The 68,446-nt window shown below is 52.5% G+C and overlaps 2 protein-coding genes and 5 long non-coding RNA genes across 20 annotated transcripts; 2 read left to right on the plus strand and 5 right to left on the minus strand.

The window, feature by feature from the left end:
* The first annotated feature begins 2,049 nt into the window (after positions 1 to 2,049).
* Positions 2,050 to 5,117, plus strand: LOC105311352. 4 transcript variants are annotated; one of them, XR_002778847.1, is made up of 3 exons: positions 2,050 to 4,224; positions 4,318 to 4,396; positions 4,698 to 5,117. XR_002778847.1 is itself a non-coding variant. In XM_011387332.2 (2 exons), the coding sequence occupies exons 1-2, from the start codon at positions 3,520 to 3,522 to the stop codon at positions 4,339 to 4,341; spliced, it is 729 nt and encodes a 242-aa protein (XP_011385634.1). In that variant the 5' UTR covers positions 2,050 to 3,519; the 3' UTR covers positions 4,342 to 4,687. The 4 variants fall into 4 exon arrangements, 2 of the variants coding, with proteins under 2 accessions (XP_011385634.1, XP_011385632.1); XR_897665.2 differs by lacking the exon at positions 4,698 to 5,117 and adding an exon at positions 4,538 to 4,687; XM_011387332.2 differs by lacking the exon at positions 4,698 to 5,117 and having other exon boundaries at positions 4,318 to 4,687.
* A 4,365-nt stretch (positions 5,118 to 9,482) lies between these two features.
* On the minus strand, positions 9,483 to 11,783 carry LOC111735564. 2 transcript variants are annotated; one of them, XR_002778851.1, is made up of 3 exons: positions 11,611 to 11,783; positions 10,617 to 10,776; positions 9,483 to 9,497 (listed from the first exon to the last, which is right to left on the minus strand). It is a non-coding gene; the product is annotated as an uncharacterized LOC111735564 (long non-coding RNA). The 2 variants fall into 2 exon arrangements; XR_002778850.1 differs by lacking the exon at positions 9,483 to 9,497 and having other exon boundaries at positions 10,292 to 10,776.
* A 1,184-nt stretch (positions 11,784 to 12,967) lies between these two features.
* On the minus strand, positions 12,968 to 14,342 carry LOC111735565. Its single transcript, XR_002778852.1, has 2 exons — positions 14,191 to 14,342; positions 12,968 to 13,856 (listed from the first exon to the last, which is right to left on the minus strand). It is a non-coding gene; the product is annotated as an uncharacterized LOC111735565 (long non-coding RNA).
* A 13,890-nt stretch (positions 14,343 to 28,232) lies between these two features.
* LOC105311353 lies at positions 28,233 to 30,552 on the minus strand. Of its 2 annotated transcripts, XR_002778849.1 has the most exons (3): positions 30,361 to 30,552; positions 29,367 to 29,526; positions 28,233 to 28,247 (listed from the first exon to the last, which is right to left on the minus strand). It is a non-coding gene; the product is annotated as an uncharacterized LOC105311353 (long non-coding RNA). The 2 variants fall into 2 exon arrangements; XR_897667.2 differs by lacking the exon at positions 28,233 to 28,247 and having other exon boundaries at positions 28,977 to 29,526; positions 30,361 to 30,544.
* Positions 30,553 to 37,208: 6,656 nt separating this feature from the next.
* On the plus strand, positions 37,209 to 68,083 carry LOC105311356. 9 transcript variants are annotated; one of them, XR_002778843.1, is made up of 5 exons: positions 40,975 to 41,725; positions 41,819 to 41,897; positions 42,039 to 42,303; positions 49,851 to 53,945; positions 61,019 to 61,030. XR_002778843.1 is itself a non-coding variant. In XM_011387333.2 (3 exons), the coding sequence occupies exons 1-2, from the start codon at positions 58,757 to 58,759 to the stop codon at positions 59,856 to 59,858; spliced, it is 783 nt and encodes a 260-aa protein (XP_011385635.1). In that variant the 5' UTR covers positions 58,698 to 58,756; the 3' UTR covers positions 59,859 to 60,045; positions 67,594 to 68,082. The 9 variants fall into 9 exon arrangements, 3 of the variants coding, with proteins under 3 accessions (XP_011385635.1, XP_023382826.1, XP_011385637.1); XR_897668.2 differs by having other exon boundaries at positions 40,975 to 41,897; XR_002778844.1 differs by lacking the exons at positions 40,975 to 41,725; positions 41,819 to 41,897; positions 42,039 to 42,303; positions 49,851 to 53,945; positions 61,019 to 61,030 and adding exons at positions 58,698 to 59,461; positions 59,555 to 59,633; positions 59,781 to 60,045; positions 67,594 to 68,083.
* Positions 47,742 to 49,293, minus strand: LOC111735563. Its single transcript, XR_002778848.1, has 2 exons — positions 49,114 to 49,293; positions 47,742 to 48,279 (listed from the first exon to the last, which is right to left on the minus strand). It is a non-coding gene; the product is annotated as an uncharacterized LOC111735563 (long non-coding RNA).
* Positions 64,068 to 67,047, minus strand: LOC105311355. Its single transcript, XR_897669.2, has 3 exons — positions 66,857 to 67,047; positions 65,863 to 66,022; positions 64,068 to 64,743 (listed from the first exon to the last, which is right to left on the minus strand). It is a non-coding gene; the product is annotated as an uncharacterized LOC105311355 (long non-coding RNA).
* Positions 68,084 to 68,446: the final 363 nt, after the last annotated feature.

Consider the following 68,446-nt stretch of genomic DNA (forward strand, 5'->3'; position numbering starts at 1 on the left):
AAAAACACCCTTCTAGAGGGTATATGGGGGCACCCAAATTACTTATTAACCGGCACCAGTGGCTGATGGGGACTGAGGTTCGGGAATACCGTTCTATATCATACTTCAACGTGTCCTTCCAGAATTGCCCCACAAAACGGCTTGGACGACAGGCGCGATTGAGGGAAAGCGGGGGCGGGGGAGGGCGAAGGAGGGGTGGGGAAAACGAGTTGCCCGGGGCACCCCGGGCAGCCCCCAAAGAAGCACAGGCAATGTGAAAGGGGAAAAGGCTTGTTCTGTCCGCGGGCCCCCGCACTCCGCCTGCGAGTGCGCCGCGCAGGCGCTGAAAGAAGGGACCGGTTTTCTTTCTTTCACTGGAAGGAACATCCAGTTTTTTCAAGCAGGAAAGGGCGGGGGCGAGAGGCAGGCGGGAGGCCACTCGGCGGCGCACCACTGCCCCCTGCTGCACGGAGAAACGAATCGCGCTAAACCGGCAGGAAAATCCCTCGCTTCCACAGGTTTTGGGCAGAGAGCCCAGGACAGCGCGCCTGACGAGGGAAGCCGAGAGACCCTGAGGGCCGCGGAAGGACGGGCACCCGTCCGCAGCGGCCCCCGGCGGAGGCTCCAGCTCAGTCGTTTCCCCGAATAGCGCCCTCGGAACCACAGCGAGAGCGACCGGAAGTCCGGACCGGGTAGTGCGGCATCTGATTGCCGGGTTCTCGACCTGCGCACGGGAGCCCAGTGACGTCGCTACCCGCCGGACTGCGGGCTCACGCGGGAGATTTTCGCCGGGACCCCACTGCGAAGAGTCGGGTCGGCCATCGGAACTGTGATATCCATGCCCTGTGGCCCGACTGACACAGCGGACCCTTGGCCCCACGTGCGAGACCCGTACCGATCCCCTGGTCATCCTCCGCCCGCCGCCCGACCCCGCCCCAGCCTCCCACCAGCTAGTCCTGTGACTCACCCACTGTCGCCCACCAAGCCCGCACTCCCGGCAACCCTCCTGGCCACCACAGGGCCCAGGAGCCCGACCAGGTCACCCCCCCCCGGAGTCGCTCCGTCCTCAGGGATGTTCTGCTCCTCCCCGTCCCGCCATTCCCCTGCCCGTGGTGATGCCCCGGGCATCAGGGAACACCGTTCCCTCCCTCCCCCACCCCCCTCCGTGATGTCCCTTTCTAGCATTTACCCTCCGATCACCTCAACGCCTTGCCCTGGACGTCCGGCTGTCTTCCTCTAATGCCGGTTTAGACAGCGATCGACCTCTTGGGGGCCTCCACCAAGGACCCCCCGCCCCCCCAGCCCTCCTCACCTTCCGCCAGGCCAGGCCCCTCCTCGCCTCGCCTGGCCTGGCCTGACCTCGCCTGCCCTCACCTGGCCTCGCCGAGCTCTTACCCTCTTACCGAGCTCTTACCGAGCTCTTACCGAGCTCTTAGAGCTCTTACCGGGACTGTAAACTCCCCGTCGGACACACCTCTCCAGCCGCTTTTCTCCCAGGTCCATCCTCTCCTGCCGTGCCCCAGTGAGGGACACGTCCCTGCCTGGATCACAGCCTCTGAGCATTGGCGGCAGAACTTGACACCTTACTGAACACTTTGCCTTAAGCCCATGAGCAGGGCCTGCTTCCGGCCTTCTCCGTCATCTTACCTACTCCACCACCTTACTCACTAGCAACCCTCTTCCATCCCAGGGACCTCCCCTAAGAGTTCCTGCAGAAGAGAGAAGTAGTGAGGTGGGACTTCTCAGAGCTTCCCCAGCCCGATCGACCTCTTTCTGCCCTCGTAACCTCTGCCGTCCCTGGGCCTACCGTGGCCCCCTGACCGCAGCCAGCCCTCGCCTGTGCTCAGGCTCCCGCGACCTGGCTCTGTGGCGCCACGGACAGCGCATTGGACTTCTAACTCAAAGGCTCCCATGCCTTCCACCTGCTCAGGGACTTTGCTCCCCTCCCCGATCACGATCACTTATCACTCCTTCCACAGTAGAGCTTCCCCCGCCGCCGCCCCCCCCCCACCCCGCCCGCAAAGGGCGGGGACCCGTTCATCTTCCGAGCGAAACCGCTCTGGCATATCCTGAGACCATCTGCTCTTCGACCCCCTTCCACCGAGCGTCTGTCCCTGTCACTCCACTGCAAACTGGTCTTGTCAAGGCCACGATTGACATCCAAGTTGATCCCATACCCGCTTGTGTAGGCTCATCGCAGGCCACCACTCGGTCGCCTCGGGCGCATTTGACCATTCCGTTCTCTTGCGCTCATTTGATGTTTCTGAGGGGAGGGGTCGTGCCACAACATATTCTACTGTTCTCCGCGAGGCACGCGTTCCACGGTATGCCCCGTTGACCTGGATGGAGTGTGGAAAGTCTTGGGTCGACACGAAAGACGAACCACAGCAAAGAGTGTCTGTCTGGGCCCATCGCGGCGGAAAGGGCCCCCAGAGGCGGTGGCGGGCAGAGGTGGTCAGAGAGCTCAGACAAGGGAGGCGAGGCAAGAAGTGAAGAGGAGCACCAAGTAAGAGACGGTTTCACCCCATTCACACTCGGGACGCACAGGAGGACACTGCACCATGACCCAGCAGTGTCTTTGGGCAGACGGACGGCTGGAGTGCAGGAATAGAACTTTAGGCAGCTGACTTGGTTCCTGCTGTGGTATAGGTGAGACCCCAGGGGACGGCACTCCTCGAAGTGGCTGACCAGAGCCAGGGGTTCACGAGGGAGGCCTCAGCCGGCCGGGGGCAGATGACGCTGCTGCCGAGGCTGCGGGGTGGGCGGTCCTGCCCAGGGGAGGGATGGAGGATGGCACACAGATTCACGGGGGTCAGCAGAGTGAGGTGAGACCGAGTCGGCCAGGGAGCGCCAGGTCCTGACCAAGAGCTGAGCGTCAGAAATGCAAGTTTCACCGTCCCCACCCGTGGGCGGTGCCGGTCAGCTGCAGCAGCAGCTGGAACCGGGAGGCCAGGGCCATCCTTCCTCAGAGGTCACCTAGAATACCGTGAGCCACAGAGGTGTGGCGTAGGTCCCCTTCCTCCACCCTCACACAGACTCGGGAGCCACCCGTTCGCCTTCCCCGGCCCGGCTGTAACAGGCGTACCTTACGTGCAGCTACGTGACTTAGAATCCGTGTACGTACCCATTGCCCCACTTGGTTCTCGCAACCCACCAAGGAGAGACAGCAATGATCTGAGGCCCCGCCCGAGTCTGTCAAATGGAAACTTGTGCCTCTACCCAGGGATCGACAGGGCTCAATGTGCAGGAAGGTCTTGGTTCGCCTCTTGTCACAGGCATGCTCTGCCTGATCCCCTCTCCCCGTCTCTGGCTGTCTCACACCTGGTCCTCCCCCTCACATACCACCAGACGGGGGTTAAGGAGCTTTGGAAAGACACGGATTCCCTGACAAAGCCCTTGAGTTCTGATGGTGCACGGGCGGTGGACACGTAACAACGGCAGAAATCTCTTGTGGGTTGGAGCCCGCTCCTTCGCCCGGCAGAAATCTCTTGTGGGCTGGGGCCTGCTCCTTCGCCCCAGAGCACACCCCGCCGTCAAATCATGCTGGCCTGGTACCTGTGGTCCTCCTGTAAGATCTTTGCGGACTCGGACTCGCGTCTCTCCCTGCACATCCAACAAGCCATCTGGACCCGGGGCCCTGCATCCCTTTCGTCGTCATCTGAGGACCCGATGGATATCTCCCCTCCGCCGGGGCCAGAACCACAAGGGAGCCCCTTGCTACTGCCCTGCGCCGCGCCCCAGGCCCTCATTCCTCACGTGACGGAACCCAAAGCACAGCCTCGTCGTCACCAGATACGGGTCCTCAAGGCCAACCTCATCGTCGGGGCTGAGGCGGCTTACAGACGCTTCCAGTCTGTCCACGCCCGGCACTCGGACAACGCAAACCTCTTCTACCGTCTCACAGCTTCCTGGACGTCTAGCGTCCTCAACCAAGAAACGCCTTTGCGGGAGCCATTTTGTCCGAGTCTCGAGGGCCTTCCAAATGCCCACGTCTCCAGCTCCTGCCATCGCCCCAAACCGAGTACCTGGCATCTACCGTCCTCATCACAGGACTGCGGTCCGCTCCCCCCGGCGGAACTCCTCTTCACTCTGATGCCCCCTTCGCCAAAACCCCCTACACCCTCTGCCAGGACATCCCTGTGCTCTGACTTAAGTCGACTGGTCTCGCCCCCCAATGCCACCTTTCGAGGCCTCTTACATGGCAGATGTCGTGTGGCCCAACCCAGAACTCCGTGGGTCACAGAGGTAAGAATGGGCGTGGGGTGAGACGGAGGATGGGGGTCTTCCTGCAAGCCCGCTGCTGCTGGATTCCCTCAGCCTTCCTTCCTCAACTTAAAGCTTCTCCTGCGAGGCTCATCCTAAGTCTCCATGACGCTGTCATCCATTCAGCAGTCCTCGGGATCCCTAGGGATTTCCGGTACCTGCTTCCTGTGGTTTTCTCTCTCGTTTGGGGGGTGGGGGGGTGGGGGTGGGTTGGAGGGACAGTTAAGCAACCTGCCCTGGAAGAGCACAGCCCTCTGCTTCTCCTACCCTGTCTCTTGATTATTTTCAATCTCAGCTTCTGGAAAGCGTAGGCTTCGCTAGCATTCTCTTTGGGCTACCTCTCCATTCGTCCGTAACGACAGTTCAGGAGTAGAGTCCCCGAACACGTGGCATCCTGAACACAGGTGAGGGCTGGCTGCAGCCATGCCCAGGGGCAACGGCGAATGCCACGATAGAAACAGGTCGATTGGATTTGGGAAGCTCTGAGAAGTCCCGCCTCATCGCGTCTGTCTTCTCCACGAGTTATTCAGACAGGTCATTAGAATGGACGGAAGTCGCTGGTGAGTACAGTCGGCGGTGCCGGTAGGATGACGAGGGAAGGGAAGCGAGAAGGCGTGTTCTCCTGGTCGTGGATTTTAGATAAACGATTCGATTCGGTTTCAAGTTTCGCCACCAACGTTCGGGTTCTCAGATACAGGCAGGGATGTGATCCTTACTGGGGCACAGCAAGAGAGGATGGGGAAGGGGGCCCGAGAAGCAGCTAGGGGGCCAAAGAGAGCTGTGCTTGCCGGGGAGTTCATAACCCTGGGTAAAATCGTTGACGGTGGTCCAGCGGAAGGGGAGGAAGGCTGTGGAGTCCACACCGAGGGCTCCCAGGAGGGAGATGGCTTTGTACTACAGGCATCGGCGGGACGGGGCTGGACGACCAGGGCAGGGGCTTGAGGTGAGGAGAGAGGGGAATTCTAGAAACGGACAGGAGGAGCGGCCCAGGGTTCCCCTGTTGTGACCAGAATAACCAGACCCAACTTGAGTGCTCTTAACCAGGAGACAGTTTATTAGCCGGCGGCTGTCCTTGCAAAGGAGCAGCCCCGAAATGCCAAGATACAAGGTTTTTAGGCCCCAAATCCCCTTCCTCATTCTGTCTTAAACACAAAGGTCCATCTTTCTCCTATTCACTACCTGTCAACCCACTGGTCAGGTGTGCAAGCGGGGGGTACAGAAGCAGAAAGCTTGTTGTTAGAACGTTATGTTCCTATGGGTGATTGCCTATGTTCCCATGGGCTATAGCCAGTGTTCCCATGGGCGATGGCCAAACAGTAATTTTCAGCTTCTATACGATTGATTATTTTTCATGCCACGCAAGCAAGCAGGGTTACACAGGCTAAAATTGGCAGTTAGCGTATGAGCTCATTGTTCCAAGTTTCACGATTAACAGAATGTGGTTAGGGGTTCCAGAAACTAGGCCTAAGGTATAGACTTCCTTTGTCCAGTTTCAGGTTTTAATTATTCTTTAACCCTTTCACATTTCAGCAGGCTATTACATTCCCCACTGGTTTTCTTTAGAATGACTCAATCTTCGAGTCAGAAGTCGGGATTTCTGGCCAATGGGTCGGGGCTGACGCTCCTAAAATTAAAATCTTTGCCCCAGTTATATTGGATTGGATTAAACTCTTAACCCATTTGATCGAGCATGGCCCAAAGGTCAGTAATAACAGCCGAATAATCAATGGCCCTGCTATAGCCGACAATAACGTGGTTAACCAAGAGTTTCCATGAAACCAAGATTCATACCAGTCGCTTCCTTGTTTTAACTTCTCATTTCTGTCTTTCACTCTTTGTCTAATTAATGCTAAACTATCTCTAATAATTCCAGAATGATTAACATAAAAACAGCAAGTTTCTCCTAGTGCTACACACAAACCTCCTTGCTTAAGAAATAAGAGGTCTAAACCTCTTCTATTCTGCAGTACTACTTCAGCTAAAGAATTAAGAGATGTTTCAGGATGATTAATTGATTTCTCTAGAGTGCTGAAATCGTCATTAATCTGCTTTGTGAGCCAGGCTATACCCCGATTCCCTGTAACCAAAGCAGCAGTCCCAACTGCAGCTGATCCTGCCACTCCTAGGCCAACTGGGAGCGGCACAGGCACTGGAACTGCTCGCTTACGCCGAGGATAGTTATATCCTCCCCACAAATCCATTGCTTGTCTTCCTTCTTGTCCGCTCATCATATACACCTGAGGTATAACATGAACCAGCACACAAAATCCAGTATTATTTTTCCAATAGTTAAGATTAATACAGGGAGTTAAACCAGTATTACAAGCAAACCAAGTGCCACTAGGGGCCGCTAAATAAGTAGAAGAGGAGCTACTTACTAAAATAGATGACTTACAATTTTCCTTATACCTAGATCTATCAACTCTATAAGTGTTAGTATACACACAAGTTCCCTTTCCTTGTAAATCTCCCAACGTTACAGATGGGGTTTTGGTTCCCCAAGGGCAAATAGTAACATTCGGAGATGTTACATTCCTAACAGCAGTTTGATCCGTGCCAAGGTTAGCAATGCCACCAAGTCCTACGTAATAAGGTGGGGCAGGGTTCAGACAAAACCAACAATCCTTTGTAGCATTTGAGTTACTGTCATTAGCAAACTTATGAACATTATTCGGCATGGTCAAGACAGATTCAGGAGTATCCCTGGGGGGGGGTGGGGGGGGTCTATAAGGCTGTCTAGGTCTATGTCCTTTGTTGGCATTATTAGTGCTCCTAGTAATTGCTGACTGTGTAGGAGTTAAGGCGTTTAACCCTCCGTCATTCGGCCTAACAGGACCTAGAACTAACGGTGGCATCCTGACAGGCTTTTTCTGTATTGTTATGAACACTCCAGGATCAGTTCCAGAAACATACAACCTTAGACCCCATGTCTTTCCAGTCAACTAGGATAGATCATCCCACTCTTTGACAGTGAGAATGACAGGATTGCATTTTCCCGTTATGGTACGGGAAGACTGACTAGGTCGAACAAGAGTCAGAAAGGGGTCAGTGTTCTTCCAAGGGGCTATGGTCTCACAACCCCAATGGCCACGGTAATATTGGTTTGGCTTCTGGCAAGTGCTTTGGTCTTCTCTGGGACACGTATGTAACTGTACTTGTTGGATGCCCCTTTCTTTGTCTTCTCTGCCACAACCAAACCAGGGGCCGGATGAAAAACTAGCTCCTGGACCTCTAGGCAAGTCATCACTTATAAAATTAAATTTCTTTCCTAATACATCACACGAATCTATATGAAATGTAGGCTGGTACATAGTCTGGTTCACTAATATGGGAATACCCGTTTCTGATTTAATCAATTCCCATTTGGCCTGCTGAGGTTGATGAGGGTTCCCTTTTACATCATTGATAACAATGAACCCAATTATAATTAACCCCGAGAGAGTCTTATCTTGAGAGGGTCTCTTGTGGGTGTTGCCTTCCATTTCTCTGTCTCCGGGGGAGGTTGTGCTGTCTTAATATGAGTATGATGAATCCAAGGTCTTTTCCCTGCAACCTCGACAGCTGTTGGTGTGGTTAGAATGACTGGAAACGGACCGTCTCACCGGGGTTCTAGCTTTGCAGGTTGAATTTTCTTCACCCACACCCAATCTCCAGGATTATGTGGGTGAGGTTCTGGTACCTTCGGGTCCGGTCTGGTAGCCTTAATGAAGCCTCCTGTTTGTTGCCGGACTCGTTGTAAGGCCCGTAAGGACTTCAGGAGATTCATATTATTATTTATCACAACTTTTTCTATTCCAATTTTAGGGAGTAAAGGCGGAGGTCTCCCAAACATTATTTCACAAGGGGTTATTCCTGAGATGTATGGAGTACAACGGGCTCGCAAAAGAGCCAAAGGAAGAAGGCTCACCCAATTCTCCCCAGTTTCTAACTTAAATTGAGTTAAGGTTTCCTTTAATGTCCGATTCATCCTTTCTACCTGCCCCGAACTTTGGGGCCTATAACTACAACGTAGTTTCCAATTAATCCCTAGTACTTTAGCTAAAATCTGCTGGTTTGGGCAATAAATGCCGGGCCATTGTCAGACCCCGATGATAAGGGCAGGCCAAATCTCAGAACTATCTCTGATACTAATTTCTTAGCTACTACTCGTGCAGTTTCGTGCTTAGTGGGATAGGCCTCAGTCCATCCAGAGTATGTGTCAATAAAAACTAATAGGTACTTAAATCCAAAAGTTCCAGGCGTAACTTCTGTAAAATCAAGCTCCCAGTGCTCTCCAGGTCTCTTTCCCCTGAGTCTCACTCCTTGTTCCGTGGAGGTCCTTCCTTAGTCTACTTGTGCATATACTGCACACCTATGAGCCACGTCCTTGGCTAAATTTTCAGTCCTGGAACATAATAATCCCTTTTCAATAGTTCAATGAACTTGGTTCCTCCTAGATGGGTGGACTGGTGTGTTAAGTCTATTAAGGTCTTTCCCAAAGCCTGAGGAAGGAGCGATCTTCTAGCAGGGAGCATTCTCCATTCTCGTTTTCCCTCTTTTTTTTCCTTTCTTTCTTTCTTTTTTTTTTTTCCCCCCAGTCTTTCACTTAATTCCAAGTCGAACGGGGTATACTCAGGCCTTTCTTCAAAGGCTGGGGGAAGCTTCAAAGGCAAGATGTCTCCGGGCCCCACTGGTTTTCTGGCAGCATCCTTTGCTATCTGATCTGCAAAGGAATTTCCTTGTGCCACCTCAGTCTCTGCATTTTGGTGTCCAGGACAATGAATTATGGCTACTCTTTTTGGTAGCCAAATGGCTTCTAACAGGGCTAAGATCTCTTCCCTGTTTTTAATTTCTTGGCCTCCTGATGTTAAAAGTCCTCTTTCCTTATATAAAGCTCCATGTATGTGGGCAGTAGCAAAGGCATATCTACCGTCAGTATAGATGTTTACAGTTTTATCCTCTCCCCACCGTAAAGCTTGTGTTAGAGCTGTAAGTTCAGCCCTCTGTGCCGATGTCCCATGGCTTAGGGCCTGTGCCCATATCACATCCCTGACTGTTACTACGGCCGCCCCGGCATACCTTACTCCGTCGGATACAAAACTGCTTCCATTGGTAAATAATACCGCATCCGGATTAGGCCACGGCTCATCCTTCAAGTCTGGCCGTAGTCCAGTTACCTGCTCAAGGTGCTGAACACGGTGATGCAATGGAGCCTGCGGGTCATCATCCGGGAGCAGCGTGGCAGGGTTCAGGGCTGCGGTTTTCAAAAACTGGGTCTGTGGGGGGTTAAGCAACAGTACCTGGTACTGAGTAATCCGGGCGTTGGAAATCCATCTCTCAGGAGGGCTGCGCAGCATGGCTTCAACTGCATGTGGAGCCACAATTTCAATATTTTGGCCCAAGGTCAATTTAAAGCGTCTTTGGTCAATAGAGCAGTAGCAGCTAGTGCTCTCAGGCAACTAGGCCTTCCTCCAGCCACCGGATCTAGTCTCTTTGAGAGATATGCCACCGGTCACTTAAATAGTGGCTTTTAATTTCTGGAGCAAATCTCTTCCTTGCAAAGGAAAGGGACGTTCAGGCATAACTAAAAACGAATGCGTGATGGTTCCCTTTCCCAAGTCAGTAATTTCTGCCTGTGTCCGTGGGTATGCCTTCCCTTTCCCAGTGGCTCCTTGAATTACAGTCTTTTCTTTGGATAATAGACCGGCAGTTTCTGTTAAAACTGAGTACATTGCACCAGTATCAGCTAAAAAGTTCACAGGTTTGCCCCCTACTTGCAAAGTTACCTTGGGCTCTCGGGGGCTCATTAGATAAGAGCCCCGACGCCCCTATTCATCTTCCAAAAGAATGAGGGGCCTTTTTTCTTCTCACCTCCTGGTTGCTCCTTTTCAGGGCACTCGTTCTTCCAATGTCCTTTCTTTTTGCAAATAGCACATTGGTCTCTTCCTAGCCTAGGTTTTCTATTTTGGCCTTCTTCGTTGCTAGGTCCCCCTCTACGGTTAGGGTTTTTTTTTCCCAAGGAGGTCGGTTTCCTTGTCGTCCCACAGACATGACCTTTTGCACACCGTCCCTATTGTTAAAGACCTTCTGAGCTATTTCTAATAATTTGGATAAATTTTCTCCCTCAAAACCTTCCAATCTCTGTAACTTCTTTCTAATGTCAGGGGCCGACTGGCTAACAAAGGCCAAATTAATGGCTCTTCTATTGTTGGGGTCCTCCGGGTCGATAGGTGTATATAAGCGGTAAGACGCTAATAGTCTTTCCAAGAATGCTGCAGGTGACTCGTCCTTAGTCTGAATTACTTCACTTACCGTGGACAGATTTATTGGTCTACGTGCAGCAGTCCGGAGTCCCTGTAGCAGAAACTGGCGGTACCTTAGGAGAGCCTCCTTACCTTGATCTGTATTTGGATCCCACTGGGGACGTCGAGTCGGAAACACAGCCTGTAACCTGGTTAAGTCTGCTGGGGGCTGCCCATTTGGGTCTGTTACTCCTCTAGCCACCTCCCGCAAAATTCTTTCCTTTTCTTCAGTAGTGACTAAGACCTGTAAGAGCTGTTGGCAATCATCCCAAGTGGGCTGACGGGTAAAGAAAATAGACTCGAAAAGGGAGGTTAGTCCTTGTGGTTTCTCTGAAAAGGATGGCGTTTGCAATTTCCAATTATATAAATCACCAGTACCGAATGGCGAGTAGATGACAGTAGGCTCACCTCCGCCTCCTGGAATCACCTTCAATGGGGCTTGAACAGATACTGGCTCTTTTCAGGGAGGTTGAATCAGGGGAAGGTGGCCTACGACCCCTAGACCGGGTTACGGGAGGTTCCGGTCCCTCCGGAGGAGGACGTCTACCCCCATTTCCATTGTAGGGTGGCGGATACCAGTCATCCTCCGAGGGAGGTCCCTGCAACACCGGTGGGGGCTTCTTAAAACCCTGGGGTATGGCTGCCATTACAGTAACGGGCGCACGACTGCAATTCCGTAAGTATTTAGGGGCATCAGAAACAACATCAATCCAAACATCAATATGAGGAATTTGGTCAGGATGCCCAGGGTTTCCATAAATCACACCTCGAACCCAGAATGCAGCCTGCACGTTAAATGATCCCTCGGAGGGCCATCCTACTCCGAAGGTCGGCCAATCTAATTGACAAAAGCGCTGCAAATCAAAAGGGGTTACTGAAGCACCATAGGCCCTTGCCCTGCGACGAAAATCTTTAAAGTTGTTAAGCATGCACTGTAACGGAGTTAGTTTGCCCTGTGATTGTCCCAGAGTTCCACAATAAAGCACACGAAGCAAAACAAAACAAGACAGACACAGACTAACAAACCAGAACAGGACTGAGAAAACTGTCGTCACAGTCTCAGTCGACCGCCGACCGCCGACCTCACTTGTCGCGTCCGACGTCCGCACGGTCCCTGGGCCCCCTACCAGAAACTGCCTCAGCACTCCCAGGATCGTGCTCCGCAAAGCGAGAAACCACAGGCGGCGGGCTAGGGCAAGTGCCCTAGAGGCCTCCCCAACCGCAAATGGTCCAACGCCCCGGTGCACTGATCAATTTTCCCACAACGAGAAGATCTCGCTCGGGCCTCCAAATGTTGTGACCAGAATAACCAGACCCAACTTGAGTGCTCTTAACCAGGAGACGGTTTATTAGCCGGCGGCTGTCCTTGCAAAGGAGCAGCCCCGAAATGCCAAGATACAAGGTTTTTAGGCCCCAAATCCCCTTCCTCATTCTGTCTTAAACACAAAGGTCCATCTTTCTCCTATTCACTACCTGTCAACCCACTGGTCAGGGGTGCAAGCGGGGAGTACAGAAGCAGAAAGCTTGTTGTTAGAACGTTATGTTCCTGTGGGTGATTGCCTATGTTCCCATGGGCTATAGCCAGTGTTCCCATGGGCGATGGGCAAACAGTAATTTTCAGCTTCTATACGATTGATTATTTTTCATGCCACGCAAGCAAGCAGGGTTACACAGGCTAAAATTGGCAGTTAGCGTATGAGCTCATTGTTCCAAGTTTCACGATTAACAGAATGTGGTTAGGGGTTCCAGAAACTAGGCCTAAGGTATAGACTTCCTTTGTCCAGTTTCAGGTTTTAATTATTCTTTAACCCTTTCACATTTCAGCAGGCTATTACACCCCGATGCCCAGCCATGTCCGTGGGCATCCGCCCTGGACCTGGCAAGTCCAGTCTCTCGAGTGACAGTTTGCAACAGGTTCCAGGAGGAAACTTCCAGCGCCTGCGGGCTCGGCTCGGAGGCTGGCACGGACCTCACAGGGTGGCAGCGCGCAGGCCAGAACCACCCACCAATCCGAGCCCATCCCATCCCTGGCCCAACAGTCGCCTTTGTTCTCCGTGGAAGAACTTCCAGCGCTGTTGCTATGGTTTCGAGGGCGGAACTCAGGAAGCTGCGGGTGCCGGTGCCGGTGCCCGTTCGCAGGGGTCTCTCGGGTCGGTCCCCGCTTCTGGTGACTGTCACAGTCATGCGCGTGGCGTCCGCCTGCACTATCGGTGTGTTCCCCCCGCCCCCCACCCCCCGAAAACCAGCCAACGAGAGGGATTTTCTTCCCGTTGCCCCGTCACCGAGTTTCTCGGACCATCAGATGGCACTGTGGAGCCACGAACGGACCCGATCCCCGCCCTTCCTGCTTAGAAAAAAAAAAAAAAGAAGAAGAAGAAAAAAACAACAAAAAAAAGCGGCGCGACCTTCTCCGGGACAATTGGCCACATTTCCTTCTGGGCCTGCCTGAGCCAGGCCTGTCCTGAGGCCCAGCTGCTCCTCCCTTCAGTGGCTTCCTAACCGAAAACCTGGTTTCCCTTTTATCAATCTATTCTTCGGTGACCCTAGTCACTCAAGCTCCCTGGAGAAAATCGGGAAGACCGCTACCATAATGGAATGGAAACCACCGTCCCATCACCCAAGGACGACCATTAATAATGATTGGTGATGGCGAGCATTCGCCTGCCATCTTGCTCCCCGGCAAATGTCATCAGTTTGCATCCAAAAGAATCTTATAAAAGATTTTTAAAAAAAAAGAAAACAAAAAAGGCTTTGTGATAAATCTCTTCAGCAGGTTTTCTCACCCATAAACTTCTACTATAAACACTATGAGATTCACATTGCGCTGTGACTTTGACATCTTTTATTGAAGTCAAATTTTCAGCATGGAGCAGCCCTGCTAAAATCATTTCAAAACACCTGAAGTTTTTGACTCATCTCTGTCCCTAAAAGTACGAGTCGTCTCAGAGAGTGAGAAATACTGTAGTTCGTAACTGAGAGAGCCAGCGGGAATAACGTCTGACTCCTGTGCCAAAGGGAAAAGGCATAGCGTTACCTTCTTGAGGACAGGAGCTATAGTTTTTCTTCTTCCGGTTTTTATTGTTTTCATTTACTTCTTTTTATTTTCAATTTATTTATTTGTTTGTTTGTTTTTGCTTAGCATTGTATTTTCGATGTATGAAATCCACTCGTTTTGTCCTCCGGCATCTTCGCCTTGTTGTCTGTCCCCAAGGCGAGGGCCGGCTGCTCCCTGGGCTCCTGTCCCGTGGGGCTGGGAGTTTAGGAAACCCCCTGAGAAGATCTGTCATAGAGTCACTCCATTATTTTTACCTCAGGCTATGCAAGGAAACTCTTCTGATCGTTGTCATTTGGGAAAACAGAGAAAAGACAACAGAAAGAGAGAGTGATCATCCTCGACCCAGCCACTTTCAACATGTCTTGCAATCCCGTTTCATTTTTACACCCTTGTGACACCGCAGTCTCCAGTATGGGATTCTGACGTTTTGAGGGCTGACAGTGGGTAATGCGTATATTTCCCTGAAATTCGACTTTCCCTAAACTCCCGCACGTGCACCTTCCGCCACTCCCACCCTGTTTTCGAAATATGAAAAGTAATGAACGCTAGGACAAACTATTTGAAGAAGTCTACGCCCACATTTTAGAGAGTTTGCTTGCAGGGATTCCTTACAGGTTGACACATGTTGCCACGGTCCTTTAGACGGGAACACGGGCCAGGGCCTGCGTCATTGCATCCTGAGAGTGCCGCTAATTTTTTAAGTGTTGCGGAGCTGAGAGGTGAAAACTACGTCCTTTTTCCTTAAAAACAACTTTTAAAAATTATTCGCGAGATTCGATATCCGTTCGTATACGGAAGACCTATGCATCTGTCTCTGTGTCTTCCTCGCGTAAAACGGATTGATGAGAATTCGTGTTAGGGGATTTCATTAATTTTAAAATGAGGATTGGAGAAAATGAAGAGACGGAGACGCGGGCATTCGAAAACAAAATGCAGCTAGATGGAAGCGAAGTTAGTTCGCTAACTCCGTGTCGCCTTTCCCTGTTATCGTTTCATACCCATAACAAGGATACTCCTCATCCAGGGCTTCGGGTCATGTCTAACCGAGAACTGTGCCACTGGCCTGTCCAAACAGGTGATCCAAGCTATGATGTAGGACGGAAGACCGAAGAACAGACTGCCCCTTCAACCCGCCGCCGGGGACTTCTTGGCTCAATTTCCTGGACCTTGCTTGCACATCCCTGTTCATTCCTCTCCGAAAAGAACCGGCTGGCGACGAACGCAGTTCACTTTGTCCGGGAGTTCATCTTCTCTAAGAGGAGACAGTGTAAAATAATCAAAACAGACCCCAGGTTTCCTTGCTTCAATCCTTGTCCCTTTAAAAAGGTTTCTTTTTCGCTTCGCTTCGCTTCGCTTCTCTCCTCTCCTGTACCGTTTGGGTTACCTCCTCCAACCCTCAAAACCTGAATGAGGCACACAGAAACAGCCCTCCAAGGACTGTTCTGGGGGCTGCTGGAATGAGATTTGCACCAGCGGTGAGAGCAAGAGGCATGAATGAGAGGAACCAACTCCCAGCCATTCCAACCTCACATTAGCGGCAGTTACAGAAACTGCAGCCTGGGGGCATACCACGGTCGTGGGCCTGTCTTCTCCTTTCCCTATACAAACTCCAGTCTGCTTCGCCCCAGAGAAGAGTTACCCGGTCTTAAGGGGGGTGGGGGGGGCACGCATCGGCTGGACGAAGCCTTTAACCTCTACTCGAATCACTTGAACTAGGTTGTGCACTCCCCGCGTTCTACCACCGATTCGACCCCGACGCTCTCGCCTCCGAAGCCAAAAGTTCTACGGGGCCACTCGCTCGCATGACCTACAGACACCGCTGGGTCCAAACCAGCCGTTCGTTTTTCTCAAGAGAACCACCGGTGTTCGCGATCACGAGATTCCAGGGGAACCTCTCCCCCGAGTCATCACAGGGCTCGTGTTACGCAGACACCCTTAGCGGTGATCTCTCGGAGGAGCAGTTTTCTCTCTCATCTGATCACGGGCCTGAGGATACGAACCCACCAGATCAGGGTTCTGTCGCGAATGGCACGACACGACGTACCAAAGGACTCGGCGGACTGCCTGACGCAGACCGTATACTCAGTACGTCTTAGCCACGTGATTTTAGAACAGCGAAGGGCACGAAGCTCTGGGATCGTCATTTTAGGGGGAGTAAAGACGTTCCCTACGTCCTTCAATTGCAAACGAAGGGTGCCCGAGCCAGAATAATACAGCCAACCATGCCGATGCCGTTTAGTCGACAAATACGGGAAAAGGTCGGATTTGCTCTTTGGAGAAGATGTGTCCTGGAAAGCTCACTAGACTGAAAAAGGGACTCAAATTTCTAGAGCGTTTGGCGTTCAGCGATGCTGCAGTCCATGCACCTCTATGACGCAGGGTCCGGTCTAGTCTTACTGGACGAGGGAACGAGAACCCATTAGCTTCGAGAAACACGCAAGTTTCTTTTTCAAATCATCTTTTGGTTGCGACAAGGGTGGGTATTGCAGCTTGCCGGCGTCGGGCTGACTTTTCGCGTCTGGCGCCCCGACGAACGGCCGAGTCTATTCATGTTTATAATTTCGCTCGTCTCCATTCTCCCTTTCCTGTCTGGGGGACCGGCAACAGAGGAAATACTACAGATTATGTAGACCGGGGGATACCGAACTCTTGGTCAGAGTAAAATAAACGTTTCCTGGGATGAATTCCAACACATACGACAAAAACGCGGAGTTTCTGTCCTGGGAGCAGGGGCCCTCTCACCACGCCCTTTCCTGGATGCGCCTCCCCGTTCAACCAACAACTTAGCCTGACTCCCGTTCCTAAAATCGAGGAAAGAGCAGGCCCAGAGAGCAAAGCGACTCAGACAGCACAAGACGGTAAGGCTGCCGAGAGCCGGCACTGGAAGGGAGTCCCCCGGGTCTCTGGCCCAAGGCCCTCCAGCGGCCCTTGATGACAAAAAGTTAGGGAAGACCCGCATGTCCGATCAAGGATGCCTTTATGGCAAAGAAGTTGTCGGTATACACGTGCAGACATTATTTGGGCTCGGTACTATTTTAAAATGAAACTGTCTGGTAAGAAATACGGGACTTTTTTCACTTATGTGAGGCCCGACCAAAGGGAGCGTCAGAAGTCATTAGCCGGACTTAGGGAGAAAGACCGTCGCGGTCAGATCGGGCCGGCTTCATACACGCTGCTCACTGTCAGAGGACCGTGTTCCCGATTCCAGTAGCACGCCGGTCACTGGGCCCCTAAGTTCACGGCCAGCGCTTTCTCTAGACGCCCCCTCCTCTCCATTACATGACCCAAATCGATCATCCAAGGCCTCCGGCTAGGGCGACCGCACCTTTTAACCACCGGACCCAATCAACCTAGGTTGCGTCCCAGAGTCGACCTGCTATGAAGTGAATATCCTGCACGCCAGGGTCCTTCCGGAAAGACGCCCGATATGCCGACGGCCGATGAAACCAAGGAGCAACGATAAAAGACGCGCCACGTCTCCCAAGGCCATTCCGTGTGCGCTACATCTGGTCCGCTTAAGCCTCATCGCACTTTCTGTGGAATGAAAGAAAGAGGCTTGAAACTGGAAAGTCTCGGGGTGTGTCCTGAGTCTGTCGCCAACAGGGTAGAAGGACCTCAGGTGGTCGACTGACCTGGCCTCGGACATAAAATCTGATTTCAAGAACTGTTAACGACATAGACAAACGCCGACTTGCAAAGGGTCAAATGAAACACACGCACGCGCGCGCGCACACACACACACACACACACACACGCACACACGCACACACACCCCGCCCCCCAATGTAGAAAACTGTTGCTGTATGGTAATCCAGGGCGGGGGAAGGAATGATTTTCGTACATTTGAAAAAATTGACCTGAAAATTAAATTTGAAAAGATTTCACAGTATTGACCGGGTACCCATTAAACGCTAGGTGGCCCTCCGGGGGCTGAGGATAAAAGAATGCAACAGAAATGCACTGCAGCGCCTGCCCTCATAAAGGGGTACCGTGGTGCTGCCCGTGGATCTTAGGTCACTTGCATCTTCAAGTCAAGGTTTACAACAGCTCTCGACACTTTACGTCTCCACTACTTTTCAGTAAAATGGCATGAAACGTGAAAACGATTTTCAAAAGCGGGCAACCGAGTTTAAAAAGAAGGAGGCCGAGATCATGACGCAAACATGAAACACAGTATACTGAAAACACACCCTCTTTTGAAGAAAAACACTCTTAGGGATATTGGGCACCAAATACTAATAACGGCCACCACTGGCTGATGGGACTGAGGTCTGGATTACGTTCTTTATCATACTTCACGTGTCCTCCAGATTGCCCACAAAACGCATTCGACGACAGGCGCGTTGAGGGAAGCGGGGGCGGGGAGGGCGAGGAGGGGTGGGGAAACGAGTTGCCGGGGCACCCGGGCAGCCCCCAAAGAAGCACAGGCAATGTGAAAGGGAAAGGCTTGTTCTGTCCGCGGGCCCCGCACTCCGCCTGCGAGTGCGCCGCGCAGGCGCTGAAAGAAGGGACCGGTTTTCTTTCTTTCACTGGAAGGAACATCCAGTTTTTTCAAGCAGGAAAGGGCGGGGGCGAGAGGCAGGCGGGAGGCCACTCGGCGGCGCACCACTGCCCCCTGCTGCACGGAGAAACGATTCGCGCTAAACCGGCAGGAAAATCCCTCGCTTCCACAGGTTTTGGGCAGAGAGCCCAGGACAGCGCGCCTGACGAGGGAAGCCGAGAGACCCTGAGGGCCGCGGAAGGACTGGCACCCGTCCGCAGCGGCCCCCGGCGGAGGCTCCAGCTCAGTCGTTTCCCCGAATAGCGCCCTCGGAACCACAGCGAGAGCGACCGGAAGTCCGGACCGGGTAGTGCGGCATCTGATTGCCGGGTTCTCGACCTGCGCACGGGAGCCCAGTGACGTCGCTACCCGCCGGACTGCGGGCTCACGCGGGAGATTTTCGCCGGGACCCCACTGCGAAGAGTCGGGTCGGCCATCGGAACTGTGATATCCATGCCCTGTGGCCCGACTGACACAGCGGACCCTTGGCCCCACGTGCGAGACCCGTACCGATCCCCTGGTCATCCTCCGCCCGCCGCCCGACCCCGCCCCAGCCTCCCACCAGCTAGTCCTGTGACTCACCCACTGTCGCCCACCCAGCCCGCACTCCCGGCAACCCTCCTGGCCACCACAGGGCCCAGGAGCCCGACCAGGTCACCCCCCGGAGTCGCTCCGTCCTCAGGGATGTTCTGCTCCTCCCCGTCCCGCCATTCCCCTGCCCGTGGTGATGCCCCGGGCATCAGGGAACACCGTTCCCTCCCTCCCCCACCCCCCTCCGTGATGTCCCTTTCTAGCATTTACCCTCCGATCACCTCAACGCCTTGCCCTGGACGTCCGGCTGTCTTCCTCTAATGCCGGTTTAGACAGCGATCAACCTCTTGGGGGCCTCCACCAAGGACCCCCCGCCCCCCCAGCCCTCCTCACCTTCCGCCAGGCCAGGCCCCTCCTCGCCTCGCCTGGCCTGGCCTGACCTCGCCTGCCCTCACCTGGCCTCGCCGAGCTCTTACCCTCTCCGAGCTCTTACCGAGCTCTTACCGGGACTGTAAACTCCCCGTCGGACACACCTCTCTAGCCGCTTTTCTCCCAGGTCCATCCTCTCCTGCCGTGCCCCAGTGAGGGACACGTCCCTGCCTGGATCACAGCCTCTGAGCATTGGCGGCAGAACTTGACACCTTACTGAACACTTTGCCTTAAGCCCATGAGCAGGGCCTGCTTCCGGCCTTCTCCGTCATCTTACCTACTCCACCACCTTACTCACTAGCAACCCTCTTCCATCCCAGGGACCTCCCCTAAGAGTTCCTGCAGAAGAGAGAAGTAGTGAGGTGGGACTTCTCAGAGCTTCCCCAGCCCGATCGACCTCTTTCTGCCCTCGTAACCTCTGCCGTCCCTGGGCATACCGTGGCCCCCTGACCGCAGCCAGCCCTCGCCTGTGCTCAGGCTCCCGCGACCTGGCTCTGTGGCGCCACGGACAGCGCATTGGACTTCTAACTCAAAGGCTCCCATGCCTTCCACCTGCTCAGGGACTTTGCTCCCCTCCCCGATCACGATCACTTATCACTCCTTCCACAGTAGAGCTTCCCCCGCCGCCGCCCCCCCCCCACCCCGCCCGCAAAGGGCGGGGACCCGTTCATCTTCCGAGCGAAACCGCTCCGGCATATCCTGAGACCATCTGCTCTTCGACCCCCTTCCACCGAGCGTCTGTCCCTGTCACTCCACTGCAAACTGGTCTTGTCAAGGCCACGATTGACATCCAAGTTGATCCCATACCCGCTTGTGTAGGCTCATCGCAGGCCACCACTCGGTCGCCTCGGGCGCATTTGACCATTCCGTTCTCTTGCGCTCATTTGATGTTTCTGAGGGGAGGGGTCGTGCCACAACATATTCTACTGTTCTCCGCGAGGCACGCGTTCCACGGTATGCCCCGTTGACCTGGATGGAGTGTGGAAAGTCTTGGGTCGACACGAAAGACGAACCACAGCAAAGAGTGTCTGTCTGGGCCCATCGCGGCGGAAAGGGCCCCCAGAGGCGGTGGCGGGCAGAGGTGGTCAGAGAGCTCAGACAAGGGAGGCGAGGCAAGAAGTGAAGAGGAGCACCAAGTAAGAGACGGTTTCACCCCATTCACACTCGGGACGCACAGGAGGACACTGCACCATGACCCAGCAGTGTCTTTGGGCAGACGGACGGCTGGAGTGCAGGAATAGAACTTTAGGCAGCTGACTTGGTTCCTGCTGTGGTATAGGTGAGACCCCAGGGGACGGCACTCCTCGAAGTGGCTGACCAGAGCCAGGGGTTCACGAGGGAGGCCTCAGCCGGCCGGGGGCAGATGACGCTGCTGCCGAGGCTGCGGGGTGGGCGGTCCTGCCCAGGGGAGGGATGGAGGATGGCACACAGATTCACGGGGGTCAGCAGAGTGAGGTGAGACCGAGTCGGCCAGGGAGCGCCAGGTCCTGACCAAGAGCTGAGCGTCAGAAATGCAAGTTTCACCGTCCCCACCCGTGGGCGGTGCCGGTCAGCTGCAGCAGCAGCTGGAACCGGGAGGCCAGGGCCATCCTTCCTCAGAGGTCACCTAGAATACCGTGAGCCACAGAGGTGTGGCGTAGGTCCCCTTCCTCCACCCTCACACAGACTCGGGAGCCACACGTTCGCCTTCCCTGTCCTGGAAAGAAGGAAGGATGTGGGGCGGAAACGTCCACTGAAACCGAGTGGGCATTTGTACACACGCGCCAGTCACGTGTTGGCGTCCGACCACACTCACCGGATTGGAAGTAAACTCAGAGTTCTTTTTTTACCCCCTTACGTCCCCGGTCACAGGGTGGGCATTCCTCGCGAAGGTCAGATCAGCCGGGAGAGAAGAAACGAACCAAAGTGCCCCTGCGGTCTGAGGAGCACGAGTGAATCTGGGATGTCAGCACGCGCCATCCCCACCGGATCCTCCTGTGCCCGTCTTCCAATGAGTCCCTTTGAGAGGAGCCTGGGGGTCCTTGCCTCCTCCACTCTTTAACCCAGCACGACGTTCGACGTCCCGGGAACGGACCTCTAACACGGATCACGGAAAGAAGAGAGGCCCACGTGGACTCACGGAGTGGAGGAGCTGATGAAAGTGGTCCCTGGGGTGAACGGGGCCCCCCTCGAGGCCGTGCTTACCCCCCCACCCCCCACCCCACAGGCAATGCCAGGCTCCTTCTCCGCTGACGACGCGGGCTTTCACTTCAAGGCCTGGGTCCTGGAGCTGGACTTCAGAAAGTGTTTCCAGAGCCAGAAAAGGAAGCCCGGAGGAACATGACGAAAGCCGACCTTTTTCATGAGAAGAAGGCGGTTTATCAGTCATATTTGTTTGAAGGTAAATCATGCCAGCGTCCGGCCTAGAGTTGAAAGGCCTGGCTGAGAATCGCAGTAGTTGCCGACAGACCCAGAAACCTCTCCCAAGATCCCGTGGCCAGCCGGCTGTGTCCGCAGAGGAAACACTCTCCCAGGGAGTCCCTGGCCACCTGGCCCAGACCTCAGGGCCTGAGGCAGGGGCAGGGCTTTCTGTCCTGAGAGAGCACCAAACAGGCCCTGCTAGTGAAGGGCAGGGCGCCGGCCGCCACTTCCTGGAAACCCAGGGGCCCCTGGCCCCTTTTGGTCTGTTTCCGTCGAGGAGAGCCCAAGCAATAGGACCGAAAACATCAATTCGGCGGCTGTAACAGGCGTACCTTACGTGCAGCTACGTGACTTAGAATCCGTGTACGTACCCATTGCCCCACTTGGTTCTCGCAACCCACCAAGGAGAGACAGCAATGATCTGAGGCCCCGCCCGAGTCTGTCAAATGGAAACTTGTGCCTCTACCCAGGGATCGAGAGGGCTCAATGTGCAGGAAGGTCTTGGTTCGCCTCTTGTCACAGGCATGCTCTGCCTGATCCCCTCTCCCCGTCTCTGGCTGTCTCACACCTGGTCCTCCCCCTCACATACCACCAGACGGGGGTTAAGGAGCTTTGGAAAGACACGGATTCCCTGACAAAGCCCTTGAGTTCTGATGGTGCACGGGCGGTGGACACGTAACAACGGCAGAAATCTCTTGTGGGTTGGAGCCCGCTCCTTCGCCCGGCACAAATCTCTTGTGGGCTGGGGCCTGCTCCTTCGCCCCAGAGCACACCCCGCCGTCAAATCATGCTGGCCTGGTACCTGTGGTCCTCCTGTAAGATCTTTGCGGACTCGGACTCGCGTCTCTCCCTGCACATCCAACAAGCCATCTGGACCCGGGGCCCTGCATCCCTTTCGTCGTCATCTGAGGACCCGATGGATATCTCCCCTCCGCCGGGGCCAGAACCACAAGGGAGCCCCTTGCTACTGCCCTGCGCCGCGCCCCAGGCCCTCATTCCTCACGTGACGGAACCCAAAGCACAGCCTCGTCGTCACCAGATACGGGTCCTCAAGGCCAACCTCATCGTCGGGGCTTAGGCGGCTTACAGACGCTTCCAGTCTGTCCACGCCCGGCACTCGGACAACGCAAACCTCTTCTACCGTCTCACAGCTTCCTGGACGTCTAGCGTCCTCAACCAAGAAACGCCTTTGCGGGAGCCATTTTGTCCGAGTCTCGAGGTCCTTCCAAATGCCCACGTCTCCAGCTCCTGCCATCGCCCCAACCCGAGTACCTGGCATCTACCGTCCTCATCACAGGACTGCCGTCCGCTCCCCCCGGCGGAACTCCTCTTCACTCTGATGCCCCCTTCGCCAAAACCCCCTACACCCTCTGCCAGGACATCCCTGTGCTCTGACTTAAGTCGACTGGTCTCGCCCCCCAATGCCACCTTTCGAGGCCTCTTACATGGCAGATGTCGTGTGGCCCAACCCAGAACTCCGTGGGTCACAGAGGTAAGAATGGGCGTGGGGTGAGACGGAGGATGGGGGTCTTCCTGCAAGCCCGCTGCTGCTGGATTCCCTCAGCCTTCCTTCCTCAACTTAAAGCTTCTCCTGCGAGGCTCATCCTAAGTCTCCATGACGCTGTCATCCATTCAGCAGTCCTCGGGATCCCTAGGGATTTCCGGTACCTGCTTCCTGTGGTTTTCTCTCTCGTTTGGGGGGTGGGGGGTGGGGGGTGGGGGTGGGTTGGAGGGACAGTTAAGCAACCTGCCCTGGAAGAGCTCAGCCCTCTGCTTCTCCTACCCTGTCTCTTGATTATTTTCAATCTCAGCTTCTGGAAAGCGTAGGCTTCGCTAGCATTCTCTTTGGGCTACCTCTCCATTCGTCCGTAAGGACAGTTCAGGAGTAAAGTCCCCGAACACGTGGCATCCTCAACACAGGTGAGGGCTGGCTGCAGCCATGCCCAGGGGCAACGGCGAATGCCATGATAGAAACAGGTCGATTGGATTTGGGAAGCTCTGAGAAGTCCCGCCTCATCGCGTCTGTCTTCTCCACGAGTTATTCAGACAGGTCATTAGAATGGACGGAAGTCGCTGGTGAGTACAGTCGGCGGTGCCAGTAGGATGACGAGGGAAGGGAAGCGAGAAGGCGTGTTCTCCTGGTCGTGGATTTTAGATAAACGATTCGATTCGGTTTCAGGTTTCGCCACCAACGTTCGGGTTCTCAGATACAGGCAGGGATGTGATCCTTACTGGGGCACAGCAAGAGAGGATGGGGAAGGGGGCCCGAGAAGCAGCTAGGGGGCCAAAGAGAGCTGTGCTTGCCGGGGAGTTCATAACCCTGGGTAAAATCGTTGACGGTGGTCCAGCGGAAGGGGAGGAAGGCTGTGGAGTCCACACCGAGGGCTCCCAGGAGGGAGATGGCTGTGTACTACAGGCATCGGCGGGACGGGGCTGGACGACCAGGGCAGGGGCTTGAGGTGAGGAGAGAGGGGAATTCTAGAAACGGACAGGAGGAGCGGCCCAGGGTTCCCCTGTTGTGACCAGAATAACCAGACCCAACTTGAGTGCTCTTAACCAGGAGACGGTTTATTAGCCGGCGGCTGTCCTTGCAAAGGAGCAGCCCCGAAATGCCAAGATACAAGGTTTTTAGGCCCCAAATCCCCTTCCTCATTCTGTCTTAAACACAAAGGTCCATCTTTCTCATATTCACTACCTGTCAACCCACTGGTCAGGCGTGCAAGCGGGGGGTACAGAAGCAGAAAGCTTGTTGTTAGAACGTTATGTTCCTATGGGTGATTGCCTATGTTCCCATGGGCTGTAGCCAGTGTTCCCATGGGCGATGGCCAAACAGTAATTTTCAGCTTCTATACGATTGATTATTTTTCATGCCACGCAAGCAAGCAGGGTTACACAGGCTAAAATTGGCAGTTAGCGTATGAGCTCATTGTTCCAAGTTTCACGATTAACAGAATGTGGTTAGGGGTTCCAGAAACTAGGCCTAAGGTATAGACTTCCTTTGTCCAGTTTCAGGTTTTAATTATTCTTTAACCCTTTCACATTTCAGCAGGCTATTACATTCCCCACTGGTTTTCTTTAGAATGACTCAATCTTCGAGTCAGAAGTCGGGATTTCTGGCCAATGGGTCGGGGCTGACGCTCCTAAAATTCAAATCTTTGCCCCAGTTATATTGGATTGGATTAAACTCTTAACCCATTTGATCGAGCATGGCCCAAAGGTCAGTAATAACAGCCGAATAATCAATGGCCCTGCTATAGCCGACAATAACGTGGTTAACCAAGAGTTTCCATGAAACCAAGATTCATACCAGTCGCTTCCTTGTTTTAACTTCTCATTTCTGTCTTTCACTCTTTGTCTAATTAATGCTAAACTATCTCTAATAATTCCAGAATGATTAACATAAAAACAGCAAGTTTCTCCTAGTGCTACACACAAACCTCCTTGCTTAAGAAATAAGAGGTCTAAACCTCTTCTATTCTGCAGTACTACTTCAGCTAAAGAATTAAGAGATGTTTCAGGATGATTCATTGATTTCTCTAGAGTGCTGAAATCGTCATTAATCTGCTTTGTGAGCCAGGCTATACCCCGATTCCCTGTAACCAAAGCAGCAGTCCCAACTGCAGCTGATCCTGCCACTCCTAGGCCAACTGGGAGCGGCACAGGCACTGGAACTGCTCGCTTACGCCGAGGATAGTTATATCCTCCCCACAAATCCATCGCTTGTCTTCCTTCTTGTCCGCTCATCATATACACCTGAGGTATAACATGAACCAGCACACAAAATCCAGTATTATTTTTCCAATAGTTAAGATTAATACAGGGAGTTAAACCAGTATTACAAGCAAACCAAGTGCCACTAGGGGCCGCTAAATAAGTAGAAGAGGAGCTACTTACTAAAATAGATGACTTACAATTTTCCTTATACCTAGATCTATCAACTCTATAAGTGTTAGTATACACACAAGTTCCCTTTCCTTGTAAATCTCCCAACGTTACAGATGGGGTTTTGGTTCCCCAAGGGCAAATAGTAACATTCGGAGATGTTACATTCCTAACAGCAGTTTGATCCGTGCCAAGGTTAGCAATGACACCAAGTCCTACGTAATAAGGTGGGGCAGGGTTCAGACAAAACCAACAATCCTTTGTAGCATTTGAGTTACTGTCATTAGCAAACTTATGAACATTATTCGGCATGGTCAAGACAGATTCAGGAGTATCCCTGGGGGGGTGGGGGGGGGTCTATAAGGCTGTCTAGGTCTATGTCCTTTGTTGGCATTATTAGTGCTCCTAGTAATTGCTGACTGTGTAGGAGTTAAGGCGTTTAACCCTCCGTCATTAGGCCTAACAGGACCTAGAACTAACGGTGGCATCCTGACAGGCTTTTTCTGTATTGTTATGAACACTCCAGGATCAGTTCCAGAAACATACAACCTTAGACCCCATGTCTTTCCAGTCAACTAGGATAGATCATCCCACTCTTTGACAGTGAGAATGACAGGATTGCATTTTCCTGTTATGGTACGGGAAGACTGACTAGGTCGAACAAGAGTCAGAAAGGGGTCAGTGTTCTTCCAAGGGGCTATGGTCTCACAACCCCAATGGCCACGGTAATATTGGTTTGGCTTCTGGCAAGTGCTTTGGTCTTCTCTGGGACACGTATGTAACTGTACTTGTTGGATGCCCCTTTCTTTGTCTTCTCTGCCACAACCAAACCAGGGGCCGGATGAAAAACTAGCTCCTGGACCTCTAGGCAAGTCATCACTTATAAAATTAAATTTCTTTCCTAATATATCACACGAATCTATATGAAATGTAGGCTGGTACATAGTCTGGTTCACTAATATGGGAATACCCGTTTCTGATTTAATCAATTCCCATTTGGCCTGCTGAGGTTGATGAGGGTTCCCTTTTACATCATTGATAACAATTAACCCAATTATAATTAACCCCGAGAGAGTCTTATCTTGAGAGGGTCTCTTGTGGGTGTTGCCTTCCATTTCTCTGTCTCCGGGGGAGGTTGCGCTGTCTTAATATGAGTATGATGAATCCAAGGTCTTTTCCCTGCAACCTCGACAGCTGTTGGTGTGGTTAGGATGACTGGAAACGGACCGTCTCACCGGGGTTCTAGGTTTGCAGGTTGAATTTTCTTCACCCACACCCAATCTCCAGGATTATGTGGGTGAGGTTCTGGTACCTTCGGGTCCGGTCTGGTAGCCTTAATGAAGCCTCCTGTTTGTTGCCGGACTCGTTGTAAGGCCCGTAAGGACTTCAGGAGATTCATATTATTATTTATCACAACTTTTTCTATTCCAATTTTAGGGAGTAAAGGCGGAGGTCTCCCAAACATTATTTCATAAGGGGTTATTCCTGAGATGTATGGAGTACAACGGGCTCGCCAAAGAGCCAAAGGAAGAAGGCTCAACCAATTCTCCCCAGTTTCTAACTTAAATTGAGTTAAGGTTTCCTTTAATGTCCGATTCATCCTTTCTACCTGCCCCGAACTTTGGGGCCTATAACTACAACGTAGTTTCCAATTAATCCCTAGTACTCTAGCTAAAATCTGCTGGTTTGGGCAATAAATGCCGGGCCATTGTCAGACCCCGATGATAAGGGCAGGCCAAATCTCAGAACTATCTCTGATACTAATTTCTTAGCTACTACTCGTGCAGTTTCGTGCTTAGTGGGATAGGCCTCAGTCCATCCAGAGTATGTGTCAATAAAAACTAATAGGTACTTAAATCCAAAAGTTCCAGGCGTAACTTCTGTAAAATCAAGCTCCCAGTGCTCTCCAGGTCTCTTTCCCCTGAGTCTCACTCCTTGTTCCGTGGAGGTCCTTCCTTAGTCTACTTGTGCATATACTGCACACCTATGAGCCACGTCCTTGGCTAAATTTTCAGTCCTGGAACATAATAATCCCTTTTCAGTAGTTCAATGAACTTGGTTCCTCCTAGATGGGTGGACTGGTGTGTTAAGTCTATTACGGTCTTTCCCAAAGCCTGAGGAAGGAGCGATCTTCTAGCAGGGAGCATTCTCCATTCTCGTTTTCCCTCTTTTTTTTCCTTTCTTTCTTTCTTTTTTTTTTTCCCCCCAGTCTTTCACTTAATTCCAAGTCGAACGGGGTATACTCAGGCCTTTCTTCAAAGGCTGGGGGAAGCTTCAAAGGCAAGATGTCTCCGGGCCCCACTGGTTTTCTGGCAGCATCCTTTGCTATCTGATCTGCAAAGGAATTTCCTTGTGCCACCTCAGTCTCTGCATTTTGGTGTCCAGGACAATGAATTATGGCTACTCTTTTTGGTAGCCAAATGGCTTCTAACAGGGCTAAGATCTCTTCCCTGTTTTTAATTTCTTGGCCTCCTGATGTTAAAAGTCCTCTTTCCTTATATAAAGCTCCATGTATGTGGGCAGTAGCAAAGGCATATCTACCGTCAGTATAGATGTTTACAGTTTTATCCTCTCCCCACCGTAAAGCTTGTGTTAGAGCTGTAAGTTCAGCCCTCTGTGCCGATGTCCCATGGCTTAGGGCCTGTGCCCATATCACATCCCTGACTGTTACTACGGCCGCCCCGGCATACCTTACTCCGTCGGATACAAAACTGCTTCCATTGGTAAATAATACCGCATCCGGATTAGGCCACGGCTCATCCTTCAAGTCTGGCCGTAGTCCAGTTACCTGCTCAAGGTGCTGAACACGGTGATGCAATGGAGCCTGCGGGTCATCATCCGGGAGCAGCGTGGCAGGGTTCAGGGCTGCGGTTTTCAAAAACTGGGTCTGTGGGGGGTTAAGCAACAGTACCTGGTACTGAGTAATCCGGGCGTTGGAAATCCATCTCTCAGGAGGGCTGCGCAGCATGGCTTCAACTGCATGTGGAGCCACAATTTCAATATTTTGGCCCAAGGTCAATTTAAAGCGTCTTTGGTCAATAGACCAGTAGCAGCTAGTGCTCTCAGGCAACTAGGCCTTCCTCCAGCCACCGGATCTAGTCTCTTTGAGAGATATGCCACCGGTCACTTAAATAGTGGCTTTTAATTTCTGGAGCAAATCTCTTCCTTGCAAAGGAAAGGGACGTTCAGGCATAACTAAAAACGAATGCGTGATGGTTCCCTTTCCCAAGTCAGTAATTTCTGCCTGTGTCCGTGGGTATGCCTTCCCTTTCCCAGTGGCTCCTTGAATTACAGTCTTTTCTTTGGATAATAGACCGGCAGTTTCTGTTAAAACTGAGTACGTTGCACCAGTATCAGCTAAAAAGTTCACAGGTTTGCCCCCTACTTGCAAAGTTACCTTGGGCTCTCGGGGGCTCATTAGATAAGAGCCCCGACGCCCCTATTCATCTTCCAAAAGAATGAGGGGCCTTTTTTCTTCTCACCTCCTGGTTGCTCCTTTTCAGGGCACTCGTTCTTCCAATGTCCTTTCTTTTTGCAAATAGCACATTGGTCTCTTCCTAGCCTAGGTTTTCTATTTTGGCCTTCTTCGTTGCTAGGTCCCCCTCTACGGTTAGGGTTTTTTTTTCCCAAGGAGGTCGGTTTCCTTGTCGTCCCACAAACATGACCTTTTGCACACCGTCCCTATTGTTAAAGACCTTCTGAGCTATTTCTAATAATTTGGATAAATTTTCTCCCTCAAAACCTTCCAATCTCTGTAACTTCTTTCTAATGTCAGGGGCCGACTGGCTAACAAAGGCCAAATTAATGGCTCTTCTATTGTTGGGGTCCTCCGGGTCGATAGGTGTATATAAGCGGTAAGACGCTAATAGTCTTTCCAAGAATGCTGCAGGTGACTCGTCCTTAGTCTGAATTACTTCACTTACCTTGGACAGATTTATTGGTCTACGTGCAGCAGCCCGGAGTCCCTGTAGCAGAAACTGGCGGTACCTTAGGAGAGCCTCCTTACCTTGATCTGTATTTGGATCCCACTGGGGACGTCGAGTCGGAAACACAGCCTGTAACCTGGTTAAGTCTGCTGGGGGCTGCCCATTTGGGTCTGTTACTCCTCTAGCCACCTCCCGCAAAATTCTTTCCTTTTCTTCAGTAGTGACTAAGACCTGTAAGAGCTGTTGGCAATCATCCCAAGTGGGCTGACGGGTAAAGAAAATAGACTCGAAAAGGGAGGTTAGTCCTTGTGGTTTCTCTGAAAAGGATGGCGTTTGCAATTTCCAATTATATAAATCACTAGTACCGAATGGCGAGTAGATGACAGTAGGCTCACCTCCACCTCCTGGAATCACCTTCAATGGGGCTCGAACAGATACTGGCTCTTTTCAGGGAGGTTGAATCAGGGGAAGGTGGCCTACGACCCCTAGACCGGGTTACGGGAGGTTCCGGTCCCTCCGGAGGAGGACGTCTACCCCCATTTCCATTGTAGGGTGGCGGATACCAGTCATCCTCCGAGGGAGGTCCCTGCAACACCGGTGGGGGCTTCTTAAAACCCTGGGGTATGGCTGCCATTACAGTAACGGGCGCACGACTGCAATTCCGTAAGTATTTAGGGGCATCAGAAACAACATCAATCCAAACATCAATATGAGGAATTTGGTCAGGATGCCCAGGGTTTCCATAAATCACACCTCGAACCCAGAATGCAGCCTGCACGTTAAATGATCCCTCGGAGGGCCATCCTACTCCGAAGGTCGGCCAATCTAATTGACAAAAGCGCTGCAAATCAAAAGGGGTTACTGAAGCACCATAGGCCCTTGCCCTGCGACGAAAATCTTTAAAGTTGTTAAGCATGCACTGTAACGGAGTTAGTTTGCCCTGTGATTGTCCCAGAGTTCCACAATAAAGCACACGAAGCAAAACAAAACAAGACAGACACAGACTAACAAACCAGAACAGGACTGAGAAAACTGTCGTCACAGTCTCAGTCGACCGCCGACCGCCGACCTCACTTGTCGCGTCCGACGTCCGCACGGTCCCTGGGCCCCCTACCAGAAACTGCCTCAGCACTCCCAGGATCGTGCTCCGCAAAGCGAGAAACCACAGGCGGCGGGCTAGGGCAAGTGCCCTAGAGGCCTCCCCAACCGCAAATGGTCCAACGCCCCGGTGCACTGATCAATTTTCCCACAACGAGAAGATCTCGCTGGGGCCTCCAAATGTTGTGACCAGAATAACCAGACCCAACTTGAGTGCTCTTAACCAGGAGACAGTTTATTAGCCGGCGGCTGTCCTTGCAAAGGAGCAGCCCCGAAATGCCAAGATACAAGGTTTTTAGGCCCCAAATCCCCTTCCTCATTCTGTCTTAAACACAAAGGTCCATCTTTCTCCTATTCACTACCTGTCAACCCACTGGTCAGGGGTGCAAGCGGGGAGTACAGAAGCAGAAAGCTTGTTGTTAGAACGTTATGTTCCTGTGGGTGATTGCCTATGTTCCCATGGGCTATAGCCAGTGTTCCCATGGGCGATGGCCAAACAGTAATTTTCAGCTTATATACGATTGATTATTTTTCATGCCACGCAAGCAAGCAGGGTTACACAGGCTAAAATTGGCAGTTAGCGTATGAGCTCATTGTTCCAAGTTTCACGATTAACAGAATGTGGTTAGGGGTTCCAGAAACTAGGCCTAAGGTATAGACTTCCTTTGTCCAGTTTCAGGTTTTAATTATTCTTTAACCCTTTCACATTTCAGCAGGCTATTACACCCCGATGCCCAGCCATGTCCGTGGGCATCCGCCCTGGACCTGGCAGGTCCGGTCTCTCGAGTGACAGTTTGCAACAGGTTCCACGAGGAAACTTCCAGCGCCTGCGGGCTCGGCTCGGAGGCTGGCACGGACCTCACAGGGTGGCAGCGCGCAGGCCAGAACCACCCACCAATCCGAGCCCATCCCATCCCTGGCCCAACAGTCGCCTTTGTTCTCCGTGGAAGAACTTCCGGCGCTGTTGCTATGGTTTCGAGGGCGGAACTCAGGAAGCTGCGGGTGCCGGTGCCGGTGCCCGTTCGCAGGGGTCTCTCGGGTCGGTCCCCGCTTCTGGTGACTGTCACAGTCATGCGCGTGGCGTCCGCCTGCACTATCGGTGTGTTCCCCCCGCCCCCCACCCCCCGAAAACCAGCCAACGAGAGGGATTTTCTTCCCGTTGCCCCGTCACCGAGTTTCTCGGACCATCAGATGGCACTGTGGAGCCACGAACGGACCCGATCCCCGCCCTTCCTGCTTAGAAAAAAAAAAAAAGAAGAAGAAAAAAACAACAAAAAAAAGCGGCGCGACCTTCTCCGGGACAATTGGCCACATTTCCTTCTGGGCCTGCCTGAGCCAGGCCTGTCCTGAGGCCCAGCTGCTCCTCCCTTCAGTGGCTTCCTAACCGAAAACCTGGTTTCCCTTTTATCAATCTATTCTTCGGTGACCCTAGTCACTCAAGCTCCCTGGAGAAAATCGGGAAGACCGCTACCATAATGGAATGGAAACCACCGTCCCATCGCCCAAGGACGACCATTAATAATGATTGGTGATGGCGAGCATTTGCCTGCCATCTTGCTCCCCGGCAAATGTCATCAGTTTGCATCCAAAAGAATCTTATAAAAGATTTTTAAAAAAAAAGAAAACAAAAAAGGCTTTGTGATAAATCTCTTCAGCAGGTTTTCTCACCCATAAACTTCTACTATAAACACTATGAGATTCACATTGCGCTGTGACTTTGACATCTTTTATTGAAGTCAAATTTTCAGCATGGAGCAGCCCTGCTAAAATCATTTCAAAACACCTGAAGTTTTTGACTCATCTCTGTCCCTAAAAGTACGAGTCGTCTCAGAGAGTGAGAAATACTGTATTTCGTAACTGAGAGAGCCAGCGGGAATAACCCCTGACTCCTGTGCCAAAGGGAAAAGGCATAGCGTTACCTTCTTGAGGACAGGAGCTATAGTTTTTCTTCTTCCGGTTTTTATTATTTTCATTTACTTCTTTTTATTTTCAATTTATTTATTTGTTTGTTTGTTTTTGCTTAGCATTGTATTTTCGATGTATGAAATCCACTCGTTTTGTCCTCCGGCATCTTCGCCTTGTTGTCTGTCCCCAAGGCGAGGGCCGGCTGCTCCCTGGGCTCCTGTCCCGTGGGGCTGGGAGTTTAGGAAACCCCCTGAGAAGATCTGTCATAGAGTCACTCCATTATTTTTACCTCAGGCTATGCAAGGAAACTCTTCTGATCGTTGTCATTTGGGAAAACAGAGAAAAGACAACAGAAAGAGAGAGTGATCATCCTCGACCCAGCCACTTTCAACATGTCTTGCAATCCCGTTTCATTTTTACACCCTTGTGACACCGCAGTCTCCAGTATGGGATTCTGACGTTTTGAGGGCTGACAGTGGGTAATGCGTATATTTCCCTGAAATTCGACTTTCCCTAAACTCCCGCACGTGCACCTTCCGCCACTCCCACCCTGTTTTCGAAATATGAAAAGTAATGAACGCTAGGACAAACTATTTGAAGAAATCTACGCCCACATTTTAGAGAGTTTGCTTGCAGGGATTCCTTACAGGTTGACACATGTTGCCACGGTCCTTTAGACGGGAACACGGGCCAGGGCCTGCGTCATTGCATCCCGAGAGTGCCGCTAATTTTTTAAGTGTTGCGGAGCTGAGAGGTGAAAACTACGTCCTCTTTCCTTAAAAACAACTTTTAAAAATTATTCGCGAGATTCGATATCCGTTCGTATACGGAAGACCTATGCATCTGTCTCTGTGTCTTCCTCGCGTAAAACGGATTGATGAGAATTCGTGTTAGGGGATTTCATTAATTTTAAAATGAAGATTGGAGAAAATGAGGAGACGGAGACGCGGGCATTCGAAAACAAAATGCAGCTAGATGGAAGCGAAGTTAGTTCGCTAACTCCGTGTCGCCTTTCCCTGTTATCGTTTCATACCCATAACAAGGATACTCCTCATCCAGGGCTTCGGGTCATGTCTAACCGAGAACTGTGCCACTGGCCTGTCCAAACAGGTGATCCAAGCTATGATGTAGGACGGAAGACCGAAGAACAGACTGCCCCTTCAACCCGCCGCCGGGGACTTCTTGGCTCAATTTCCTGGACCTTGCTTGCACATCCCTGTTCATTCCTCTCCGAAAAGAACCGGCTGGCGACCAACGCAGTTCACTTTGTCCGGGAGTTCATCTTCTCTAAGAGGAGACAGTGTAAAATAATCAAAACAGACCCCAGGTTTCCTTGCTTCAATCCTTGTCCCTTTAAAAAGGTTTCTTTTTCGCTTCGCTTCGCTTCGCTTCTCTCCTCTCCTGTACCGTTTGGGTTACCTCCTCCAACCCTCAAAACCTGAACGAGGCACACAGAAACAGCCCTCCAAGGACTGTTCTGGGGGCTGCTGGAATGAGATTTGCACCAGCGGTGAGAGCAAGAGGCATGAATGAGAGGAACCAACTCCCAGCCATTCCAACCTCACATTAGCGGCAGTTACAGAAACTGCAGCCTGGGGGCATACCACGGTCGTGGGCCTGTCTTCTCCTTTCCCTATACAAACTCCAGTCTGCTTCGCCCCAGAGAAGAGTTACCCGGTCTTAAGGGGGGTGGGGGGGGCACGCATCGGCTGGACGAAGCCTTTAACCTCTACTCGAATCACTTGAACTAGGTTGTGCACTCCCCGCGTTCTACCACCGATTCGACCCCGACGCTCTCGCCTCCGAAGCCAAAAGTTCTACGGGGCCACTCGCTCGCATGACCTACAGACACCGCTGGGTCCAAACCAGCCGTTCGTTTTTCTCAAGAGAACCACCGGTGTTCGCGATCACGAGATTCCAGGGGAACCTCTCCCCCGAGTCATCACAGGGCTCGTGTTACGCAGACACCCTTAGCGGTGATCTCTCGGAGGAGCAGTTTTCTCTCTCATCTGATCACGGGCCTGAGGATACGAACCCACCAGATCAGGGTTCTGTCGCGAATGGCACGACACGACGTACCAAAGGACTCGGCGGACTGCCTGACGCAGACCGTATACTCAGTACGTCTTAGCCACGTGATTTTATAACAGCGAAGGGCACGAAGCTCTGGGATCGTCATTTTAGGGGGAGTAAAGACGTTCCCTACGTCCTTCAATTGCAAACGAAGGGTGCCCGAGCCAGAATAATACAGCCAACCATGCCGATGCCGTTTAGTCGACAAATACGGGAAAAGGTCGGATTTGCTCTTTGGAGAAGATGTGTCCTGGAAAGCTCACTAGACTGAAAAAGGGACTCAAATTTCTAGAGCGTTTGGCGTTCAGCGATGCTGCAGTCCATGCACCTCTATGACGCAGGGTCCGGTCTAGTCTTACTGGACGAGGGAACGAGAACCCATTAGCTTCGAGAAACACGCAAGTTTCTTTTTCAAATCATCTTTTGGTTGCGACAAGGGTGGGTATTGCAGCTTGCCGGCGTCGGGCTGACTTTTCGCGTCTGGCGCCCCGACGAACGGCCGAGTCTATTCATGTTTATAATTTCGCTCGTCTCCATTCTCCCTTTCCTGTCTGGGGGACCGGCAACAGAGGAAATACTACAGATTATGTAGACCGGGGGATACCGAACTCTTGGTCAGAGTAAAATAAACGTTTCCTGGGATGAATTCCAACACATACGACAAAAACGCGGAGTTTCTGTCCTGGGAGCAGGGGCCCTCTCACCACGCCCTTTCCTGGATGCGCCTCCCCGTTCAACCAACAACTTAGCCTGACTCCCGTTCCTAAAATCGAGGAAAGAGCAGGCCCAGAGAGCAAAGCGACTCAGACAGCACAAGACGGTAAGGCTGCCGAGAGCCGGCACTGGAAGGGAGTCCCCCGGGTCTCTGGCCCAAGGCCCTCCAGCGGCCCTTGATGACAAAAAGTTAGGGAAGACCCGCATGTCCGATCAAGGATGCCTTTATGGCAAAGAAGTTGTCGGTATACACGTGCCGACATTATTTGGGCTCGGTACTATTTTAAAATGAAACTCTCTGGTAAGAAATACGGGACTTTTTTCACTTATGTGAGGCCCGACCAAAGGGAGCGTCAGAAGTCATTAGCCGGACTTAGGGAGAAAGACCGTCGCGGTCAGATCGGGCCGGCTTCATACACGCTGCTCACTGTCAGAGGACCGTGTTCCCGATTCCAGTAGCACGCCGGTCACTGGGCCCCTAAGTTCACGGCCAGCGCTTTCTCTAGACGCCCCCTCCTCTCCATTACATGACCCAAATCGATCATCCAAGGCCTCCGGCTAGGGCGACCGCACCTTTTAACCACCGGACCCAATCAACCTAGGTTGCGTCCCAGAGTCGACCTGCTATGAAGTGAATATCCTGCACGCCAGGGTCCTTCCGGAAAGACGCCCGATATGCCGACGGCCGATGAAACCAAGGAGCAACGATAAAAGACGCGCCACGTCTCCCAAGGCCGTTCCGTGTGCGCTACATCTGGTCCGCTTAAGCCTCATCGCACTTTCTGTGGAATGAAAGAAAGAGGCTTGAAACTGGAAAGTCTCGGGGTGTGTCCTGAGTCTGTCGCCAACAGGGTAGAAGGACCTCAGGTGGTCGACTGACCTGGCCTCGGACATAAAATCTGATTTCAAGAACTGTTAACGACATAGACAAACGCCGACTTGCAAAGGGTCAAATGAAACACACGCACGCGCGCGCACACACACACACACACACACACGCACACGCACACACGCACACACGCACACACACCCCGCCCCCCAATGTAGAAAACTGTTGCTGTATGGTAATCCAGGGCGGGGGAAGGAATGATTTTCGTACATTTGAAAAAATTGACCTGAAAATTAAATTTGAAAAGATTTCACAGTATTGACCGGGTACCCATTAAACGCTAGGTGCCCCTCCGGGGGCTGAGGATAAAAGAATGCAACAGAAATGCACTGCAGCGCCTGCCCTCATAAAGGGGTACCGTGGTGCTGCCCGTGGATCTTAGGTCACTTGCATCTTCAAGTCAAGGTTTACAACAGCTCTCGACACTTTACGTCTCCACTACTTTTCAGTAAAATGGCATGAAACGTGAAAACGATTTTCAAAAGCGGGCAACCGAGTTTAAAAAGAAGGAGGCCGAGATCATGACGCAAACATGAAACACAGTATACTGAAAACACACCCTCTTTTGAAGAAAAACACTCTTAGGGCTATTGGGCACCAAATACTAATAACGGCCACCACTGGCTGATGGGACTGAGGTCTGGATTACGTTCTTTATCATACTTCACGTGTCCTCCAGATTGCCCACAAAACGCATTCGACGACAGGCGCGTTGAGGGAAGCGGGGGCGGGGAGGGCGAGGAGGGGTGGGGAAACGAGTTGCCGGGGCACCCGGGCAGCCCCCAAAGAAGCACAGGCAATGTGAAAGGGAAAGGCTTGTTCTGTCCGCGGGCCCCGCACTCCGCCTGCGAGTGCGCCGCGCAGGCGCTGAAAGAAGGGACCGGTTTTCTTTCTTTCACTGGAAGGAACATCCAGTTTTTTCAAGCAGGAAAGGGCGGGGGCGAGAGGCAGGCGGGAGGCCACTCGGCGGCGCACCACTGCCCCCTGCTGCACGGAGAAACGAGTCGCGCTAAACCGGCAGGAAAATCCCTCGCTTCCACAGGTTTTGGGCAGAGAGCCCAGGACAGCGCGCCTGACGAGGGAAGCCGAGAGACCCCGAGGGCCGCGGAAGGACGGGCACCCGTCCGCAGCGGCCCCCGGCGGAGGCTCCAGCTCAGTCGTTTCCCCGAATAGCGCCCTCGGAACCACAGCGAGAGCGACCGGAAGTCCGGACCGGGTAGTGCGGCATCTGATTGCCCGGTTCTCGACCTGCGCACGGGAGCCCAGTGACGTCGCTACCCGCCGGACTGCGGGCTCACGCGGGAGATTTTCGCCGGGACCCCACTGCGAAGAGTCGGGTCGGCCATCGGAACTGTGATATCCATGCCCTGTGGCCCGACTGACACAGCGGACCCTTGGCCCCACGTGCGAGACCCGTACCGATCCCCTGGTCATCCTCCGCCCGCCGCCCGACCCCGCCCCAGCCTCCCACAAGCTAGTCCTGTGACTCACCCACTGTCGCCCACCCAGCCCGCACTCCCGGCAACCCTCCTGGCCACCACAGGGCCCAGGAGCCCGACCAGGTCACCCCCCGGAGTCGCTCCGTCCTCAGGGATGTTCTGCTCCTCCCCGTCCCGCCATTCCCCTGCCCGTGGTGATGCCCCGGGCATCAGGGAACACCGTTCCCTGCCTCCCCCACCCCCCTCCGTGATGTCCCTTTCTAGCATTTACCCTCCGATCACCTCAACGCCTTGCCCTGGAGGTCCGGCTGTCTTCCTCTAATGCCGGTTTAGACAGCGATCAACCTCTTTGGGGCCTCCACCAGGGACCCCCCGCCCCCCCAGCCCTCCTCACCTTCCGCCAGGCCAGGCCCCTCCTCGCCTCGCCTGGCCTGGCCTGACCTCGCCTGCCCTCACCTGGCCTCGCCGAGCTCTTACCCTCTTACCGAGCTCTTACCGAGCTCTGAGCTCTTACCGGGACTGTAAACTCCCCGTCGGACACACCTCTCCAGCCGCTTTTCTCCCAGGTCCATCCTCTCCTGCCGTGCCCCAGTGAGGGACACGTCCCTGCCTGGATCACCGCCTCTGAGCATTGGCGGCAGAACTTGACACCTTACTGAACACTTTGCCTTAAGCCCATGAGCAGGGCCTGCTTCCGGCCTTCTCCGTCATCTTACCTACTCCACCACCTTACTCACTAGCAACCCTCTTCCATCCCAGGGACCTCCCCTAAGAGTTCCTGCAGAAGAGAGAAGTAGTGAGGTGGGACTTCTCAGAGCTTCCCCAGCCCGATCGACCTCTTTCTGCCCTCGTAACCTCTGCCGTCCCTGGGCCTACCGTGGCCCCCTGACCGCAGCCAGCCCTCGCCTGTGCTCAGGCTCCCGCGACCTGGCTCTGTGGCGCCACGGACAGCGCATTGGACTTCTAACTCAAAGGCTCCCATGCCTTCCACCTGCTCAGGGACTTTGCTCCCCTCCCCGATCACGATCGCTTATCACTCCTTCCACAGTAGAGCTTCCCCCGCCGCCGCCGCCCCCCCCCCCCGCAAAGGGCGGGGACCCGTTCATCTTCGGAGCGAAACCGCTCCGGCATATCCTGAGACCATCTGCTCTTCGACCCCCTTCCACCGAGCGTCTGTCCCTGTCACTCCACTGCAAACTGGTCTTGTCAAGGCCACGATTGCCATCCAAGTTGATCCCATACCCGCTTGTGTAGGCTCATCGCAGGCCACCACTCGGTCGCCTCGGGCGCATTTGACCATTCCGTTCTCTTGCGCTCATTTGATGTTTCTGAGGGGAGGGGTCGTGCCACAACATATTCTACTGTTCTCCGCGAGGCACGCGTTCCACGGTATGCCCCGTTGACCTGGATGGAGTGTGGAAAGTCTTGGGTCGACACGAAAGACGAACCACAGCAAAGAGTGTCTGTCTGGGCCCATCGCGGCGGAAAGGGCCCCCAGAGGCGGTGGCGGGCAGAGGTGGTCAGAGAGCTCAGACAAGGGAGGCGAGGCAAGAAGTGAAGAGGAGCACCAAGTAAGAGACGGTTTCACCCCATTCACACTCGGGACGCACAGGAGGACACTGCACCATGACCCAGCAGTGTCTTTGGGCAGACGGACGGCTGGAGTGCAGGAATAGAACTTTAGGCAGCTGACTTGGTTCCTGCTGTGGTATAAGTGAGACCCCAGGGGACGGCACTCCTCGAAGTGGCTGACCAGAGCCAGGGGTTCACGAGGGAGGCCTCAGCCGGCCGGGGGCAGATGACGCTGCTGCCGAGGCTGCGGGGTGGGCGGTCCTGCCCAGGGGAGGGATGGAGGATGGCACACAGATTCACGGGGGTCAGCAGAGTGAGGTGAGACCGAGTCGGCCAGGGAGCGCCAGGTCCTGACCAAGAGCTGAGCGTCAGAAATGCAAGTTTCACCGTCCCCACCCGTGGGCGGTGCCGGTCAGCTGCAGCAGCAGCTGGAACCGGGAGGCCAGGGCCATCCTTCCTCAGAGGTCACCTAGAATACCGTGAGCCACAGAGGTGTGGCGTAGGTCCCCTTCCTCCACCCTCACACAGACTCGGGAGCCACACGTTCGCCTTCCCTGTCCTGGAAAGAAGGAAGGATGTGGGGCGGAAACGTCCACTGAAACCGAGTGGGCATTTGTACACACGCGCCAGTCACGTGTTGGCGTCCGACCACACTCACCGGATTGGAAGTAAACTCAGAGTTCCTTTTTTACCCCCTTACGTCCCCGGTCACAGGGTGGGCATTCCTCGCGAAGGTCAGATCAGCCGGGAGAGAAGAAACGAACCAAAGTGCCCCTGCGGTCTGAGGAGCACGAGTGAATCTGGGATGTCAGCACGCGCCATCCCCACCGGATCCTCCTGTGCCCGTCTTCCAATGAGTCCCTTTGAGAGGAGCCTGGGGGTCCTTGCCTCCTCCACTCTTTAACCCAGCACGACGTTCGACGTCCCGGGAACGGACCTCTAACACGGATCACGGAAAGAAGAGAGGCCCACGTGGACTCACGGAGTGGAGGAGCTGATGAAAGTGGTCCCTGGGGTGAACGGGGCCCCCCTCGAGGCCGTGCTTACCCCCCCCACCCCACAGGCAATGCCAGGCTCCTTCTCCGCTGACGACGCGGGCTTTCACTTCAAGGCCTGGGTCCTGGAGCTGGACTTCAGAAAGTGTTTCCAGAGCCAGAAAAGGAAGCCCGGAGGAACATGACGAAAGCCGACCTTTTTCATGAGAAGAAGGCGGTTTATCAGTCATATTTGTTTGAAGGTAAATCATGCCAGCGTCCGGCCTAGAGTTGAAAGGCCTGGCTGAGAATCGCAGTAGTTGCCGACAGACCCAGAAACCTCTCCCAAGATCCCGTGGCCAGCCGGCTGTGTCCGCAGAGGAAACACTCTCCCAGGGAGTCCCTGGCCACCTGGCCCAGACCTCAGGGCCTGAGGCAGGGGCAGGGCTTTCTGTCCTGAGAGAGCACCAAACAGGCCCTGCTAGTGAAGGGCAGGGCGCGGGCCGCCACTTCCTGGAAACCCAGGGGCCCCTGGCCCCTTTTGGTCTGTTTCCGTCGAGGAGAGCCCAAGCAATAGGACCGAAAACATCAATTCGGCGGCTGTAGCAGGCGTACCTTACGTGCAGCTACGTGACTTAGAAACCATGTACGTACCCATTGCCCCACTTGGTTCTCGCAACCCACCAAGGAGAGACAGCAATGATCTGAGGCCCCGCCCGAGTCTGTCAAATGGAAACTTGTGCCTCTACCCAGGGATCGAGAGGGCTCAATGTGCAGGAAGGTCTTGGTTCGCCTCTTGTCACAGGCATGCTCTGCCTGATCCCCTCTCCCCGTCTCTGGCTGTCTCACACCTGGTCCTCCCCCTCACATACCACCAGACGGGGGTTAAGGAGCTTTGGAAAGACACGGATTCCCTGACAAAGCCCTTGAGTTCTGATGGTGCACGGGCGGTGGACACGTAACAACGGCAGAAATCTCTTGTGGGTTGGAGCCCGCTCCTTCGCCCGGCACAAATCTCTTGTGGGCTGGGGCCTGCTCCTTCGCCCCAGAGCACACCCCGCCGTCAAATCATGTTGGCCTGGTACCTGTGGTCCTCCTGTAAGATCTTTGCGGACTCGGACTCGCGTCTCTCCCTGCACATCCAACAAGCCATCTGGACCCGGGGCCCTGCATCCCTTTCGTCGTCATCTGAGGACCCGATGGATATCTCCCCTCCGCCGGGGCCAGAACCACAAGGGAGCCCCTTGCTACTGCCCTGCGCCGCGCCCCAGGCCCTCATTCCTCACGTGACGGAACCCAAAGCACAGCCTCGTCGTCACCAGATACGGGTCCTCAAGGCCAACCTCATCGTCGGGGCTGAGGCGGCTTACAGACGCTTCCAGTCTGTCCACGCCCGGCACTCGGACAACGCAAACCTCTTCTACCGTCTCACAGCTTCCTGGACGTCTAGCGTCCTCAACCAAGAAACGCCTTTGCGGGAGCCATTTTGTCCGAGTCTCGAGGTCCTTCCAAATGCCCACGTCTCCAGCTCCTGCCATCGCCCCAACCCGAGTACCTGGCATCTACCGTCCTCATCACAGGACTGCCGTCCGCTCCCCCCGGCGGAACTCCTCTTCACTCTGATGCCCCCTTCGCCAAAACCCCCTACACCCTCTGCCAGGACATCCCTGTGCTCTGACTGAAGTCGACTGGTCTCGCCCCCCAATGCCACCTTTCGAGGCCTCTTACATGGCAGATGTCGTGTGGCCCAACCCAGAACTCCGTGGGTCACAGAGGTAAGAATGGGCGTGGGGTGAGACGGAGGATGGGGGTCTTCCTGCAAGCCCGCTGCTGCTGGATTCCCTCAGCCTTCCTTCCTCAACTTAAAGCTTCTCCTGCGAGGCTCATCCTAAGTCTCCATGACGCTGTCATCCATTCAGCAGTCCTCGGGATCCCTAGGGATTTCCGGTACCTGCTTCCTGTGGTTTTCTCTCTCGTTTGGGGGGTGGGGGGGTGGGGGTGGGTTGGAGGGACAGTTAAGCAACCTGCCCTGGAAGAGCACAGCCCTCTGCTTCTCCTACCCTGTCTCTTGATTACTTTCAATCTCAGCTTCTGGAAAGCGTAGGCTTCGCTAGCATTCTCTTTGGGCTACCTCTCCATTCGTCCGTAAGGACAGTTCAGGAGTAAAGTCCCCGAACACGTGGCATCCTGAACACAGGTGAGGGCTGGCTGCAGCCATGCCCAGGGGCAACGGCGAATGCCATGATAGAAACAGGTCGATTGGATTTGGGAAGCTCTGAGAAGTCCCGCCTCATCGCGTCTGTCTTCTCCACGAGTTATTCAGACAGGTCATTAGAATGGACGGAAGTCGCTGGTGAGTACAGTCGGCGGTGCCAGTAGGATGACGAGGGAAGGGAAGCGAGAAGGCGTGTTCTCCTGGTCGTGGATTTTAGATAAACGATTCGATTCGGTTTCAGGTTTCGCCACCAACGTTCGGGTTCTCAGATACAGGCAGGGATGTGATCCTTACTGGGGCACAGCAAGAGAGGATGGGGAAGGGGGCCCGAGAAGCAGCTAGGGGGCCAAAGAGAGCTGTGCTTGCCGGGGAGTTCATAACCCTGGGTAAAATCGTTGACGGTGGTCCAGCGGAAGGGGAGGAAGGCTGTGGAGTCCACACCGAGGGCTCCCAGGAGGGAGATGGCTGTGTACTACAGGCATCGGCGGGACGGGGCTGGACGACCAGGGCAGGGGCTTGAGGTGAGGAGAGAGGGGAATTCTAGAAACGGACAGGAGGAGCGGCCCAGGGTTCCCCTGTTGTGACCAGAATAACCAGACCCAACTTGAGTGCTCTTAACCAGGAGACAGTTTATTAGCCGGCGGCTGTCCTTGCAAAGGAGCAGCCCCGAAATGCCAAGATACAAGGTTTTTAGGCCCCAAATCCCCTTCCTCATTCTGTCTTAAACACAAAGGTCCATCTTTCTCCTATTCACTACCTGTCAACCCACTGGTCAGGTGTGCAAGCGGGGGGTACAGAAGCAGAAAGCTTGTTGTTAGAACGTTATGTTCCTATGGGTGATTGCCTATGTTCCCATGGGCTATAGCCAGTGTTCCCATGGGCGATGGCCAAACAGTAATTTTCAGCTTCTATACGATTGATTATTTTTCATGCCACGCAAGCAAGCAGGGTTACACAGGCTAAAATTGGCAGTTAGCGTATGAGCTCATTGTTCCAAGTTTCACGATTAACAGAATGTGGTTAGGGGTTCCAGAAACTAGGCCTAAGGTATAGACTTCCTTTGTCCAGTTTCAGGTTTTAATTATTCTTTAACCCTTTCACATTTCAGCAGGCTATTACATTCCCCACTGGTTTTCTTTAGAATGACTCAATCTTCGAGTCAGAAGTCGGGATTTCTGGCCAATGGGTCGGGGCTGACGCTCCTAAAATTCAAATCTTTGCCCCAGTTATATTGGATTGGATTAAACTCTTAACCCATTTGATCGAGCATGGCCCAAAGGTCAGTAATAACAGCCGAATAATCAATGGCCCTGCTATAGCCGACAATAACGTGGTTAACCAAGAGTTTCCATGAAACCAAGATTCATACCAGTCGCTTCCTTGTTTTAACTTCTCATTTCTGTCTTTCACTCTTTGTCTAATTAATGCTAAACTATCTCTAATAATTCCAGAATGATTAACATAAAAACAGCAAGTTTCTCCTAGTGCTACACACAAACCTCCTTGCTTAAGAAATAAGAGGTCTAAACCTCTTCTATTCTGCAGTACTACTTCAGCTAAAGAATTAAGAGATGTTTCAGGATGATTCATTGATTTCTCTAGAGTGCTGAAATCGTCATTAATCTGCTTTGTGAGCCAGGCTATACCCCGATTCCCTGTAACCAAAGCAGCAGTCCCAACTGCAGCTGATCCTGCCACTCCTAGGCCAACTGGGAGCGGCACAGGCACTGGAACTGCTCGCTTACGCCGAGGATAGTTATATCCTCCCCACAAATCCATCGCTTGTCTTCCTTCTTGTCCGCTCATCATATACACCTGAGGTATAACATGAACCAGCACACAAAATCCAGTATTATTTTTCCAATAGTTAAGATTAATACAGGGAGTTAAACCAGTATTACAAGCAAACCAAGTGCCACTAGGGGCCGCTAAATAAGTAGAAGAGGAGCTACTTACTAAAATAGATGACTTACAATTTTCCTTATACCTAGATCTATCAACTCTATAAGTGTTAGTATACACACAAGTTCCCTTTCCTTGTAAATCTCCCAACGTTACAGATGGGGTTTTGGTTCCCCAAGGGCAAATAGTAACATTCGGAGATGTTACATTCCTAACAGCAGTTTGATCCGTGCCAAGGTTAGCAATGCCACCAAGTCCTACGTAATAAGGTGGGGCAGGGTTCAGACAAAACCAACAATCCTTTGTAGCATTTGAGTTACTGTCATTAGCAAACTTATGAACATTATTCGGCATGGTCAAGACAGATTCAGGAGTATCCCTGGGGGGGTGGGGGGGGGTCTATAAGGCTGTCTAGGTCTATGTCCTTTGTTGGCATTATTAGTGCTCCTAGTAATTGCTGACTGTGTAGGAGTTAAGGCGTTTAACCCTCCGTCATTAGGCCTAACAGGACCTAGAACTAACGGTGGCATCCTGACAGGCTTTTTCTGTATTGTTATGAACACTCCAGGATCAGTTCCAGAAACATACAACCTTAGACCCCATGTCTTTCCAGTCAACTAGGATAGATCATCCCACTCTTTGACAGTGAGAATGACAGGATTGCATTTTCCTGTTATGGTACGGGAAGACTGACTAGGTCGAACAAGAGTCAGAAAGGGGTCAGTGTTCTTCCAAGGGGCTATGGTCTCACAACCCCAATGGCCACGGTAATATTGGTTTGGCTTCTGGCAAGTGCTTTGGTCTTCTCTGGGACACGTATGTAACTGTACTTGTTGGATGCCCCTTTCTTTGTCTTCTCTGCCACAACCAAACCAGGGGCCGGATGAAAAACTAGCTCCTGGACCTCTAGGCAAGTCATCACTTATAAAATTAAATTTCTTTCCTAATATATCACACGAATCTATATGAAATGTAGGCTGGTACATAGTCTGGTTCACTAATATGGGAATACCCGTTTCTGATTTAATCAATTCCCATTTGGCCTGCTGAGGTTGATGAGGGTTCCCTTTTACATCATTGATAACAATGAACCCAATTATAATTAACCCCGAGAGAGTCTTATCTTGAGAGGGTCTCTTGTGGGTGTTGCCTTCCATTTCTCTGTCTCCGGGGGAGGTTGTGCTGTCTTAATATGAGTATGATGAATCCAAGGTCTTTTCCCTGCAACCTCGACAGCTGTTGGTGTGGTTAGAATGACTGGAAACGGACCGTCTCACCGGGGTTCTACGTTTGCAGGTTGAATTTTCTTCACCCACACCCAATCTCCAGGATTATGTGGGTGAGGTTCTGGTACCTTCGGGTCCGGTCTGGTAGCCTTAATGAAGCCTCCTGTTTGTTGCCGGACTCGTTGTAAGGCCCGTAAGGACTTCAGGAGATTCATATTATTATTTATCACAACTTTTTCTATTCCAATTTTAGGGAGTAAAGGCGGAGGTCTCCCAAACATTATTTCACAAGGGGTTATTCCTGAGATGTATGGAGTACAACGGGCTCGCAAAAGAGCCAAAGGAAGAAGGCTCACCCAATTCTCCCCAGTTTCTAACTTAAATTGAGTTAAGGTTTCCTTTAATGTCCGATTCATCCTTTCTACCTGCCCCGAACTTTGGGGCCTATAACTACAACGTAGTTTCCAATTAATCCCTAGTACTTTAGCTAAAATCTGCTGGTTTGGGCAATAAATGCCGGGCCATTGTCAGACCCCGATGATAAGGGCAGGCCAAATCTCAGAACTATCTCTGATACTAATTTCTTAGCTACTACTCGTGCAGTTTCGTGCTTAGTGGGATAGGCCTCAGTCCATCCAGAGTATGTGTCAATAAAAACTAATAGGTACTTAAATCCAAAAGTTCCAGGCGTAACTTCTGTAAAATCAAGCTCCCAGTGCTCTCCAGGTCTCTTTCCCCTGAGTCTCACTCCTTGTTCCGTGGAGGTCCTTCCTTAGTCTACTTGTGCATATACTGCACACCTATGAGCCACGTCCTTGGCTAAATTTTCAGTCCTGGAACATAATAATCCCTTTTCAATAGTTCAATGAACTTGGTTCCTCCTAGATGGGTGGACTGGTGTGTTAAGTCTATTACGGTCTTTCCCAAAGCCTGAGGAAGGAGCGATCTTCTAGCAGGGAGCATTCTCCATTCTCGTTTTCCCTCTTTTTTTTTTTTTCTTTCTTTCTTTCTTTTTTTTTTTCCCCCAGTCTTTCACTTAATTCCAAGTCGAACGGGGTATACTCAGGCCTTTCTTCAAAGGCTGGGGGAAGCTTTAAAGGCAAGATGTCTCCGGGTCCCACTGGTTTTCTGGCAGCATCCTTTGCTATCTGATCTGCAAAGGAATTTCCTTGTGCCACCTCAGTCTCTGCATTTTGGTGTCCAGGACAATGAATTATGGCTACTCTTTTTGGTAGCCAAATGGCTTCTAACAGGGCTAAGATCTCTTCCCTGTTTTTAATTTCTTTGCCTCCTGATGTTAAAAGTCCTCTTTCCTTATATAAAGCTCCATGTATGTGGGCAGTAGCAAAGGCATATCTACCGTCAGTATAGATGTTTACAGTTTTATCCTCTCCCCACCGTAAAGCTTGTGTTAGAGCTATAAGTTCAGCCCTCTGTGCCGATGTCCCATGGCTTAGGGCCTGTGCCCATATCACATCCCTGACTGTTACTACGGCCGCCCCGGCATACCTGACTCCGTCGGATACAAAACTGCTTCCATTGGTAAATAATACCGCATCCGGATTAGGCCACGGCTCATCCTTCAAGTCTGGCCGTAGTCCAGTTACCTGCTCAAGGTGCTGAACACAGTGATGCAATGGAGCCTGCGGGTCATCATCCGGGAGCAGCGTGGCAGGGTTCGGGGCTGCGGTTTTCAAAAACTGGGTCTGTGGGGGGTTAAGCAACAGTACCTGGTACTGAGTAATCCGGGCGTTGGAAATCCATCTCTCAGGAGGGCTGCGCAGCATGGCTTCAACTGCATGTGGAGCCACAATTTCAATATTTTGGCCCAAGGTCAATTTAAAGCGTCTTTGGTCAATAGAGCAGTAGCAGCTAGTGCTCTCAGGCAACTAGGCCTTCCTCCAGCCACCGGATCTAGTCTCTTTGAGAGATATGCCACCGGTCACTTAAATAGTGGCTTTTAATTTCTGGAGCAAATCTCTTCCTTGCAAAGGAAAGGGGACGTTCAGGCATAACTAAAAACGAATGCGTGATGGTTCCCTTTCCCAAGTCAGTAATTTCTGCCTGTGTCCGTGGGTATGCCTTCCCTTTCCCAGTGGCTCCTTGAATTACAGTCTTTTCTTTGGATAATAGACCGGCAGTTTCTGTTAAAACTGAGTACGTTGCACCAGTATCAGCTAAAAAGTTCACAGGTTTGCCCCCTACTTGCAAAGTTACCTTGGGCTCTCGGGGGCTCTTTCGATAAGAGCCCCGACGCCCCTATTCATCTTCCAAAAGAATGAGGGGCCTTTTTTCTTCTCACCTCCTGGTTGCTCCTTTTCAGGGCACTCGTTCTTCCAATGTCCTTTCTTTTTGCAAATAGCACATTGGTCTCTTCCTAGCCTAGGTTTTCTATTTTGGCCTTCTTCGTTGCTAGGTCCCCCTCTACGGTTAGGGTTTTTTTTTCCCAAGGAGGTCGGTTTCCTTGTCGTCCCACAGACATGACCTTTTGCACACCGTCCCTATTGTTAAAGACCTTCTGAGCTATTTCTAATAATTTGGATAAATTTTCTCCCTCAAAACCTTCCAATCTCTGTAACTTCTTTCTAATGTCAGGGGCCGACTGGCTAACAAAGGCCAAATTAATGGCTCTTCTATTGTTGGGGTCCTCCGGGTCGATAGGTGTATATAAGCGGTAAGACGCTAATAGTCTTTCCAAGAATGCTGCAGGTGACTCGTCCTTAGTCTGAATTACTTCACTTACCGTGGACAGATTTATTGGTCTACGTGCAGCAGCCCGGAGTCCCTGTAGCAGAAACTGGCGATACCTTAGGAGAGCCTCCTTACCTTGATCTGTATTTGGATCCCACTGGGGACGTCGAGTCGGAAACACAGCCTGTAACCTGGTTAAGTCTGCTGGGGGCTGCCCATTTGGGTCTGTTACTCCTCTAGCCACCTCCCGCAAAATTCTTTCCTTTTCTTCAGTAGTGACTAAGACCTGTAAGAGCTGTTGGCAATCATCCCAAGTGGGCTGACGGGTAAAGAAAATAGACTCGAAAAGGGAGGTTAGTCCTTGTGGTTTCTCTGAAAAGGATGGCGTTTGCAATTTCCAATTATATAAATCACCAGTACCGAATGGCGAGTAGATGACAGTAGGCTCACCTCCGCCTCCTGGAATCACCTTCAATGGGGCTTGAACAGATACTGGCTCTTTTCAGGGAGGTTGAATCAGGGGAAGGTGGCCTACGACCCCTAGACCGGGTTACGGGAGGTTCCGGTCCCTCCGGAGGAGGACGTCTACCCCCATTTCCATTGTAGGGTGGCGGATACCAGTCATCCTCCGAGGGAGGTCCCTGCAACACCGGTGGGGGCTTCTTAAAACCCTGGGGTATGGCTGCCATTACAGTAACGGGCGCACGACTGCAATTCCGTAAGTATTTAGGGGCATCAGAAACAACATCAATCCAAACATCAATATGAGGAATTTGGTCAGGATGCCCAGGGTTTCCATAAATCACACCTCGAACCCAGAATGCAGCCTGCACGTTAAATGATCCCTCGGAGGGCCATCCTACTCCGAAGGTCGGCCAATCTAATTGACAAAAGCGCTGCAAATCAAAAGGGGTTACTGAAGCACCATAGGCCCTTGCCCTACGACGAAAATCTTTAAAGTTGTTAAGCATGCACTGTAACGGAGTTAGTTTGCCCTGCGATTGTCCCAGAGTTCCACAATAAAGCACACGAAGCAAAACAAAACAAGACAGACACAGACTAACAAACCAGAACAGGACTGAGAAAACTGTCGTCACAGTCTCAGTCGACCGCCGACCGCCGACCTCACTTGTCGCGTCCGACGTCCGCACGGTCCCTGGGCCCCCTACCAGAAACTGCCTCAGCACTCCCAGGATCGTGCTCCGCAAAGCGAGAAACCACAGGCGGCGGGCTAGGGCAAGTGCCCTAGAGGCCTCCCCAACCGCAAATGGTCCAACGCCCCGGTGCACTGATCAATTTTCCCACAACGAGAAGATCTCGCTGGGGCCTCCAAATGTTGTGACCAGAATAACCAGACCCAACTTGAGTGCTCTTAACCAGGAGACAGTTTATTAGCCGGCGGCTGTCCTTGCAAAGGAGCAGCCCCGAAATGCCAAGATACAAGGTTTTTAGGCCCCAAATCCCCTTCCTCATTCTGTCTTAAACACAAAGGTCCATCTTTCTCCTATTCACTACCTGTCAACCCACTGGTCAGGGGTGCAAGCGGGGGGTACAGAAGCAGAAAGCTTGTTGTTAGAACGTTATGTTCCTGTGGGTGATTGCCTATGTTCCCATGGGCTATAGCCAGTGTTCCCATGGGCGATGGCCAAACAGTAATTTTCAGCTTCTATACGATTGATTATTTTTCACGCCACGCAAGCAAGCAGGGTTACACAGGCTAAAATTGGCAGTTAGCGTATGAGCTCATTGTTCCAAGTTTCACGATTAACAGAATGTGGTTAGGGGTTCCAGAAACTAGGCCTAAGGTATAGACTTCCTTTGTCCAGTTTCAGGTTTTAATTATTCTTTAACCCTTTCACATTTCAGCAGGCTATTACACCCCGATGCCCAGCCATGTCCGTGGGCATCCGCCCTGGACCTGGCAAGTCCGGTCTCTCGAGTGACAGTTTGCAACAGGTTCCACGAGGAAACTTCCAGCGCCTGCGGGCTCGGCTCGGAGGCTGGCACGGACCTCACAGGGTGGCAGCGCGCAGGCCAGAACCACCCACCAATCCGAGCCCATCCCATCCCTGGCCCAACAGTCGCCTTTGTTCTCCGTGGAAGAACTTCCGGCGCTGTTGCTATGGTTTCGAGGGCGGAACTCAGGAAGCTGCGGGTGCCGGTGCCGGTGCCCGTTCGCAGGGGTCTCTCGGGTCGGTCCCCGCTTCTGGTGACTGTCACAGTCATGCGCGTGGCGTCCGCCTGCACTATCGGTGTGTTCCCCCCGCCCCCCACCCCCCGAAAACCAGCCAACGAGAGGGATTTTCTTCCCGTTGCCCCGTCACCGAGTTTCTCCGACCATCAGATGGCACTGTGGAGCCACGAACGGACCCGATCCCCGCCCTTCCTGCTTAGAAAAAAAAAAAAAGAAGAAGAAGAAAAAAACAACAAAAAAAAGCGGCGCGACCTTCTCCGGGACAATTGGCCACATTTCCTTCTGGGCCTGCCTGAGCCAGGCCTGTCCTGAGGCCCAGCTGCTCCTCCCTTCAGTGGCTTCCTAACCGAAAACCTGGTTTCCCTTTTATCAATCTATTCTTCGGTGACCCTAGTCACTCAAGCTCCCTGGAGAAAATCGGGAAGACCGCTACCATAATGGAATGGAAACCACCGTCCCATCACCCAAGGACGACCATTAATAGTGATTGGTGATGGCGAGCATTTGCCTGCCATCTTGCTCCCCGGCAAATGTCATCAGTTTGCATCCAAAAGAATCTTATAAAAGATTTTTAAAAAAAAAAGAAAACAAAAAAGGCTTTGTGATAAATCTCTTCAGCAGGTTTTCTCACCCATAAACTTCTACTATAAACACTATGAGATTCACATTGCGCTGTGACTTTGACATCTTTTATTGAAGTCAAATTTTCAGCATGGAGCAGCCCTGCTAAAATCATTTCAAAACACCTGAAGTTTTTGACTCATCTCTGTCCCTAAAAGTACGAGTCGTCTCAGAGAGTGAGAAATACTGTAGTTCGTAACTGAGAGAGCCAGCGGGAATAACGCCTGACTCCTGTGCCAAAGGGAAAAGGCATAGCGTTACCTTCTTGAGGACAGGAGCTATAGTTTTTCTTCTTCCGGTTTTTATTATTTTCATTTACTTCTTTTTATTTTCAATTTATTTATTTGTTTGTTTGTTTTTGCTTAGCATTGTATTTTCGATGTATGAAATCCACTCGTTTTGTCCTCCGGCATCTTCGCCTTGTTGTCTGTCCCCAAGGCGAGGGCCGGCTGCTCCCTGGGCTCCTGTCCCGTGGGGCTGGGAGTTTAGGAAACCCCCTGAGAAGATCTGTCATAGAGTCACTCCATTATTTTTACCTCAGGCTATGCAAGGAAACTCTTCTGATCGTTGTCATTTGGGAAAACAGAGAAAAGACAACAGAAAGAGAGAGTGATCATCCTCGACCCAGCCACTTTCAACATGTCTTGCAATCCCGTTTCATTTTTACACCCTTGTGACACCGCAGTCTCCAATATGGGATTCTGACGTTTTGAGGGCTGACAGTGGGTAATGCGTATATTTCCCTGAAATTCGACTTTCCCTAAACTCCCGCACGTGCACCTTCCGCCACTCCCACCCTGTTTTCGAAATATGAAAAGTAATGAACGCTAGGACAAACTATTTGAAGAAATCTACGCCCACATTTTAGAGAGTTTGCTTGCAGGGATTCCTTACAGGTTGACACATGTTGCCACGGTCCTTTAGACGGGAACACGGGCCAGGGCCTGCGTCATTGCATCCCGAGAGTGCCGCTAATTTTTTAAGTGTTGCGGAGCTGAGAGGTGAAAACTACGTCCTCTTTCCTTAAAAACAACTTTTAAAAATTATTCGCGAGATTCGATATCCGTTCGTATACGGAAGACCTATGCATCTGTCTCTGTGTCTTCCTCGCGTAAAACGGATTGATGAGAATTCGTGTTAGGGGATTTCATTAATTTTAAAATGAAGATTGGAGAAAATGAGGAGACGGAGACGCGGGCATTCGAAAACAAAATGCAGCTAGATGGAAGCGAAGTTAGTTCGCTAACTCCGTGTCGCCTTTCCCTGTTATCGTTTCATACCCATAACAAGGATACTCCTCATCCAGGGCTTCGGGTCATGTCTAACCGAGAACTGTGCCACTGGCCTGTCCAAACAGGTGATCCAAGCTATGATGTAGGACGGAAGACCGAAGAACAGACTGCCCCTTCAACCCGCCGCCGGGGACTTCTTGGCTCAATTTCCTGGACCTTGCTTGCACATCCCTGTTCATTCCTCTCCGAAAAGAACCGGCTGGCGACGAACGCAGTTCACTTTGTCCGGGAGTTCATCTTCTCTAAGAGGAGACAGTGTAAAATAATCAAAACAGACCCCAGGTTTCCTTGCTTCAATCCTTGTCCCTTTAAAAAGGTTTCTTTTTCGCTTCGCTTCGCTTCGCTTCGCTTCGCTTCTCTCCTCTCCTGTACCGTTTGGGTTACCTCCTCCAACCCTCAAAACCTGAACGAGGCACACAGAAACAGCCCTCCAAGGACTGTTCTGGGGGCTGCTGGAATGAGATTTGCACCAGCGGTGAGAGCAAGAGGCATGAATGAGAGGAACCAACTCCCAGCCATTCCAACCTCACATTAGCGGCAGTTACAGAAACTGCAGCCTGGGGGCATACCACAGTCGTGGGCCTGTCTTCTCCTTTCCCTATACAAACTCCAGTCTGCTTCGCCCCAGAGAAGAGTTACCCGGTCTTAAGGGGGGGGGGGCACGCATCGTCTGGACGAAGCCTTTAACCTCTACTCGAATCACTTGAACTAGGTTGTGCACTCCCCGCGTTCTACCACCGATTCGACCCCGACGCTCTCGCCTCCGAAGCCAAAAGTTCTACGGGGCCACTCGCTCGCATGACCTACAGACACCGCTGGGTCCAAACCAGCCGTTCGTTTTTCTCAAGAGAACCACCGGTGTTCGCGATCACGAGATTCCAGGGGAACCTCTCCCCCGAGTCATCACAGGGCTCGTGTTACGCAGACACCCTTAGCGGTGATCTCTCGGAGGAGCAGTTTTCTCTCTCATCTGATCACGGGCCTGAGGATACGAACCCACCAGATCAGGGTTCTGTCGCGAATGGCACGACACGACGTACCAAAGGACTCGGCGGACTGCCTGACGCAGACCGTATACTCAGTACGTCTTAGCCACGTGATTTTATAACAGCGAAGGGCACGAAGCTCTGGGATCGTCATTTTAGGGGGAGTAAAGACGTTCCCTACGTCCTTCAATTGCAAACGAAGGGTGCCCGAGCCAGAATAATACAGCCAACCATGCCGATGCCGTTTAGTCGACAAATACGGGAAAAGGTCGGATTTGCTCTTTGGAGAAGATGTGTCCTGGAAAGCTCACTAGACTGAAAAAGGGACTCAAATTTCTAGAGCGTTTGGCGTTCAGCGATGCTGCAGTCCATGCACCTCTATGACGCAGGGTCCGGTCTAGTCTTACTGGACGAGGGAACGAGAACCCATTAGCTTCGAGAAACACGCAAGTTTCTTTTTCAAATCATCTTTTGGTTACGACAAGGGTGGGTATTGCAGCTTGCCGGCGTCGGGCTGACTTTTCGCGTCTGGCGCCCCGACGAACGGCCGAGTCTATTCATGTTTATAATTTCGCTCGTCTCCATTCTCCCTTTCCTGTCTGGGGGACCGGCAACAGAGGAAATACTACAGATTATGTAGACCGGGGGATACCGAACTCTTGGTCAGAGTAAAATAAACGTTTCCTGGGATGAATTCCAACACATACGACAAAAACGCGGAGTTTCTGTCCTGGGAGCAGGGGCCCTCTCACCACGCCCTTTCCTGGATGCGCCTCCCCGTTCAACCAACAACTTAGCCTGACTCCCGTTCCTAAAATCGAGGAAAGAGCAGGCCCAGAGAGCAAAGCGACTCAGACAGCACAAGACGGTAAGGCTGCCGAGAGCCGGCACTGGAAGGGAGTCCCCCGGGTCTCTGGCCCAAGGCCCTCCAGCGGCCCTTGATGACAAAAAGTTAGGGAAGACCCGCATGTCCGATCAAGGATGCCTTTATGGCAAAGAAGTTGTCGGTATACACGTGCAGACATTATTTGGGCTCGGTACTATTTTAAAATGAAACTGTCTGGTAAGAAATACGGGACTTTTTTCACTTATGTGAGGCCCGACCAAAGGGAGCGTCAGAAGTCATTAGCCGGACTTAGGGAGAAAGACCGTCGCGGTCAGATCGGGCCGGCTTCATACACGCTGCTCACTGTCAGAGGACCGTGTTCCCGATTCCAGTAGCACGCCGGTCACTGGGCCCCTAAGTTCACGGCCAGCGCTTTCTCTAGGCGCCCCCTCCTCTCCATTACATGACCCAAATCGATCATCCAAGGCCTCCGGCTAGGGCGACCGCACCTTTTAACCACCGGACCCAATCAACCTAGGTTGCGTCCCAGAGTCGACCTGCTATGAAGTGAATATCCTGCACGCCAGGGTCCTTCCGGAAAGACGCCCGATATGCCGACGGCCGATGAAACCAAGGAGCAACGATAAAAGACGCGCCACGTCTCCCAAGGCCATTCCGTGTGCGCTACATCTGGTCCGCTTAAGCCTCATCGCACTTTCTGTGGAATGAAAGAAAGAGGCTTGAAACTGGAAAGTCTCGGGGTGTGTCCTGAGTCTGTCGCCAACAGGGTAGAAGGACCTCAGGTGGTCGACTGACCTGGCCTCGGACATAAAATCTGATTTCAAGAACTGTTAACGACATAGACAAACGCCGACTTGCAAAGGGTCAAATGAAACACACGCACGCGCGCGCGCACACACACACACACACACACGCACACACGCACACACACCCCGCCCCCCAATGTAGAAAACTGTTGCTGTATGGTAATCCAGGGCGGGGGAAGGAATGATTTTCGTACATTTGAAAAAATTGACCTGAAAATTAAATTTGAAAAGATTTCACAGTATTGACCGGGTACCCATTAAACGCTAGGTGGCCCTCCGGGGGCTGAGGATAAAAGAATGCAACAGAAATGCACTGCAGCGCCTGCCCTCATAAAGGGGTACCGTGGTGCTGCCCGTGGATCTTAGGTCACTTGCATCTTCAAGTCAAGGTTTACAACAGCTCTCGACACTTTACGTCTCCACTACTTTTCAGTAAAATGGCATGAAACGTGAAAACGATTTTCAAAAGCGGGCAACCGAGTTTAAAAAGAAGGAGGCCGAGATCATGACGCAAACATGAAACACAGTATACTGAAAACACACCCTCTTTTGAAGAAAAACACTCTTAGGGCTATTGGGCACCAAATACTAATAACGGCCACCACTGGCTGATGGGACTGAGGTCTGGATTACGTTCTTTATCATACTTCACGTGTCCTCCAGATTGCCCACAAAACGCATTCGACGACAGGCGCGTTGAGGGAAGCGGGGGCGGGGAGGGCGAGGAGGGGTGGGGAAACGAGTTGCCGGGGCACCCGGGCAGCCCCCAAAGAAGCACAGGCAATGTGAAAGGGAAAGGCTTGTTCTGTCCGCGGGCCCCGCACTCCGCCTGCGAGTGCGCCGCGCAGGCGCTGAAAGAAGGGACCGGTTTTCTTTCTTTCACTGGAAGGAACATCCAGTTTTTTCAAGCAGGAAAGGGCGGGGGCGAGAGGCAGGCGGGAGGCCACTCGGCGGCGCACCACTGCCCCCTGCTGCACGGAGAAACGAGTCGCGCTAAACCGGCAGGAAAATCCCTCGCTTCCACAGGTTTTGGGCAGAGAGCCCAGGACAGCGCGCCTGACGAGGGAAGCCGAGAGACCCTGAGGGCCGCGGAAGGACGGGCACCCGTCCGCAGCGGCCCCCGGCGGAGGCTCCAGCTCAGTCGTTTCCCCGAATAGCGCCCTCGGAACCACAGCGAGAGCGACCGGAAGTCCGGACCGGGTAGTGCGGCATCTGATTGCCGGGTTCTCGACCTGCGCACGGGAGCCCAGTGACGTCGCTACCCGCCGGACTGCGGGCTCACGCGGGAGATTTTCGCCGGGACCCCACTGCGAAGAGTCGGGTCGGCCATCGGAACTGTGATATCCATGCCCTGTGGCCCGACTGACACAGCGGACCCTTGGCCCCACGTGCGAGACCCGTACCGATCCCCTGGTCATCCTCCGCCCGCCGCCCGACCCCGCCCCAGCCTCCCACCAGCTAGTCCTCTGACTCACCCACTGTCGCCCACCAAGCCCGCACTCCCGGCAACCCTCCTGGCCACCACAGGGCCCAGGAGCCCGACCAGGTCACCCCCCCCCCGGAGTCGCTCCGTCCTCAGGGATGTTCTGCTCCTCCCCGTCCCGCCATTCCCCTGCCCGTGGTGATGCCCCGGGCATCAGGGAACACCGTTCCCTCCCTCCCCCACCCCCCTCCGTGATGTCCCTTTCTAGCATTTACCCTCCGATCACCTCAACGCCTTGCCCTGGACGTCCGGCTGTCTTCCTCTAATGCCGGTTTAGACAGCGATCAACCTCTTGGGGGCCTCCACCAAGGACCCCCCGCCCCCCCAGCCCTCCTCACCTTCCGCCAGGCCAGGCCCCTCCTCGCCTCGCCTGGCCTGGCCTGACCTCGCCTGCCCTCACCTGGCCTCGCCGAGCTCTTACCCTCTTACCGAGCTCTTACCGAGCTCTTACCGGGACTGTAAACTCCCCGTCGGACACACCTCTCCAGCCGCTTTTCTCCCAGGTCCATCCTCTCCTGCCGTGCCCCAGTGAGGGACACGTCCCTGCCTGGATCACCGCCTCTGAGCATTGGCGGCAGAACTTGACACCTTACTGAACACTTTGCCTTAAGCCCATGAGCAGGGCCTGCTTCCGGCCTTCTCCGTCATCTTACCTACTCCACCACCTTACTCACTAGCAACCCTCTTCCATCCCAGGGACCTCCCCTAAGAGTTCCTGCAGAAGAGAGAAGTAGTGAGGTGGGACTTCTCAGAGCTTCCCCAGCCCGATCGACCTCTTTCTGCCCTCGTAACCTCTGCCGTCCCTGGGCCTACCGTGGCCCCCTGACCGCAGCCAGCCCTCGCCTGTGCTCAGGCTCCCGCGACCTGGCTCTGTGGCGCCACGGACAGCGCATTGGACTTCTAACTCAAAGGCTCCCATGCCTTCCACCTGCTCAGGGACTTTGCTCCCCTCCCCGATCACGATCGCTTATCACTCCTTCCACAGTAGAGCTTCCCCCGCCGCCGCCGCCCCCCCCCCCCCGCAAAGGGCGGGGACCCGTTCATCTTCGGAGCGAAACCGCTCCGGCATATCCTGAGACCATCTGCTCTTCGACCCCCTTCCACCGAGCGTCTGTCCCTGTCACTCCACTGCAAACTGGTCTTGTCAAGGCCACGATTGACATCCAAGTTGATCCCATACCCGCTTGTGTAGGCTCATCGCAGGCCACCACTCGGTCGCCTCGGGCGCATTTGACCATTCCGTTCTCTTGCGCTCATTTGATGTTTCTGAGGGGAGGGGTCGTGCCACAACATATTCTACTGTTCTCCGCGAGGCACGCGTTCCACGGTATGCCCCGTTGACCTGGATGGAGTGTGGAAAGTCTTGGGTCGACACGAAAGACGAACCACAGCAAAGAGTGTCTGTCTGGGCCCATCGCGGCGGAAAGGGCCCCCAGAGGCGGTGGCGGGCAGAGGTGGTCAGAGAGCTCAGACAAGGGAGGCGAGGCAAGAAGTGAAGAGGAGCACCAAGTAAGAGACGGTTTCACCCCATTCACACTCGGGACGCACAGGAGGACACTGCACCATGACCCAGCAGTGTCTTTGGGCAGACGGACGGCTGGAGTGCAGGAATAGAACTTTAGGCAGCTGACTTGGTTCCTGCTGTGGTATAGGTGAGACCCCAGGGGACGGCACTCCTCGAAGTGGCTGACCAGAGCCAGGGGTTCACGAGGGAGGCCTCAGCCGGCCGGGGGCAGATGACGCTGCTGCCGAGGCTGCGGGGTGGGCGGTCCTGCCCAGGGGAGGGATGGAGGATGGCACACAGATTCACGGGGGTCAGCAGAGTGAGGTGAGACCGAGTCGGCCAGGGAGCGCCAGGTCCTGACCAAGAGCTGAGCGTCAGAAATGCAAGTTTCACCGTCCCCACCCGTGGGCGGTGCCGGTCAGCTGCAGCAGCAGCTGGAACCGGGAGGCCAGGGCCATCCTTCCTCAGAGGTCACCTAGAATACCGTGAGCCACAGAGGTGTGGCGTAGGTCCCCTTCCTCCACCCTCACACAGACTCGGGAGCCACCCGTTCGCCTTCCCCGGCCCGGCTGTAACAGGCGTACCTTACGTGCAGCTACGTGACTTAGAATCCGTGTACGTACCCATTGCCCCACTTGGTTCTCGCAACCCACCAAGGAGAGACAGCAATGATCTGAGGCCCCGCCCGAGTCTGTCAAATGGAAACTTGTGCCTCTACCCAGGGATCGAGAGGGCTCAATGTGCAGGAAGGTCTTGGTTCGCCTCTTGTCACAGGCATGCTCTGCCTGATCCCCTCTCCCCGTCTCTGGCTGTCTCACACCTGGTCCTCCCCCTCACATACCACCAGACGGGGGTTAAGGAGCTTTGGAAAGACACGGATTCCCTGACAAAGCCCTTGAGTTCTGATGGTGCACGGGCGGTGGACACGTAACAACGGCAGAAATCTCTTGTGGGTTGGAGCCCGCTCCTTCGCCCGGCAGAAATCTCTTGTGGGCTGGGGCCTGCTCCTTCGCCCCAGAGCACACCCCGCCGTCAAATCATGCTGGCCTGGTACCTGTGGTCCTCCTGTAAGATCTTTGCGGACTCGGACTCGCGTCTCTCCCTGCACATCCAACAAGCCATCTGGACCCGGGGCCCTGCATCCCTTTCGTCGTCATCTGAGGACCCGATGGATATCTCCCCTCCGCCGGGGCCAGAACCACAAGGGAGCCCCTTGCTACTGCCCTGCGCCGCGCCCCAGGCCCTCATTCCTCACGTGACGGAACCCAAAGCACAGCCTCGTCGTCACCAGATACGGGTCCTCAAGGCCAACCTCATCGTCGGGGCTGAGGCGGCTTACAGACGCTTCCAGTCTGTCCACGCCCGGCACTCGGACAACGCAAACCTCTTCTACCGTCTCACAGCTTCCTGGACGTCTAGCGTCCTCAACCAAGAAACGCCTTTGCGGGAGCCATTTTGTCCGAGTCTCGAGGTCCTTCCAAATGCCCACGTCTCCAGCTCCTGCCATCGCCCCAACCCGAGTACCTGGCATCTACCGTCCTCATCACAGGACTGCCGTCCGCTCCCCCCGGCGGAACTCCTCTTCACTCTGATGCCCCCTTCGCCAAAACCCCCTACACCCTCTGCCAGGACATCCCTGTGCTCTGACTTAAGTCGACTGGTCTCGCCCCCCAATGCCACCTTTCGAGGCCTCTTACATGGCAGATGTCGTGTGGCCCAACCCAGAACTCCGTGGGTCACAGAGGTAAGAATGGGCGTGGGGTGAGACGGAGGATGGGGGTCTTCCTGCAAGCCCGCTGCTGCTGGATTCCCTCAGCCTTCCTTCCTCAACTTAAAGCTTCTCCTGCGAGGCTCATCCTAAGTCTCCATGACGCTGTCATCCATTCAGCAGTCCTCGGGATCCCTAGGGATTTCCGGTACCTGCTTCCTGTGGTTTTCTCTCTCGTTTGGGGGGTGGGGGGTGGGGGGTGGGGGTGGGTTGGAGGGACAGTTAAGCAACCTGCCCTGGAAGAGCTCAGCCCTCTGCTTCTCCTACCCTGTCTCTTGATTATTTTCAATCTCAGCTTCTGGAAAGCGTAGGCTTCGCTAGCATTCTCTTTGGGCTACCTCTCCATTCGTCCGTAACGACAGTTCAGGAGTAAAGTCCCCGAACACGTGGCATCCTCAACACAGGTGAGGGCTGGCTGCAGCCATGCCCAGGGGCAACGGCGAATGCCATGATAGAAACAGGTCGATTGGATTTGGGAAGCTCTGAGAAGTCCCGCCTCATCGCGTCTGTCTTCTCCACGAGTTATTCAGACAGGTCATTAGAATGGACGGAAGTCGCTGGTGAGTACAGTCGGCGGTGCCGGTAGGATGACGAGGGAAGGGAAGCGAGAAGGCGTGTTCTCCTGGTCGTGGATTTTAGATAAACGATTCGATTCGGTTTCAGGTTTCGCCACCAACGTTCGGGTTCTCAGATACAGGCAGGGATGTGATCCTTACTGGGGCACAGCAAGAGAGGATGGGGAAGGGGGCCCGAGAAGCAGCTAGGGGGCCAAAGAGAGCTGTGCTTGCCGGGGAGTTCATAACCCTGGGTAAAATCGTTGACGGTGGTCCAGCGGAAGGGGAGGAAGGCTGTGGAGTCCACACCGAGGGCTCCCAGGAGGGAGATGGCTGTGTACTACAGGCATCGGCGGGACGGGGCTGGACGACCAGGGCAGGGGCTTGAGGTGAGGAGAGAGGGGAATTCTAGAAACGGACAGGAGGAGCGGCCCAGGGTTCCCCTGTTGTGACCAGAATAACCAGACCCAACTTGAGTGCTCTTAACCAGGAGACAGTTTATTAGCCGGCGGCTGTCCTTGCAAAGGAGCAGCCCCGAAATGCCAAGATACAAGGTTTTTAGGCCCCAAATCCCCTTCCTCATTCTGTCTTAAACACAAAGGTCCATCTTTCTCCTATTCACTACCTGTCAACCCACTGGTCAGGTGTGCAAGCGGGGGGTACAGAAGCAGAAAGCTTGTTGTTAGAACGTTATGTTCCTATGGGTGATTGCCTATGTTCCCATGGGCTATAGCCAGTGTTCCCATGGGCGATGGCCAAACAGTAATTTTCAGCTTCTATACGATTGATTATTTTTCATGCCACGCAAGCAAGCAGGGTTATTACACAGGCTAAAATTGGCAGTTAGCGTATGAGCTCATTGTTCCAAGTTTCACGATTAACAGAATGTGGTTAGGGGTTCCAGAAACTAGGCCTAAGGTATAGACTTCCTTTGTCCAGTTTCAGGTTTTAATTATTCTTTAACCCTTTCACATTTCAGCAGGCTATTACATTCCCCACTGGTTTTCTTTAGAATGACTCAATCTTCGAGTCAGAAGTCGGGATTTCTGGCCAATGGGTCGGGGCTGACGCTCCTAAAATTAAAATCTTTGCCCCAGTTATATTGGATTGGATTAAACTCTTAACCCATTTGATCGAGCATGGCCCAAAGGTCAGTAACAACAGCCGAATCATCAATGGCCCTGCTATAGCCGACAATAACGTGGTTAACCAAGAGTTTCCATGAAACCAAGATTCATACCAGTCGCTTCCTTGTTTTAACTTCTCATTTCTGTCTTTCACTCTTTGTCTAATTAATGCTAAACTATCTCTAATAATTCCAGAATGATTAACATAAAAACAGCAAGTTTCTCCTAGTGCTACACACAAACCTCCTTGCTTAAGAAATAAGAGGTCTAAACCTCTTCTATTCTGCAGTACTACTTCAGCTAAAGAATTAAGAGATGTTTCAGGATGATTCATTGATTTCTCTAGAGTGCTGAAATCGTCATTAATCTGCTTTGTGAGCCAGGCTATACCCCGATTCCCTGTAACCAAAGCAGCAGTCCCAACTGCAGCTGATCCTGCCACTCCTAGGCCAACTGGGAGCGGCACAGGCACTGGAACTGCTCGCTTACGCCGAGGATAGTTATATCCTCCCCACAAATCCATCGCTTGTCTTCCTTCTTGTCCGCTCATCATATACACCTGAGGTATAACATGAACCAGCACACAAAATCCAGTATTATTTTTCCAATAGTTAAGATTAATACAGGGAGTTAAACCAGTATTACAAGCAAACCAAGTGCCACTAGGGGCCGCTAAATAAGTAGAAGAGGAGCTACTTACTAAAATAGATGACTTACAATTTTCCTTATACCTAGATCTATCAACTCTATAAGTGTTAGTATACACACAAGTTCCCTTTCCTTGTAAATCTCCCAACGTTACAGATGGGGTTTTGGTTCCCCAAGGGCAAATAGTAACATTCGGAGATGTTACATTCCTAACAGCAGTTTGATCCGTGCCAAGGTTAGCAATGACACCAAGTCCTACGTAATAAGGTGGGGCAGGGTTCAGACAAAACCAACAATCCTTTGTAGCATTTGAGTTACTGTCATTAGCAAACTTATGAACATTATTCGGCATGGTCAAGACAGATTCAGGAGTATCCCTGGGGGGGTGGGGGGGGGGTCTATAAGGCTGTCTAGGTCTATGTCCTTTGTTGGCATTATTAGTGCTCCTAGTAATTGCTGACTGTGTAGGAGTTAAGGCGTTTAACCCTCCGTCATTAGGCCTAACAGGACCTAGAACTAACGGTGGCATCCTGACAGGCTTTTTCTGTATTGTTATGAACACTCCAGGATCAGTTCCAGAAACATACAACCTTAGACCCCATGTCTTTCCAGTCAACTAGGATAGATCATCCCACTCTTTGACAGTGAGAATGACAGGATTGCATTTTCCTGTTATGGTACGGGAAGACTGACTAGGTCGAACAAGAGTCAGAAAGGGGTCAGTGTTCTTCCAAGGGGCTATGGTCTCACAACCCCAATGGCCACGGTAATATTGGTTTGGCTTCTGGCAAGTGCTTTGGTCTTCTCTGGGACACGTATGTAACTGTACTTGTTGGATGCCCCTTTCTTTGTCTTCTCTGCCACAACCAAACCAGGGGCCGGATGAAAAACTAGCTCCTGGACCTCTAGGCAAGTCATCACTTATAAAATTAAATTTCTTTCCTAATACATCACACGAATCTATATGAAATGTAGGCTGGTACATAGTCTGGTTCACTAATATGGGAATACCCGTTTCTGATTTAATCAATTCCCATTTGGCCTGCTGAGGTTGATGAGGGTTCCCTTTTACATCATTGATAACAATTAACCCAATTATAATTAACCCCGAGAGAGTCTTATCTTGAGAGGGTCTCTTGTGGGTGTTGCCTTCCATTTCTCTGTCTCCGGGGGAGGTTGTGCTGTCTTAATATGAGTATGATGAATCCAAGGTCTTTTCCCTGCAACCTCGACAGCTGTTGGTGTGGTTAGGATGACTGGAAACGGACCGTCTCACCGGGGTTCTAGGTTTGCAGGTTGAATTTTCTTCACCCACACCCAATCTCCAGGATTATGTGGGTGAGGTTCTGGTACCTTCGGGTCCGGTCTGGTAGCCTTAATGAAGCCTCCTGTTTGTTGCCGGACTCGTTGTAAGGCCCGTAAGGACTTAAGGAGATTCATATTATTATTTATCACAACTTTTTCTATTCCAATTTTAGGGAGTAAAGGCGGAGGTCTCCCAAACATTATTTCATAAGGGGTTATTCCTGAGATGTATGGAGTACAACGGGCTCGCCAAAGAGCCAAAGGAAGAAGGCTCAACCAATTCTCCCCAGTTTCTAACTTAAATTGAGTTAAGGTTTCCTTTAATGTCCGATTCATCCTTTCTACCTGCCCCGAACTTTGGGGCCTATAACTACAACGTAGTTTCCAATTAATCCCTAGTACTCTAGCTAAAATCTGCTGGTTTGGGCAATAAATGCCGGGCCATTGTCAGACCCCGATGATAAGGGCAGGCCAAATCTCAGAACTATCTCTGATACTAATTTCTTAGCTACTACTCGTGCAGTTTCGTGCTTAGTGGGATAGGCCTCAGTCCATCCAGAGTATGTGTCAATAAAAACTAATAGGTACTTAAATCCAAAAGTTCCAGGCGTAACTTCTGTAAAATCAAGCTCCCAGTGCTCTCCAGGTCTCTTTCCCCTGAGTCTCACTCCTTGTTCCGTGGAGGTCCTTCCTTAGTCTACTTGTGCATATACTGCACACCTATGAGCCACGTCCTTGGCTAAATTTTCAGTCCTGGAACATAATAATCCCTTTTCAATAGTTCAATGAACTTGGTTCCTCCTAGATGGGTGGACTGGTGTGTTAAGTCTATTAAGGTCTTTCCCAAAGCCTGAGGAAGGAGCGATCTTCTAGCAGGGAGCATTCTCCATTCTCGTTTTCCCTCTTTTTTTTTCTTTCTTTCTTTCTTTTTTTTTTTTCCCCCCAGTCTTTCACTTAATTCCAAGTCGAACGGGGTATACTCAGGCCTTTCTTCAAAGGCTGGGGGAAGCTTCAAAGGCAAGATGTCTCCGGGCCCCACTGGTTTTCTGGCAGCATCCTTTGCTATCTGATCTGCAAAGGAATTTCCTTGTGCCACCTCAGTCTCTGCATTTTGGTGTCCAGGACAATGAATTATGGCTACTCTTTTTGGTAGCCAAATGGCTTCTAACAGGGCTAAGATCTCTTCCCTGTTTTTAATTTCTTGGCCTCCTGATGTTAAAAGTCCTCTTTCCTTATATAAAGCTCCATGTATGTGGGCAGTAGCAAAGGCATATCTACCGTCAGTATAGATGTTTACAGTTTTATCCTCTCCCCACCGTAAAGCTTGTGTTAGAGCTATAAGTTCAGCCCTCTGTGCCGATGTCCCATGGCTTAGGGCCTGTGCCCATATCACATCCCTGACTGTTACTACGGCCGCCCCGGCATACCTTACTCCGTCGGATACAAAACTGCTTCCATTGGTAAATAATACCGCATCCGGATTAGGCCACGGCTCATCCTTCAAGTCTGGCCGTAGTCCAGTTACCTGCTCAAGGTGCTGAACACGGTGATGCAATGGAGCCTGCGGGTCATCATCCGGGAGCAGCGTGGCAGGGTTCAGAGCTGCGGTTTTCAAAAACTGGGTCTGTGGGGGGTTAAGCAACAGTACCTGGTACTGAGTAATCCGGGCGTTGGAAATCCATCTCTCAGGAGGGCTGCGCAGCATGGCTTCAACTGCATGTGGAGCCACAATTTCAATATTTTGGCCCAAGGTCAATTTAAAGCGTCTTTGGTCAATAGAGCAGTAGCAGCTAGTGCTCTCAGGCAACTAGGCCTTCCTCCAGCCACCGGATCTAGTCTCTTTGAGAGATATGCCACCGGTCACTTAAATAGTGGCTTTTAATTTCTGGAGCAAATCTCTTCCTTGCAAAGGAAAGGGACGTTCAGGCATAACTAAAAACGAATGCGTGATGGTTCCCTTTCCCAAGTCAGTAATTTCTGCCTGTGTCCGTGGGTATGCCTTCCCTTTCCCAGTGGCTCCTTGAATTACAGTCTTTTCTTTGGATAATAGACCGGCAGTTTCTGTTAAAACTGAGTACGTTGCACCAGTATCAGCTAAAAAGTTCACAGGTTTGCCCCCTACTTGCAAAGTTACCTTGGGCTCTCGGGGGCTCATTAGATAAGAGCCCCGACGCCCCTATTCATCTTCCAAAAGAATGAGGGGCCTTTTTTCTTCTCACCTCCTGGTTGCTCCTTTTCAGGGCACTCGTTCTTCCAATGTCCTTTCTTTTTGCAAATAGCACATTGGTCTCTTCCTAGCCTAGGTTTTCTATTTTGGCCTTCTTCGTTGCTAGGTCCCCCTCTACGGTTAGGGTTTTTTTTTCCCAAGGAGGTCGGTTTCCTTGTCGTCCCACAAACATGACCTTTTGCACACCGTCCCTATTGTTAAAGACCTTCTGAGCTATTTCTAATAATTTGGATAAATTTTCTCCCTCAAAACCTTCCAATCTCTGTAACTTCTTTCTAATGTCAGGGGCCGACTGGCTAACAAAGGCCAAATTAATGGCTCTTCTATTGTTGGGGTCCTCCGGGTCGATAGGTGTATATAAGCGGTAAGACGCTAATAGTCTTTCCAAGAATGCTGCAGGTGACTCGTCCTTAGTCTGAATTACTTCACTTACCGTGGACAGATTTATTGGTCTACGTGCAGCAGTCCGGAGTCCCTGTAGCAGAAACTGGCGGTACCTTAGGAGAGCCTCCTTACCTTGATCTGTATTTGGATCCCACTGGGGACGTCGAGTCGGAAACACAGCCTGTAACCTGGTTAAGTCTGCTGGGGGCTGCCCATTTGGGTCTGTTACTCCTCTAGCCACCTCCCGCAAAATTCTTTCCTTTTCTTCAGTAGTGACTAAGACCTGTAAGAGCTGTTGGCAATCATCCCAAGTGGGCTGACGGGTAAAGAAAATAGACTCGAAAAGGGAGGTTAGTCCTTGTGGTTTCTCTGAAAAGGATGGCGTTTGCAATTTCCAATTATATAAATCACTAGTACCGAATGGCGAGTAGATGACAGTAGGCTCACCTCCACCTCCTGGAATCACCTTCAATGGGGCTCGAACAGATACTGGCTCTTTTCAGGGAGGTTGAATCAGGGGAAGGTGGCCTACGACCCCTAGACCGGGTTACGGGAGGTTCCGGTCCCTCCGGAGGAGGACGTCTACCCCCATTTCCATTGTAGGGTGGCGGATACCAGTCATCCTCCGAGGGAGGTCCCTGCAACACCGGTGGGGGCTTCTTAAAACCCTGGGGTATGGCTGCCATTACAGTAACGGGCGCACGACTGCAATTCCGTAAGTATTTAGGGGCATCAGAAACAACATCAATCCAAACATCAATATGAGGAATTTGGTCAGGATGCCCAGGGTTTCCATAAATCACACCTCGAACCCAGAATGCAGCCTGCACGTTAAATGATCCCTCGGAGGGCCATCCTACTCCGAAGGTCGGCCAATCTAATTGACAAAAGCGCTGCAAATCAAAAGGGGTTACTGAAGCACCATAGGCCCTTGCCCTGCGACGAAAATCTTTAAAGTTGTTAAGCATGCACTGTAACGGAGTTAGTTTGCCCTGTGATTGTCCCAGAGTTCCACAATAAAGCACACGAAGCAAAACAAAACAAGACAGACACAGACTAACAAACCAGAACAGGACTGAGAAAACTGTCGTCACAGTCTCAGTCGACCGCCGACCGCCGACCTCACTTGTCGCGTCCGACGTCCGCACGGTCCCTGGGCCCCCTACCAGAAACTGCCTCAGCACTCCCAGGATCGTGCTCCGCAAAGCGAGAAACCACAGGCGGCGGGCTAGGGCAAGTGCCCTAGAGGCCTCCCCAACCGCAAATGGTCCAACGCCCCGGTGCACTGATCAATTTTCCCACAACGAGAAGATCTCGCTGGGGCCTCCAAATGTTGTGACCAGAATAACCAGACCCAACTTGAGTGCTCTTAACCAGGAGACAGTTTATTAGCCGGCGGCTGTCCTTGCAAAGGAGCAGCCCCGAAATGCCAAGATACAAGGTTTTTAGGCCCCAAATCCCCTTCCTCATTCTGTCTTAAACACAAAGGTCCATCTTTCTCCTATTCACTACCTGTCAACCCACTGGTCAGGGGTGCAAGCGGGGGGTACAGAAGCAGAAAGCTTGTTGTTAGAACGTTATGTTCCTGTGGGTGATTGCCTATGTTCCCATGGGCTATAGCCAGTGTTCCCATGGGCGATGGCCAAACAGTAATTTTCAGCTTCTATACGATTGATTATTTTTCACGCCACGCAAGCAAGCAGGGTTACACAGGCTAAAATTGGCAGTTAGCGTATGAGCTCATTGTTCCAAGTTTCACGATTAACAGAATGTGGTTAGGGGTTCCAGAAACTAGGCCTAAGGTATAGACTTCCTTTGTCCAGTTTCAGGTTTTAATTATTCTTTAACCCTTTCACATTTCAGCAGGCTATTACACCCCGATGCCCAGCCATGTCCGTGGGCATCCGCCCTGGACCTGGCAAGTCCGGTCTCTCGAGTGACAGTTTGCAACAGGTTCCACGAGGAAACTTCCAGCGCCTGCGGGCTCGGCTCGGAGGCTGGCACGGACCTCACAGGGTGGCAGCGCGCAGGCCAGAACCACCCACCAATCCGAGCCCATCCCATCCCTGGCCCAACAGTCGCCTTTGTTCTCCGTGGAAGAACTTCCGGCGCTGTTGCTATGGTTTCGAGGGCGGAACTCAGGAAGCTGCGGGTGCCGGTGCCGGTGCCCGTTCGCAGGGGTCTCTCGGGTCGGTCCCCGCTTCTGGTGACTGTCACAGTCATGCGCGTGGCGTCCGCCTGCACTATCGGTGTGTTCCCCCCGCCCCCCACCCCCCGAAAACCAGCCAACGAGAGGGATTTTCTTCCCGTTGCCCCGTCACCGAGTTTCTCGGACCATCAGATGGCACTGTGGAGCCACGAACGGACCCGAACCCCGCCCTTCCTGCTTAGAAAAAAAAAAAAAAGAAGAAGAAGAAAAAAACAACAAAAAAAAGCGGCGCGGCCTTCTCCGGGACAATTGGCCACATTTCCTTCTGGGCCTGCCTGAGCCAGGCCTGTCCTGAGGCCCAGCTGCTCCTCCCTTCAGTGGCTTCCTAACCGAAAACCTGGTTTCCCTTTTATCAATCTATTCTTAGGTGACCCTAGTCACTCAAGCTCCCTGGAGAAAATCGGGAAGACCGCTACCATAATGGAATGGAAACCACCGTCCCATCACCCAAGGACGACCATTAATAGTGATTGGTGATGGCGAGCATTTGCCTGCCATCTTGCTCCC

Source organism: Pteropus vampyrus, unplaced genomic scaffold (genome assembly GCF_000151845.1).
Source record: "Pteropus vampyrus isolate Shadow unplaced genomic scaffold, Pvam_2.0 Scaffold1000003359, whole genome shotgun sequence".
Lineage (NCBI taxonomy): Eukaryota > Metazoa > Chordata > Mammalia > Chiroptera > Pteropodidae > Pteropus > Pteropus vampyrus.

Excerpts from the sequence above, each read along its gene's own strand:
- LOC105311356 (XM_011387333.2), top strand. The coding sequence starts at position 58,757 with ATGCTGGCCTGGTACCTGTGGTCCTCCTGTAAGATCTTTGCGGACTCG. Across the intron at positions 59,462-59,780 it reads GAACTCCGTGGGTCACAGAG|CTTCTGGAAAGCGTAGGCTT; the intron begins GTAAGAATGGGC and ends TTTCAATCTCAG.
- LOC105311352 (XM_011387330.2), top strand. The coding sequence starts at position 3,520 with ATGCTGGCCTGGTACCTGTGGTCCTCCTGTAAGATCTTTGCGGACTCG. Across the intron at positions 4,225-4,537 it reads GAACTCCGTGGGTCACAGAG|CTTCTGGAAAGCGTAGGCTT; the intron begins GTAAGAATGGGC and ends TTTCAATCTCAG.